Genomic DNA, 72,089 nt, shown 5'->3' with positions numbered 1-72,089 from the left:
TAGTGACTGCATATGCTTGACTAACTTCCTATACTGTGGTCCAAGTGCAATATTATTGTGACTTCCAGGTATTAGCTGGAGATCTCCTGCTATTACAACTGATCTCCAGCCGATAGAGATCAGTTCACCTGGAGAAAATGGCCCCTTTGGCAATTGAACTCTATGACATTGAAGTCCCTCCCCTCCCCAAACCCCACCCTCCTCAGGCTCTGCCTCAAAAACCTCCCAAAAACCTTAGGGGAACACTACAAGATTTATTTGGCATAGCTGCTTTTTTCATCCCTATGGGAGAAAGGAAATAATATGAGAATTTTGAATGCATACAAATTGGCTTTGACTAAACGGGGCTGAGGAAGAACAAAAACGATCGTCCCCCTTGCTACTCTTCTATGAAGATTTGTTGCAGTTCATTGTTGGATACCTGTACCTGTATGGGACTGTTTATACCAAATTCCCTCGCCATTCTTCTGAAGATTACTCATAGTGGAACTTTTGAGACTTGAACCCTTTAGGACTGTTAACATAGGATTGTATACAGATTTGTGTGTTGTATGTCATTCACTGCACTTAATACACCTTGTTTTTGTAAACTTGTGATTGATTGATTGATTGAATATCATCAGCCTTTCCTGTACTTAGTTCCTTACCTGTGGTAGTAGTACAGAGGTGTTTATTTTGGTTGCTTAACCTCCAGGTATTAGCTGGAGATCTCCTGCTATTACAACTGATCTCCAGCCGATAGAGATCAGTTCACCTGGAGAAAATGGCCCCTTTGGCAATTGAACTCTATGACATTGAAGTCCCTCCCCTCCCCAAACCCCACACTCCTCAGGCTCTGCCTCAAAAACCTCCCACCTGTGGTGAAGAGGGACCTGGCAACCCAAGCAGGATCTGAGGCAAGGTACATTACTGCCCCCACCCAAGCATTCTTTGCACATATATGAAGAAAATACATTGGATTGTATCCTACCACTCTTCTCAGCTTCACATAGAGCTAGAGTTGCCAGTTCCAAGTTGGGAAATACCTGGATATCTTGGGTGTGGAGCTTGAGGAGGATGGGGTTTGGGGAGGGGAGGGACTTCAGTGGAGTATAATGTCATAGAATCCACTTCCAAAGCAGCCATTTTCTCCAGGTGAACTGATCTCTGTTGCCTGGAGATCAATTGTAATAGCAGGAGATCTCCAGCCACCACCTGGAGGTTGGCCACCCTACATAGAGCCTTCCTCACTCAATGAGTTTTTCTCAGGACAATGAACCTCTTTATCCAGAGGAAAACTTCTTGGGATGCAGGAAGACTCTGCATTTAGCTGAGTAGTAGGATAGAACTCAAGCCGCTCTGAGCCTGGCTTTGGCGGGGAAGAGCGGGGTAACAAATGGAAATAATAAATAAATAAATAAACTCTTCTTCCTTTTCAGAATTGTGTCCATATTTTCACTACCTTGCCAATTAAAAATGGTTTAATCTCTCCCTGCTTCTCATTTTTTCCATTCTATTTTCTGGTACCCCTTTTTTGTTGAGCAGTATCAGACATAGGGGTATAAACTGTAAAAAGCCCTTGTAAAAAGTTGTAAAGCCATCTTCATGACGTAATTCACTATACTGTGCATTACAGAGAACAAATTACACTTCACAAAATATATTAAATGTAACTAAATTCTTCCACAATATATTTAGTACTGTACACCAAACGGAGCAAACCTTGTATAGGCAGCTGTGACCCTCTGACAACCCAGGCTAATTCTTGGCAGCTTAACTCAGAGCTACTTCCTGGATAGACCGTAAGTCTGCTTTGGCAGGAGCTGCTTGAATCTGTCCACCAGCTGCTGCTTTGGATCTGACGTCTGTTCTCTAAGGCAGCTTACCAAATACTCACAGCACCCCCTGTAACCCAAAAAGCAGGAGCCAAGCAGGGCCAGAAGCCATGTTTCTGAACCACCTCCATGAATTCTCAGACCTTATGCTGTGCGAGATTACTGGAGTGACTCCATGTTTGATATTAAAGCTGGGAAATGAAGACCAAGCCACAGGCAATGAGAGTACTAAAACTCATGAGGAAGTAGCCAGGTTCCTCTGGGGGCCTGGACACTCTCCTGCCAGTGGTTCTGTTCTATGGCCACCTGAGGGATTGTGAAAGTTCAGGCCATAATTGAGGTTTGCAGAACAATAATCCTCCTCCTAGTACCACCCAGGAATTTGCCCTACAATACAGTCTTCTCTGGAGTCTCAATCATGAGTGAAGCCAGAGCTATTAGTGGGCTTGCCAGGTCCCTCTTCACCACTAATGGGAGCTTTTGGGGGTGGAGCCTAAGGAGGGTGGGGTTTGGGGAAGGGAGGGACTTCAATGCCATAGAGTCCAATTGCCAAAGCGGCAATTAGCCATCTAGCTATTAGCCATCTCCTAGCTTTTGTTAAACACTCTTGCCACTCAGGTAATGCAGTCATCAAACCCAGGAGATTCAATCATCCCTCCTTCCCTATTGCTTCACTTGGTATCCACCCTTCCTCTCCTTCTTGATGTCCTTTTTTTTTTTTTTTGCCATTTTCTGCTTTCCCTTAACAAAAGTCAGGATTCCAACCTTCCCACTAACAGAGCAAGAATTCTGCTACTCCTCCAATCAGAGAGCATCCTAAAACTCCCCAGTAATGGACAGAACTCTGGAAACGCAACCCAACAACAGAAAGATTCCAAAAATGCCACCAATACATTTGTCCCCAATAGTAAATGCTGAAGAGAAAACAGCATCGCAGAAAGAGGAAAATGAGGTTCAGTCTCATCCTCAGTAATTGCTCCTCTATCACTGAAATCACTACAGGGAGACCCACCCACCCCCCTCCTTCCACCTATATCCTCCCCTTTCACCGCTTGGGAACTTCTTCAGCTGCATTAAGATCTCTGGACAAGGGTATGAAAATTTCTACTCTGCTTCTTTAAGCCTCTCACTCTCCCTTCTTCCTAAGTCCCATTCCTTCACTGAAGCACTGCTAAGAGAGAACCTGCATCCTTTGCCCTGCTATTCCCCCCACCTCTCTCTCTAGAGATATTGTATTCTCGTATCACCACCAAGGGTTCTAGGGTGGCCAACCTCCAGGTACTAGCTGGCGATCTCCTGCTATTACAACTGATCTCCAGCCGATAGAGATCAGTTCACCTGGAGAAAATGGCCACTTTGGCAACTGGACTCTATGGCATTGAAATCCCTCCCCTCCCTAAACCCTCCCCTCCTCAGGCTCCACCCCCAAAACCTCCCACTGGTAGCAAAGAAGGACCTGGCAACCCTAGCGGGTTCTGACTTTCTGGACCAGCTTGAGGCAAGAACATCTAGCATAACTGGGACAGCTTCCACTAGGAATCATCTGACTTGCTTTTTGTCATTTATTCCCCAAATGCTGGTATGATTTTTGTACGCCGTCTACTTATTTGCATTTCAGCAATTTCCCAAATCTAGTATTTTATATTGTTTTTCCAGTCTACCTGCACTCCCTGTTTTCCATATATTCAATAAAGATTAAAACCTAAGGATTGCCTCCCTCACCGTGTGCCATTTCAAGTCCCTCCCTGAGGTACTGCCCACGTTCATGCTCACTTCAAGCACAGATAAAAGATCTCCGGGCACAGAAATCCATGACTGCATGTATGAACAGAGTTTGCATGTGTATTCTGAGCATTTCTGGTAACTCCCCAGTGGTAGAGAATGTGGTATATTTATTGTAGACATTACAATGGAATGGTTTGCTTCCCCCCCCCCCCCATATTTGTGTTCATTTAATCTAACTGGATGGAGTCCCTGCTTAGTACTGTTCATTGGCTAGATGTATAAACTGCGAGAACTTTCTTGTTCTGAATGCTGGAATAGATGATTTGGTGACTGAGCTGGGGGGGTGGGGGGAAACCCAGCATTGCAGTTTGGCTCATCTCAAGTCCTTCAGCATAACTGATTGCAAGCATAAGGAACAACTTTTGGAAAAGCCTGTCATCACCCTAGGACAGGCGGTGGATATTTGCAGAATGAATGCTTTTACCAGTGCCCAGGCTAGAGCTATGTCTACAGAAGCAACATTGCATGCAGTTCAGCAGAAGTGAAACTACCCCAGCTTCCTGCACAGGGAAGGCAAAATTTCCATCACAATCAACTGCCCCAAACAAGCACGAGCAAGATTTGCAGTAAATGTGTAACTGCATACAACCCCGAGCAATATCAATTTTCCAGCAGTCACTGTATTTGAATCCAGCAGTACCCGCAGTTTTCCATGGGTGTAGGAAGGTCTCCTACTCTATACTGGAAAAATTAAAGGCCACAAGTCAACTATTGGAAGCTTAGGGCACCATCACAGTGGTGACTAAGCCTACTCTGTGCATCAGCAGCCTAATGATCACACAGAAGAAAAACGGATCACTATGAATTGGCCTTGATCCATGTGATCTTAAAGCAGTATACATGCCTAGGTCCCACTTGTTCATAGATGGCCATGTAGTAGAACAACATATGCATGTATTTTACTGCATGTGCACATTGCATATACAGCATTGCATGCAGAGATACTACAACATATGCCCATGATACGTCATATATATATCTATATATCTACATACCACTTTCATCAACCATTCATACAACTACTCATCGTCTCATCCTCCCTTGAGTCTTTTATTAGTAGATGGATTAAATGCCTTAAAATAAGACTATGAACCCGAACACATCCAGTTTATCATCCACTGAAGAATGCAATGCATAAAACTAACTCCAAATATTTCTTCATTGCTTCCAAGGAACACATGAGGCAACCTTATACCAAGTCAGACCATTGGTCTATCCAGGTCAGTATTGTTTACTCTGACTGGCAGCAGGTAGAGGTTTTCCACATACCTGATCTTTTTAACAGGAGATGCCAGGGACTGAACTTTGGACCCTCCGCATGCAAAACACATGTTCTACAACTGAACCACAGCCTCTTACTCCCCCTTGATACTCAGTTTTGGAGCTGGTTCTTCAACCCACCCATCTGATACATTACATTCTCGTGCAAGAGTTGCCCAGGCACTTGTCCCTGAACGGCCATCCTTAACACATGAGAGTAATGATTCGATTGAAATACCCACATGTTAAACTGGCATTAATTGATATTTGTTTACAATACTTCTTGTGACACTTGCTAACAACCAGCAAGACCTGTGAGGCAAGAGAGTTATTTATTCATTAAGCGATAAGTATGCATCTCAACATCGAACAATTAGGGATCTTACCTTACTCATATAGTTACATTCTGCCTATTAATTATTCAAAGGAGCTAATGTATGCATATTGGTTGTGTTTATGCTTAAAATTCTCCAAAGTGCTAGAGAAGGGCCCTTAAGGTTTATCTCATTAGCTGCTCTGCATCAGCAAGAGACGGTGATTGAATACGGCTTTTACATTATTCAGAGGGTTTTCGTACCCTTCTGTTCTTTTTGAAGGTACTTCATTGGAATGACAAGCGAGGCAAGTATTTCCAAAAGTGAGAGATATTTCAACTACACACCTGAGGGAACTGAGACTGTGTATAGACAATTCTTTCCCATGGAGCAGCAGGAGCTATTTCCACCTTAGCGTGACTGAGGCTTGAGTCCTGAACTGAGAAACACAGGCCTTTTATGCCGAGGCGTTTCCCCGTGGTCTCGCCGACTGCTTCGGGACTTCCTTTTGATTATGCATGCCTTTTCTGCCCCTCAGGGGTCGCCCTGCTCTCCCCATGTGTTTTGTCGGTGTTTTCCAGATGCTGTTTTAGACAGAGTCTGGAAAATGCGGGCAAAATGCACGGGGAGAGTGAGGCGACCTCTGAGGGGCGGAAAAGGCATGCATAATCGAAAGGAAGCCCCAAAGCAGTCGGAGGGGGTGACCGCGGGGAAATGTCCCTGCATGAAAGGCCATATATCGTATTTACACAAAAGGAATCTTTACAAAAGGGGAGGGGTCATCTTCAACTCACATACAAAATTTACTGGTATGTAAAGTGGCCCACAGTTCTGACCCAGATACCCCAGGCTAACCCTATCTTGTCAGCTCTTGGAAGCTAAGCAGGGTCAGCCCTGGTTAGTACTTGGATGGGAGACCACTAAGGAAGTCCAGGGTTGCTATGCAGAGGCAGGCAATGGCAAACCACCTCTGAATGTCTCTTGTCTTTAAAAACCCTATGGTATCACCGTGATTCGGGTATAAAAACAAAAATCCCCCCCTACTGGCAGGCTGTGTTTGGGGTGGGTTGCTACTCCATCAACATGCAGAGAGAACCAAAGATGTGCCTTCCTTTAGTAGGGTCCTGCAGGCTGAAAGAGCTCTTGAGTGTACTTTCCCTCTCCGTGCTTTGTGGGCGAGCCATTCAAAAGCACAGAGGGAGGCCAGCCTCTACGTCAGCTGGTGAGGAGGCTGGAAGCAGCCGGGACGCCTCGGCCGGCCTGCAGAAGGAGAGGCGCTTCCTGGAGTTGGTGGGCAAGAAGGAAGTCAGGACGGAGATGGAGGGAGGGAAGAAAGCTGACCTGAGCTGCCCAAAGCAGAGATGAGGGAAAGGTCTACAGCGGCTAAAGATGGAGAGGGGGAAAGCAAATCGGCTTCACCTCCTACTACCCAGCAACCCCCTGGGGTTGAGCGTCATGCGTGTCAACAGCCCAGCAAGCACTGAGCCCTGCAAAGGCTACCACAGTGACATTTGCATGGTGCCAAGCTGAGGAAACACACAACCAGCTCATTAGCCAGCAGAGGAATTGCAGTGGCTGGAAAGAGCTATTTTTTCTCAAGCTGCACTGTGAGGAGGAAGAGGCAGAGATGGCAGATGGAGCTCAGTGGTGAAGAGGGAGCTGGTAAAGGGGGACACTGCTGGCTGAACTCTTGGGGGGGGGCTTAAATTCCAGATCATCTGCTTTCATGCACTGGCTTCTCTTTTGGGGGGCATCATCTTATGGAGAACCAGCATGGTATAATGGTTAAGAGCGGTGGTTTGGAGCAGTGGACGCTAATCTGGTGAACCAGGTTGGTTTCCCCACTCCTCCACATGAAGTCTGCTGGGTGACCTTGGGCTAGTCACAGCTCTCTTAGAGCTCTCTCAGCCCCACCTACCTCACAGGGTGTCTGTTGTGGGGAGAGAAAGGGAAGGAGATGGTAAGCCGGTTTGAGTCTTCCTTAAGTGGTAGAGAGAGTCGGCAGATAAAAACCAACTCTTCTTTTTCCTCCTCCTCTTCTTCTTCTTCTTCTTCCTCTTCTTCTTCTTATGTTCGAAGTTGTCTCCCTTTCAATTAAATACAGGAAACATAATGAGAAGGAAAAGCCTCACTGGAAGAATGTTTTGCTCTATTACCCTAATTCTTCACTCCAGCCACTTCTTATACTCCCATACAAGCCATGAATTTTACTAGTTCTTTTTGGTCTAATCAGTTTCATCAGTGGGGGTGGTATTAAAACAAGCAAGAGGGGAATCTTTGTGGGGGGTTTTGCCATCAAGTTGCAGCTGACTTATGGCAACCCCATAGGGTTTTCAAGACTAGAGACATTCAGAGGTGGCTTGCCTCTGCATAGCGACCTCAGACTTCCTTGGTGGTCTCTCATCCAGATACTAACCAGGGCCAACCCTGATTAGCTTCTGAGATCTGCCAAGATCGGGCTAGCCTGGGCCATCTATGTCAGGGAGGAGGGGAAATCGCATTCCCTATCAACCTTCACTTCCATTCACCCTAACTATTTCATCTTCGGATCATTCAAGGTGGCTACAGCGACCCACTACATCACCTGAATGCCAGAGTTTTCCCTCCAGTGTTCGCATGTGCACAATGATGTTGCTTAAAGTTTAATGTTTTGGGAGCTTTTACATCACACCCACCATTTCTCTAAAATAATCATATTTTGTCTGCCAATCTGGTGAAGGTTTGTAGATCCTAAAACTGTAGCTGTGTCTGGCTCTGTTATATAGATTCTTTGGACCCACAGGTAAACCAGCCCGTGGCTATTACGTATAAGGTTAATAGTGTTCTTGAATGGCAGGTAATTATGGAGAGCATTTCATGAGCATAAATGCTATCACAACTGCCCACTTAGTTCCCAGCCCCTTGCACCTAGGTTTGCGAAGAGCACAGTGGGACTGGCTGTAGGGTTGCCAACTTCCAGGTACTAGCTGGAGATCTCCCGCTATTACAACTGATCTCCAGCCGATAGAGGTCAGTTCCCCTGGAGAAAATGGCTGCTTTGGCAATTGGACTCTATGGCATTGACGTCCCTCCCCAAACCCTGCCCTCCTCAGGCTCTGCCCACCAGTGGCGAAGAGGGACCTGGAAACCCTAACTGGCTGTGTTTTTAAAACGTTTTCCTTTCAAACCGCCCCCCCTCTCCAGCTTGGGCATTTCTAGCCTTGGCAGAAACCACCACCATCCAAATAATCCCCCCCTCCCCTGTCTCTTGAACACCAAGTATTGGGGTATGTGTGTGAGAGAACAGAGACCTGTGGGCTGTCTCCATCCCTCCACACTCACACAAACCTCTCTTCCTCTGTATCCATCAGAGCTCTCCCTGTTCTGCTCTGAGGCAGCGGGGGAAATTATACCTCCCCAAACGAGCGAGATTCTGTACAATCAGTTTGCCTTCAAAGATCGTGAACAACATTAACTTTTAATAATGGCAGAGAAACCCAGAAAGCACGTTGTCATTGGGAACAATCAGAAGAAAGACTAATTAGGCAGAATCGAGAAAGGAAATATGAAAAGGTACCTTGCTAGCTAATCCTGTACATTACAACAAAGTCTTGACATTTCTGTCGTAGGAACAGGTTCAGGATGGAGCAGCCTGGCACAGTCTGGCTGGGCTTGCCTTAAATATCAGCATCTTGACACAGAATTCCAAGCCAGGTTGACAGTTACATAGATTATCCTGCAGTCTGGGGAGTTTCCTCCCCGCCCAATCAGAATTTGAGGTGCAGGCTTAAAGTTTTCCTTCCAAGCCTCCTTTACCAATCACTTCAACAGTTTGGATAAGGAGGTTAAAGTGCCAAGCAGGAAAATAAAGACTGACCATACACAATGCATAGTTAAATTTTGGAATTCCCTGCCCCAGGATGTGGTGATGGCTGCCAACTTGGAAGGTTTTAAGAGGGGAGTGGACATGTTCGTGGAGGAGAGGGCTATCCACGGCTACTAGTTTTATGTGGTATTATCTGCAATGTTAAAGCTTTTTCTTCAAGCTGGAAAGCTATTCTGTTTGCATAACTGTGTTGAATGAGCATGGCAATATAATCTGTTTGGTCTTATTTTTATTCTTTTTTTCTCTTATTTGTAATGCTGAAACTCTTTCCCCTCTTTTTTCCTTTGTATTCCCTTTCATATGGAATTTTTTTTTAAAAAGGAATACTAGTCATGATGCATATCTATCCTCTCTAGTATCAGAGGAGCATGCCGAATATATTAGGTGCTATGGAACACAGGCAGGAAATGCTGCTGCCATTGTCTTCTTTGTGGGCTTCCTAGAGGCAACTGGTTGGCCACTGTGTGAACAGACTGCTGGACTTGATGGGCCTTGGTCTGATCCAGCATGGCTTTTCTTATGTTCTTATGACCCATCTTGTCTGTGCTGACAGCTTGACTAAATGTTGGGATGAATCCAGGACTCTATTCCCTTTGGTTAGCTCATAGATCACCATATATCTGTCTTTTCCTCTTCCTGGGGATGCAGCATTGAGACTTTTATTGCCCATCTCACATATGAGCCCATTTTATTATCTCAGAACACATGCAATCTACATATATGCTGCAAATAAATAAACAAGCTCAATTTTTCAATGGTTTCACAAGCATTTAGGGCAGTAGACATTTGCCCCAAAATGTATACTGATCTTATGCAGGAACTGCTAGTCATACAGTTTTAGGGTGCAATTTCCAGGGGACAGTCTGGTATACCAAGAAAACCTGTGGAACCACTAGCAGCAGAGAAAACAGTGAGACAGAAAAAGAGAGAAAGAATAAGTGTACCACTGGCAGTGAGAGCTATAGAAAACTGTTGGCATCTCTCTGAAAAATAATCAACTATATATAGCCTGAGGAAACTGGAAAGGCATATGCATATATGATATCAAATAATCTGGTGGAACACATTTCTTTGCATTTTGGATATAGAAGCAGCAAATGCTTTTCTATTATCTCAATTTCCCTTGTCCTATTGGTCTACTAATATTAGTTTTTGAGTAACAAATGCTTCTCTGTAGCTAATTTGCAAACAAAGTGCTCCCTCTGCTGGTCGTTGATAATATTGCACAGCAAACAAAGACTATTTTATAAGCAAACCAGCCACAAAGTGGAGCCATCCAACCAAGAAAAAATTATCGGATCTCTTATTCGTAAACTTTATTAGTCGTTTTATTCAATGTATATTTTTGTAATGGTGCTTAAGTGTAACCAACTTATTATTTGCTGCTTTTGCATCTAAATTACTGATTTATAGTGAAAATAAACCCCATACATACTAGGGGAAAGTCTGGGGAGTTGTTTTATTGTCTAAAGAACACGTTTTCTCTTATTCAGCATTTCAAGTGCATTTTGTTGTCAGATAAGTATGTGATAATGCACCAAATGGTGCGCTTAGTCTAATGATTAATCCAGACCTGCTCCTTGGTTACAACCCTACAGACAGTTGCATTAGGCATGCCAATCGCCATGTGGTGGCTGGAGATCTCCCTCTATTACAACTGAATTCCAGGTGATAGAAATCAGTTCCCCTGGAGAAAATGGCTGCTTTGGCAATTAGATTCCATGGCACTGAAGTCCCTCCCCTCTCCAAACCATGCCCTCCTCAGGCTCCACCCCCAAAATCTCCAGGTATTTTTCCAACCCGGAGTTGGCAGTCCTAAGTTGCATACAATTAAGCTACCTTGATGCCAACAGAATTTACACACAAGTAACTGAGCACAAGTTGACTCAGCTTTCCATCCTTCCAAGGTGGGTAAAATGAGTACCCAGCTTGGTGGGGATAAAGGGAAGACGACTGGGGAAGGCACTGGCAAACCACCCCGTAAACAAAGTCTGCCTAGTAAACATCGGGATGTGACGTCACCCCATGGGTCAGGAATGATTCGATGCTTGCACAGGGGACCTTTATCTTTACATTTAACTAAGCACAGGATTTCAGGCCAGGGGAACCAAACCAGTGAAATCTAAATATTTGATTGGGCTATAAATCTTGAGCTTTGCCAACATGATTCCTATTTCCTGACAACGAATAGTTTGTAGTACTTCGTGCATTAAAGTAACAAAAGCATAACAACATTGGTATATCAGTAAGCAGCGGCTGTCTTGATGTGTTTACATATTTGCCCAATAGCTGCTTGGGCATTTCCAAAACCATAGCACTAGCACTAACAAACCCTTGCTAATCCCATGGCTTTAGATTTAGTTGAGAATGTACAATATTATTATTCTTTGCCATCTCATTATGGAGAGCTGCACTAAAATCTCCTTAAAGAATAAGCAGCAAGCTGTATCCTTCAGTGTACCTCTGAATTAGCAAACGGCGGTGCCTGTTCCCCACTACATGGCAGGCCTCCCCGGAGAATAACTGGGAGATGTGGGGGGGGGGGGGACCAGCCTGATAGCCATCAGACAATTACAGAGATCAAACTTCTTTTCCACTTAAAACAGTTAATAATTAGCTCCCTTCTAAGCCATTCAATGCCTCCCCTCCCCAAGGGAATGAAAAAAAGCACAGGCACCAGATAGGTTATTTGTAAAAATCAAAGCAATGGTCTCGATTTAGGGACTGTTTAATGTCAACCTGTCATTGGCTTGGCTGAACAAGCATTACCAAACGTCACACTGTACCTGTCACTCATCAGCACGAGAGCCTGTCATGTGAGCACTTTGCCGGCCTTTGTTTGCAGTCGCCAAGTTTCGGCTCTTTATCTGAACTTTGCTTGAAGCGGTGAAGCGGTAGAACAAAGGAAATCATGTGCTCCATGCATGACGTTGGTCCCCAACCCTTCTTATTCCTGGACCCCCTGAAGAAACACATGACACACAAGCAAGGGTTTGACAAGGCTGCTGCAGCAGAGCCCAAGAAGATTCTTAGCACATTACAGCATGCCTCTTTCAGGCTGTTGGGACAGGCTGTCACAAATTTGTTAGGATGTAGCTGCCTGCCCAGTGTGTCCCAAATTCAGTGACTGGCATTATGATGCCCCTTGACCCATCACTGTGCCCTAGTGGAACTACCTGCCCCAGGATGTGGTGATGGCTGCCAACTTGGAAGGCTTTAAGAGGGGAGTGGACATATTCATGAAGGATAGGGCTATCCATGGCTACTAGTAAAAATTAGTCATGATTAGGGTTGCCAACCTCCAGGTACTAGCTGGAAATCTCCTGCTATTACAGCTGATTTCCAGCCAATAGAGATCAGTTCAGCTGGAGAAAATGGCCGCTTTGGCAATTGGATTCTATGGCATTGAAGTCCTTCCCCTCCCCAAACCCCACCCTCTTCCAGCTCCACTCCAAAAATCTCCCGCCGGTGGCAAAGAGAGACCTGGCAACCCTAGTCATGACGCATAGCTATTATCTCCAGGATCAGAGGAGCATGCCTATTATATTAGGTGCTGTGGAACACAGGCAGGATGGTGCTGCTGCAGTCGTCTTGTTTGTGGGTTTCCTAGAGGCACCTGGTTGGCCACTGTGTGAATAGCCTGCTGGACTTGATGGGCCTTGGTCTGAGCCAGCAGGGATTTTCTTATGTTCTTATGAAACATGGGACTGGGAATGCACTACAGTATATTAGCAGCAGCCATGTTCAGTATACTTTCAGTCCTCAAGGATATGTGGCAGCCCACCTTGTGCTGTGTCAGCAGCCCTCTGGAGTCCCTGGTTTGTTTCTTTTTTTAACAATATATGCCTTAAGGCAGTCCCTTTAGCCTGATTTGGTGTTCCAGTCAGCTTCACCCCAGCTCTGAGCTCTGCCAGCTATAAGTTGTGATGGTCCTGGCAAAGCACATTCCATGGTGAGGCAGCATGGAAATTTTCTAAATAAATAAACAAACATTTCCTGATGCTTAATCTTGCTTCCCTTACATATACTATAGACCCAAGTAGATGGCAATTCAGAGAGAGCTTAAAAGCCCTCTGCTCCTGGCCAAAGCATCTCATTGAGAGGTAAAATGCTCCCACTAGGGTTGCCAGGTCCCTCTTCACCACCGGTGGGAGGTTTTGGGGGCGGAGCCTGAGGAGGGCAGGGTGTGGGAAGGGACTTCAATGCCATAGAGTCCAATTTCCAGAGCCTGAGGAGGGTGGGGTGTGGGAAGGGACTTCAATGCCATAGAGTCCTATTTCCAGAGCAGCCATTTTCTCCAGGTGAACTGATCTCTATCGGCTGGAGATCAGTTGTAATACCAGGAGATCTCCAGCTAGTAGCTGGAGGTTGGCAACCCTAGCTCCCACTGAGCTCCAAAATAACCCAGTTTGTGCCTGGAAGGATGGATGTGACAGGCCTTTTCTTGGCATCAAGGGGATCCACAGATCCCTTCAGGGGCTGGTCAGCCTTCTGCCCGCCACATGGGTCCCTAGGTTGAGCCCAGCAAGTAAGGAAGGAGGACTGGAGTTCTCCCAGGTGCTAAATGTCCTCAGACATCATACCCCTGGAACAAACACCAGATGCCCAACTGGGCATGGTCATTACTGCGTGCCCTTCCCAAACATCAATGCAAAGCTCCGCCCCTTGGTTTAGGGAAGAGAGGGCAATTCCAAGGGTTTCAGAGTGTCCACTTAGCCTGACTAAAATCCTGTAGGGTGAATGCAGAGAATGATTTCTCCAAGATGACCGAGTGAGCATCATAGCCAAACGGGGATTTGAACCTCAACTTCCCATTTTCAAGTCCAGCTTTCTAGCCGCCACACGGTGCTGACTGTAACACACCTTTCTCACCCCTCTGCTGAGTTGCTGCAGCAGTTACCACACAGCATGGATTGGAAATACTGCCCTTTCCGAGGCTACAGTGTCCAAGGCAGGGTGGTCCCATTCTGTAGTTTGCAGAGTTTACTACTGCCCCCCCCCCGACATTTATTGAATGTTTCCCATTGGAATGGAATGGGAACACATGAGTTCAAAGTGAAAGGAACTAGCAAGATTGTAGTCACCTTCCCTATACAGTCCATCAATATTTTCTGAAGAAGAAACTGCAACAGGTGGATACCGAAGCCCTGTAAAAAGAAGAGAAACAGATGGACTTGGCAATATATATTTATTTTCAGCAATAGACTACGGACTCTTGGGGAGGGGCTGTGGCTCAGTGACAAAGTATCTGCTTGGCATGCAGAAGGTCCCAGGTTCAATCTTCGGCATCTCTAGTCAAAGGGGCTGGGCAAGTAGGTGATGTGAAAGACCTCTGCCTGAGGCCCTGGAGAGCCGCTGCCAGTCTGAGTAGACAATACTGACTTTGATGGACCGAGGGTCTGGTTCAGTAGAAGGCAGCTTCATGTGTGTTCATGTGTACATAAGGGGTTACCCGACAATTGAAGTCAGATAAAGGATTTTGCCAACCTTAGTGATTTAGTGATTTGTTTAGCCTGGAATTGTTCAATATTGGTTTATGGGTATGTTTGATTCTTGAATGTAAATACAAGTTTTGGCATTGATGTATGTAATAGCCTGAATTGCTGTTTATTTCTGTACATCCACATGGCACAGCAGTTCTTCCCCTTTCTTTAGGAATTGTATGTTTTGGAAGGTCAACCAAATGGATTTCTGACCCTTTTCAAGCGCTGCCTGAAGATACGCCTTTAAGATTTTCTCTCTTATGGGTTTAACGTTAAGCCAGGAGCATGGGACAAGGCTCCAATCTACAAAGGTTAATGAGGCAAGAACTCAACTAGAGGAAATCAGAACTCAACAATAATTGAGAGAACAATGAGAAGGAAAACAACCGGTACCCCAGGAGGTTAGTCCTATCTTGATTCAGATCTTTTCTAGACATACAGCCAAACGAAGTGATAAGAGGTAGCTGCGGAGCATGGAGGTGGTGGGATAGGCTCTATTATTTCAGACTATGGGTGAGAGTTTACATTTTTAAAATATTCATTATCCATAAGTCGACACCCTCCTCCATAGAGAAGCATTATAAAGTTTACAATGATTCTTTATGAAGGAGGGGGCAACCCCTTTGGGCCCCCATAAAATTGGACCCCTGACCCAATCTTCACCAAACATTGGGGTCCATGCAAGGAGAGTCTCTTGAAACTACCCTGAAAATTTGGGAATTCTACCTCCAAAAATGCCCCCACAAGAGCTTCGAAAAAAATCCCCATATACTAAAATGGGCCCAATTTTTTTTTTCCGGCAAACCTAGAAATAAATCCAAATACCCCTTTACCGGTATGGGTATTCAGCTTATTTCGGGTTTACTGAAAAAAGCCGGGCCCAATAAACCCAAGCCCAAAATTTTCTGATTTTTTTCTTTGCACAACCCTACTCCTGATTCCATTTGCTGCAGCATCTTTTCCCACCTCCCTTCTGCTTTTATTGTTTTCCTTTTCAGCGTGAAAGTTTTCACATCAAAGGTGCTTCAACATATTCCATCTCCCACCTTCCATAGTCTTGTTTAGCCCCACTTTGTTCTATCACTCATTCCCCTGCCCCGCAAATTATATATATATATATATATATATATATATATATATATATATATATATATATATATATATATATATATATATTTCTAGTGGCAGATAGTCTTTGGTTCTTGTAGGTTATCCGGGCTGTGTAACCGTGGTCTTGGAATTTTCTTTCCTGACGTTTCGCACACTGACAGTGTCCTTCAGTGTTACTCCTCTGAAGATGCCTGCCACAGCTGCTGGCGAAACGTCAGGAAAGAAAATTCCAAGACCACGGTCATACAGCCCGGATAACCTACAAGAACCAATGAACTCTGACCGTGAAAGCCTTCGACAATATGCAGATAGTCTTGTTTCCCACCAGGGGGCATAGTATGCCTATCTGGACTGACCTTCTGAATCGCAGTTCATGAAACTTTGACAAATTTAGTGAGATGGAAGAGAATGAACCAGTGATTCATGAACCTTTAAGCCATGTTTCACTTACTTCTAAGAAAAGAATAAAAATTATCCTTATAACTAACTGCCAATTTAAAGCATTCTCTTTTCTTTGTTTGTATGTCATTTAATTTTAGGAAAAATAAATAAAAACAGGAAGTCTAAGGTGTATGTAAATCAAACTTGGTATTTGCATGCACAGTTGTTGACCTTTCCCTGCCTCGTCCTTGCATTTCCCTTTCTAGCTCCTCTCTTCTCTTTTTCCTTTCTCCCTGTGTGCCGTGCTAACATTTATGTTCGATACAGAACACTTTTGGAAACTACATTGGCGTTAAGTAGGAGAAGGCACATCATGGTGCATAGCAAGTTTATGTGCCATTCTTTGTATTAAACACTGGGAGAGCAGACTGTGCTTGAACCATGGGAAAATAGAAATGGGAATTCAGGAGAGTTTAGGGCTTACCTGAAGAGCATTTCAAAGAATTTTCAATGTCCTTACAACATGAAGATAGATCCCAATGGATAGCCATGATAGTCTGTCACTAGCAGTAGAAAAGAGCAAGAGTCCAATAGCACCTTAAAGACTAACAAAATTTCTGGCAGGGTATGAGCTTTCGTGAGCCACAGTTCACTTCTTCAGAAAGCTTCAAAAAGCTCATACCCTGCCAGAAAATTTGTTAGTCTTTAAGGTGCTACTGGACTCTTGCTCTTTTTTACTTACAATATGAGGGATTGTTAGGCAGGAAGTCTGCTGGTTAAGCACATTCAAGCTGCTTTAAATTTGCAGTGCAGATATGACTTTGGAAGGTGAGGTGGCAATCTTCTATTTGTTTTTCACCTGCTTTTTTGGGCAAAGCCAGTCTACAAAGCAGCCTTTAATGAAAACTATATCAGATTTGAAATATGTAACAAAACACTAATCATAAATAAAATAAAAACCAACCACAAAAGACTAAGCAGCAAAACCCGGAACAAAATAGCAAGCAAGTAACAATAAACTGTATTTCAGCATTTAAGATAAACTTTCTAAAAATAATTGCCTCTACCTTCTTCTGGAAATGCTATTCATCTCTTCCAAGCCCTGATGGGTTCCTAGCTAGAGCCATTTCTTGACACTTAAGACCCACTAAGACAAATCAGAGGGTTCTAGGCTATTGTACTTTGGTCACATGATGAGAAGACAAGAGTCACTGGAAAAGACAATCATGCTAGGAAAAGTTGAAGGCAGCAGGAAAAGGGGAAGACCCAACAAGAGATGGATTGACTCTATAAAGGAAGCCACAGCCTTCAGTCTACAAGAACTGAGCAAGGCTGTTAACAGTAGGACGTTTTGGAGGACATTGATTCATAGGGTCGCCATAAGTCGGAAGCGACTCGATGGCACTTAACACACACACACACACACACACACACACAAGGAAATAGCAATCAATCCTTTATTGGCATAAAAAGGCACACTATAAAAGGATATGAAAAAAATGGAAATATTAAAAGGTGCCCTTTAAAAAATAGTTAGTAAACAGTTACATTGAATAACATTGTTTGTTGATAATACCATCTAATTAACTGTTTGGTGGGCTTTTCAAACAAACTTTAAAAACTGTGCCACCGTCTCCAATATTTGAGGCGAACAGTTATTCAACAAATAGGCAACATTAAAAGAATCTGGGACATTCTGTCTATCAATCAACGGGGTGCTTAATAGTTCATTGCAAGATTCTGTATAGAAACTACAATCAAATAAGACAATAGCAACTGTTTCAATACAATTGTTGTCACAGGGGCAAAGCCTGGCAGACAGAGGGATTTTACAAGGAAATCGCTACACTCATTATGATTCCTTCGTTAGGCAAATAGCCCAGAATGGCATAAGCACGAATGATTGGGTGTGCTGGATTAAAGTGAACACCTTGGGGGCGCAGGGTCTCTTTCCCAGGCCCTGAGGTAGGGGCTTCCTTGCAGACATGGCTCTTTTGTCTGTACTTTGCTCTCCTTGCCTACAAGACAAATGGTACAGAAATGTCTTCTGTGCCCTCTCATCTAAAGGAAACTAAACCAAGTAGTGCTGCCCTTGAATTGCTGACCATTTAGGGAAGTGCAGAACAGCTTTAACCATGAAATAAATCCCATTGAATTTAGGCAGAACATATTTTGGCTCTTACCCAGCAATTTTCGTCTTTCCCAACCACCACCACCCCGCCTGGAATATATATCCTCGGTGGTGGTAACTGAGAGGTGGGAGAGAGAAGCAGCTGGGGAAAGGGAAAACATAGCAGGAAGTGTTGAGCTTCTCTTTCCAATTGCCATTAGGTTCTCAATTCCAGGTCTGACATAGTTGCAACCTCAATGGGATCATATGCCTCATTCTAGTATTAGCCTCAGGAGATGTTTAGTACAAGGGGGCACCCCTGGTTTACTGGGAGGAAATCCCAAAAGTTTTTTTTTTTTTTTTAAGAGTTGGAAGGGGTGAAGATGTGCCTGCACAAGTGGACATTTATAAAAAAGCTGAAGAAAATGGGGGCAGCTGAACTGGGGGAAAATGAAAATCTGGAGGCAGTGAAAGGGGAAGTAGAAGGTGGTGACAAGAAGAGAATGTAGTAGGAGGGTGGGGAAGAGATTGTGATTGCAACAGGAAGGTGGGGGAGGCAGAGACTGTGGTGATGGGACAGTTGGGGGGTTAGCAAGAGGAAGTGGGAGGCACTGGGGCAGTGGGATTTCCCCTCTCCCATGAGTCATCGCAGGTACCTTCTTGTCTGAGCATATTATCCATCTTGAAAATATTAGAATCAGAGTAGACACCTCCACAGTGCTTTGACTTCAGCCTTGTTCACACTCACTCCCATCATTAATACATTATTGATAAAGGAGGGGGATTAATATTCAGGGAATCGATGGATGTTATGAATACTTAGGACCAGATAAGACATTAATGGATTAAACACATTACAAATGCTAAAATTTCCATCTTCCACTGGTTAAATCAGCCAAAATAAAAATCCACCACTTCTGAACACTCCTGACTTGGCACCATGTCTGTTTTGCTTACAATTAGTGGATCTTCTATTTAAAACATGAAGCCTTAGTGACCGCAGAGAAATACCATCCTCCCAAGAGGTCACATCAATAGTACAATAATTGGGACTGCACTCTAGGTACAGAAGCCTGGCTGCAAGTTCGTAGCCACCAAAGAAGAAAATTGTGGAGAAGTCATCAATCCCCAAGTGCTTCAATGCTCAGAGATGCAAATAGCTCAGGCTAGAGTGAGACAAAACATTTTATCATCTAACAACTCGGCTAGATAGTCCCACTAAAAGGACAGAGACTAGGAAAGCTTTCATTTCATGTTTCTTCATTTTGGGTCAGAAAGATTAGAATTGACCCCGTAGGGGGAAAAGACTCCCAAGGGAAGACTATAAATCCTCTGGGCAGGAGGGAATTCTCTTACATTGTGGCTCAGGTCATGGAGGACTAGGTTTTACAATGGGACGCTTGACCATGAGTCAAGGAACAATGGGGGAAAGTCCCAAACTGAGAACTAGAACTAGATTAGAGAGTCTACTGAATTACAACTAAGAATGAAGCTCAAGACTATGCATTCTCCAGGACTTAATAAAGATCTGGGATTCCAGTCTCATTACCAATGCTGATTTCTCCACGCCTACTACCCCTCTGCATATCCCATCTAATCCAATCACGCCTGATAATGTCATTTACTTGCTTTTTACATTTATATGGCCATTGTGTGTCTAATTCACTTGTCTCTACTTAAGGATGGAATCACATTCTAGCTGTAGGGTAAGACAGAGTTAGGGTTTAGAGAACTGCCTGTTTACAGATTCTTGCTCAAACTCATGCTTGAACAGAACACATGTATTTTTAAATTATTTTTTCAGTTTGAATGCTCTGTGATCTTGCCATGTCTAATTCAGTCCCTTTCCAAAGAGAAGCAAATGAAAGGGGAAGCGGTTAAGCGCGCCATACCCAAAGCACAGAAGTGTGATAGACCATCCTTACATTAGCTAATATGAGCAAAGTGGCAACTAGGTGCAGCCTTTAAACAGCAACATAGTAAAGAGTGCTAAAAGTACAAATCCTTTTAAGCAGGAGATATTCTTCCAGATTTGTTGGTGGCAGTGGTTACTACCCAGAGAGAAGTTGGTGCACACAGGAGCAAGGAAACGTGGTGCCTCGCCAGGTAGAGAACCAGGAGGGCAACATGACTTCTCCAGGTTCCCAAACAGTAACGAGGCTTGCGAGACCATTTTCTCACAGGGACAACTTTCAATGAACTAGAAATGGAGGCTTGTTTCAAGAATTCTTTTAATGCAATATTACTGATAGCTGCTAAAACTGCCTTAGCTCATTGTTAGAAATGAGCTTCAACACCAATTATGAAATGGTTAACTATGAAAACAGCTCAAATGGAAAAATTAACGGAGTTAGAAGTGTTCTTGGATTGTTTTTCTATTTTGGAAATTGTTTATTGACCACTGGAATCAGGAGACTGAATCACTCTGAATGTTTTAGAAAATAATAGAAACAAGGTCCAATTTGTAATCAAAAACATGATGGACAACTGATCCAGTCCTAGAAACACTGCCTTTGATTTGTAATTATTGTTTTACAATATTGATACCACATAGAAATTACTGCGTTGGACCCTACAATCTATCTGTTCATGTGGGCAGATCTTCTGTCATCCCCAATCTTCTGCGGTCAGGACTTTGGTAAATAAAAGTACCTTAGAACAATGGCCTGCAGGAAGGCGGGTAAAAATCAGGTGGTATTTCTTACCACTCTCTTGTGCAAGTCAGTGAAAGCTAATGAATCTAACACACTGCCTTTGTTTTCAGAAGTTATGTTATACTCTTCAGTCAGGTTATATGGCTGTATGTGGCTCAAAAGGAAATGCACCACTGTGTCCCTGTATTACTAGAGGGCAACTGACTCTGGAAAGCAGCCAAACTGCAAAGTACCCATGATTAGATTTATTTTAAGAAACACAGAACATTTTCCGTACAGCCAGCAATAAACATTGTAAGTAGGAGATGACTTATGCCCCAGATACTAAGTGTATTTACTTTGAAGCAAGTCCCATCAGTGGGAACGGAACTACAATTCAAAGCCCCACTCGTGTAGGAGGCAACCCATTCTTTGAGGCCCATGCCAAATGTTTCCCTCTACCAAAAGAGAACAGGGATCTCCTGTCCAGCAACACTCCATGACTATAGTTGTCATCCCAAAGACAAATGCTGCATGTTTCAAACTGGAGGATGAGAACAGAAATGAATGCAAGTCTCAAGCTGCCTGAAGGTGTAGGGAACCATCCATTCAACTGTGCTTGGAAAAGCCACTTCTCAACTGCAACATCCAGAGACAGAAAGACACGTTGCTCAATTAAGAAAGCCTTCTCGACCACATCAAAATGGCTATGTAATCAACACCGCTGTACTGGACATAAAGTTTATTCTCCTCACTACAGCTATCGGTAAATTTACATTCCATGAATCCACTGTTTATTCATATGGCCAAAGAAGTCAAGTGACACTGGGCTTTGCCAAAACAAAAATGTCAGAAGGTCACAAATGCTTAAAGAATAGGTTTATTAACAATATTTTCACAAACAAACATTCTAAAGAAAATTTCAGAAATCTCTAAACTTAAAATTTGATCTCATTGGCAAAATATCCCTGAAAAGAAAAAAAGCAAATGGAGGAAGGGGAAGTGGGAAAGAGAAGGCAAAATGTTTTATAGTCTTACATTTTTGGAACTGCTTTCCTGATGTTTTGGTTTTAGTATTCCTTAGTGCTTATGACAGACACCCATTCCTCCTGCCCTCTGTACAGTTGGGGGGGGGGACTGACAACAACTGATTTTTTTTCCTTTTGTATGTAGAACAGCAATAGGACTTTCCCCCAAGCACCTTCTTGCACGCTCTGTACCTGATAGGTAGCCATAAATAATCACCTTAAAATTATGCAAACTGAGCCAAATTGTTCTGGAATACTAGACAAATGGAAAACCTTCTTTTCTCCAAAATGAAGTACACCATGCAGTACAAGAATTGTTAGCATGCATTTTGGTGGCTATTTTTGTACTTCAGGGTATGCGGCTTCACCTATTAAAAAGGGATTTCCTTTTGGACTCCGATTAAAATGTACTCAAACTATTTTATAACATTAATATTTATTGCTTTATATGAATACTGTATCGAAAGCCCCAAGCATTCAGTTTACACACAAATTATACAATTATATACCGTTTCCACAATGGCAGTGAGCACTCTTTACAATCTACAAAAAAAAATCTACTTTACAGAAAAATTTAAAAATTCTAAATATCAAAAGGTACAGTTGAAGAAACAGGTATAAATTTTGGCAGCCAGGTAAACGCAACGGAGAGGTTGCATCTTGGATGTCTTTTTTTTTTTTTTTTTTTTTTACATGTGGATGTCTGAAAAAATATAATGTGAAGAGTTTAAAGCAGTAGTTGTGCTTTGAGCTGGTTTCGGGGGGAAAAGAATTAACACTGGCTGTCAAAGGAGCATGTTCAAAAAATATTTAGTTGACTCCCAAAAAATCATGGACAAATTAACGGTGTTGTCTAGGCACCCTTACAATTGCTAGTCAGTCATTCCGCTCATATTCATAACTATGATAATCGTCTTGCAGAGCAGAGGCGTTCATTGCCATTGTACTCTGCCTACTTCAAAATAATCTGAGAAACGCTATGAACTGTCCCAGTTCATCAGAGGGAGTGTCTTGTCAAGTTTCCAAACATTCCCCTACGAAGAGCTGACAATATTGTTTGGAAGTCTGCTTTCCACACATTTTCTCGGAAAACAAAATGATAATCGTTCATTCAGGCACCTCAGAAATATACAGAAATGTTTTGCTAGAACAGATCTCTTGGAATGTGTTTAACCTGGTACTTCCAACAGAGATTTGGATCTTCAGGCTATCAGGTGGGCTAAATTTTATTTGGTTTATTCAGAGGCGGAAAAGCTGCGTTGTGAGAAATGAGTTCGGTTGCTTCCACGGGGGGGGGGGGGGACATAAGCATACGTTTTCCTTAGATTAGCACGTTTTCAAGTATTTTATCATGTGTAGCTTTTAAAAGCACACAACACAGTAAGATGAAAACCTGGAAACCCTTGAGAAACCCTATAATTCACATGTTCATGTTCAAACTGTAACCAAAACATAAAATAACTGCTATAGTGTTCAGGGGAAAAGAAAAAAAAAAAGAAAAAAGTCAAGGACAAAAAAAAAATTCCTTTGTAGGTCGTGTAAGTAGATGTGGTAATTTTCAAAAAGTTGTCAAAATTATAATCACCTTCCAGTTTAAAAACTTTTATCCTAAATAAAAAAACTATACACAGACCACTGATTTGACCATATCGAAATTTCAGTGGCAAGCAGGACCCGAAGGAGCTGGTATTTCACAGTTCTTAACAAGTCAACTCCTTCAGGATTTATCTCGTGGAGAAGTTCAATTTACAGCCTGCTTCTCTTGTAAAACTAAAGGTCCACTTTTATTACATAAAATTATTTATACAGTGTAAAACCAGAGCCTTATGGAAAATACTGCCTCTAAGTGTATTTAAATTATTAGTCTTGTTCCATAGGTTCTTCTGCAGCTTCTGTGGCTTCGTCGCTATTTTCCATTGGGGTCTCTGAGGCGGTTTCAGGAGTTTCACTGGCGTACGGTCCCAAATCTTCCGTTTCACTGCAGTCAGCTCTGCTACTGACAGATCCACTGTTTTCCCTGTCTTCAGAAGGCAAATCCTTCTCCGCTCGAGTCTGTTCAGATTGCTCCATTTGGTTATTCTCCTCAGAAATATCTTCTTTCACAGTTAAGGAGGCATTGTCTTTATCTTTTCTTTCTGGAACAATTTCCCCTGGTGTCATGAGAGATTCTGAAATCAAAATTTCACATCAGTATCAGATTCTTAAAAAACCAAGATGAACACTAAAGCTCAAAGCACTTAACACAATACAGTCAACAAAATATTTATTTTCATTTAAGTTATTTACGTCATTTATAGTCTGCATTTCTCACTGGGATTCAAGGCAGACTACACACAGTAAGTCAATACAAACAACAGGATGGGACATCCAATAAAACAACGCAATAGGATTTGGATTGTAAAAATCTGGAACCATCCAGCAATCTGAAAATAGAACTGGTGAGTCATTATTAAAAATGACGTGCTCAACGATACAGAAATTACACAGCAGGATCCTACTTACTGCAACAGGCAACATGAGCTAAATATAGCAATACACACCACAGTCCCTGAGGAAAGCCAGGAGAGTGGCAGGGCCACAACAGAGAACCAGGTGAGATTCCCCGTTCCTCCTCATGAAGCCTGCTGGGTGACCCTGGGCCAGCCACAGTTCCCTCAGAACTCTCTCAGCCCATGCAGAGGCAGGCAATGGCAAACCATCTCCAAAAGTCTCCTGCCTTGAAAATCCTACGGGGTGGCCATAGGTCAGCTGTGACTTGATGGTGCCCACACAATGAACAAAGCTGTCGTGTCAGAGCATAAGGGGAGAGGTAATCCCACAGATATGAAAGACCAAGGCCACGAAGAGCCTTGTATTTGATAGCAAATACTTTGGCAATTGATGCACAGCCAATGGAATGACTGCAGAATGAGTTTAATATGCATGCTCTGTTTAGCTCCCTATAATAGCAGACTTGTGGCACTTTGCTCTAACTGCAGTCTTCATGTTGACTTTACCAAGGTAAAGTGCATTATAGTAGTCCAGCCATGATGTTACCAAGGCATGCCTCCAGATGGCCACAGCAGCTGTATCAAGGTAAGGGGCCATTTTATGGGTTAGGTTGAGTTGGAAGAATGCACTTTTCGTAACTTTGTTAACCTGCTTCTCCAGCAGTAATGCTGGATCCAGTATACCCCAAGGCTCTTCACTAAGTCAGCAAGGGTTGGCTGAACTCCCATCAAAGCAGGGAGCTTAATGTCCTTCCAGATCTCTGCCTTCCCGGCCAGCATTCATTCCAATTTGTTATACTGAGTCCTCTGGCAAATCAACTCATTAATACAGTTGGAGAGGCGCCACAGAGTTTCGCACTGTTTGAGCAATATGCGCACGGAAGGTAGAAATCCCCTCTCAAATGCATGCACATCCCTTGCCATTCCCTGTACTTCAAATGAACCATTTAGTAACACAACCAAATCTCCCACAGATGGCCCAACATATTTTATGGCCCAGGGAAGAAAATCCAAATGGAAGCTTCCCCCCACCATCCTGGTACAAAACTGTAATATGAGTAATAACTAAAAATGTACTGCCCTTTAATAGCACCCAAAAATATGCCACCTGAGGTGGATTCACCTCTGCCTGCTCTGTTCCAACTTAGAGAAAAAGAGGTAAAGTAGGAAAGAGTTAATTCATCAAGTGTTAAGTCCTGACTAAGAATCAGCCTACATACTTGCGGGCCTGAAGGCTGCACGGAGAAGCAGAAATAATGGATAAGCCTCGCCCAACTTAACTCCCTTCATGTCTGCAAAATCTCTCCTTCACAAAACTTGTTTACATGGTCAGTGGCATACAAACAGCCCTTCAAATATGTGCGTGCACACAAGAATTTGCGATACTTGTAATTTCAAGCATGATACCGATAGTATCAAGTTGTGTGATTCAAAATGCAGCATGAATAGGATGCTGGCCACCCACTGCTGCTGTTGCATGAAATCTGTGTTTGGATCGCGATTAACACAGACTTCCCATTCCTCTAATTCCTTCAACTTCTTTCCTGTATTAAATTTGGTACAATTCAAATGCTGCCAGGTGCAATTTCACTGACATGGGGAATTTTTAAAAAGTTGAAGCCAACCACGTGGTGAGCACATATTCAATAATTCAATGGTCTGCTACACCAACAGTGATATTAAAACATCATACCTTCCTCTTCCTCCTCCTGTTCTTTAGAATGCTGCCTCTCGCCCATGGTTTCTTTTTCTTTATCCTGAAGCGGAGAGGTTGTTGTCTCAGTCTCTTCTACCATCGCTGAACTTGCTTCACTAGAACCACTCTGAGTAGAGGTCTCTTCTGATTCTGCCTCCTTGTCAAATTTAAGTCTTTTTACTTCACGTCCTTCAACATCCACTGGATCTTCTTCAGGATGTTTGTTTTTTACAGAGCTGCTTTGGACACTTTCAGTCTCAGAGGCTGGTGATTCACTGGAAAAACAAAATTTGCGTAGTCCGTGTCAGCTGATAAGACAAAAGTACTGTATTTTGCAAGGTTCTTCCTTGATTAGGCACGTGTTTGCACTATACCAAACATGTGTCCATTAAATCTTTTGATCACTGATCAAGAAACTGTGTTTGTCATACCCTGTGGAGAATAAGGTCTCACAGTTTGAATTATGGGTCTATTTTCAACAGTGAATTTAACTTTATCAGCAACTAATCAAGATGCAGCTTTGAAATATGGTCCCTCGCTATAAACAGGTTGGACTCAATTAACCATGCATGGAAGGAGATCACAGAACAGATTCCTGTTTCTGGCTGGGTCCCACTCTGTTCCCAAGGGTCCCTTCTCCCTGGAGTTTCCCGCACCTCCTGAAAAGCTACTTCTAAGGATTGAGGGCCCATGGGAATGAAGTGAGATACAGCAAACAGAATCAGCAAAAATGCCTTTCTCATCTTGTTTAATGTCTCGTACCATTCACAGAAGAGCTCAGGCAAGAGAGTGATTTCTGCTGATTTCTCCAAGGCACTGCAGGGAGGAAGAAGGCCAGAAATCTATTTCATGAATTAATTACATTGTATCCAACCAAATGTTTTCATTCTTCAGGTTAACACTGTGATGTCATGCATGTAAAATCTGTAAATAATGCCATAAAATGTGAACTGTGTACACAGTTCTTGACGGGTGGTTTAACGGACAGAAAGGTTGGCTGGGAAAGAGAGAATGGGTGTATGAGAAGTAGAGGCAGTTTGAGTGACAGATGGAGAAAAGAGAGTTGGGAGTGTTCTGACTGGACAAGAAGATGTGACTGAGAGGGGGTATATTGGAGAAGCCAAAGAGAGAACAGGCATTGGGTTTTGGAAAAGAAGATTATCACAGGAAGGGCTCAGCTAGATAGGTAGGAAACTGCAAAGTGAGGTAGTTAGAAAAGGATGATACTATCGGTAAGATGAGATTAAGAAGGGTTAGGGTTACTGTTGTTTCTTACCTTACATTTGGATTTATCACTTGCCTCCATCACTGACTTGTCTGTCTATTCTGCAAAAAGGCTCACCGCCACCCAGCATTATTAGAGGCAAAGACTGCTTCGTGAACTAGCTTCTGCCTATAGATTTAGCCCAATCACTCGTCTGGTTACAACCATGGTGGCTGTGGTCCTGCCCACATAGTACAGGGTAACTAAGGGCACTGGCCATACAGAGTATCACACATGAAGCACCGGTGAAGAATCAATGCTTGCTCCGACAACTGTCCCTACAGTCATTTTAGCCAGACTAAGTCTATCCTGAGAACACAAGCAGCAGCGATGAACCTTCCTTGGTCACCGCCGTGCTGGACTCATGCGACACTATGCAAGGCAAGATTGATTTTCTGTCTGACCCCAAGAAAAGACAGTGCCATCAGGTAGCAGATAACAGTCTCTAATGAAAAAGCAACCGCCTCATCATTGTAGGCAGCACAAAGTCATTATAGTCTATAGCAAAGTGGTAGGTCTTGTTGAGAACTGTATTTGGACAGGGAAATCCTATCTGTTCTGGCCCGAGTCGATCTCATAATCTTGGTGAAACCTGCATTAATTGGTATGGAAAAGTGACTCATCCAAAAATTAAGTGGTGGGGCGTGAAGAGAAAAAGGATTAGGGCTCAAAACTTGGGGCAAGGAGGGTGTCTTTGAGTCTCAACCTGAGATACACATAATCTGTAGCATCTTTTTTCTCCTGATTCTGTGCAGGTGGAAGGGAGAAACCGTCAAATTGGCACTAGCGCTCCTGGGCACCCTGGCAAGAGGGCACCCTAATACTAGCGGCTCCTGGGCACCCTGGCAAGATAGGCAGGAGAGGGGCTGGCTCTGGAGAAGAAGTGGGAAGTGTTCTCCAATCAAAGTGTTTTCTAACCCATCCTCAAAGAATGTGCCTCCTAGTGAAGATGGCACACAGCTTTTGGGCTGGGGGCAAGAAACAAACGGGGACAATGGAATGCACAAAAGTCAATCCAATTTCCTGGTATGCATACCCACCCCCTTACTAACCTGTTAACTTTTTCTTCTGCCTGTGGAAGGCCTGCCTCCTTGTTTTCTGGGCTGTCAGGCAAGCCATTTGTCGTCATAGGAGCTGACAAAGAAACTTTTGGTCGATTTACAGGTCGGGGAGTTCCAGGACCATTTATGTTGGACCTGCAAAGGAAAGAAAACGTTTGACTTCTTTCAATGTAAAAGGGTTTAGATAGTCTTATCTTAGATAGGCCTGAGAAATCACTAATGCTAGAAAGCAGTACATTTCACAGGGAAGCTAAATATCCTTACAATGAACACATACAAACTGACACAGAGATTCTGAAGAAGATAAAAAAGACATTATTTCGAAGATTTTGGACTATGCTGAAACACCCTAGAGCAAAAAAGGTAATGGGTACAAAAATTCCAAACACAGCACATATTCCAAGGTGGTCTTTTTTTTCCATTTAGCAATATCTCTTACCTTTCAGAATATCCTGGTGAGTTTCCAGGGAACATTACTCCATTCATCCTGCTTAAACTATTGGAATTGTTTTTCCTACAAGAAATTCAAGTGGTGTAAGATTTCTGTGGTGACCGATTCATTTTTTCTAAAATACCTTGGCTAAAACAAATATGTACTTAAGTATATTTCACTACTAAAATTAACACACTTGGCAACCCCATCAGCTTAACCTCGTCCCTCCGAACCTTTTCCATCACAGAAACGTTAAAACTAGAAACGAAACGTGCAGTACCATCATTTTGCCATTTACAACTTGGCTCCTTTACATACATCCCACAATATTCCTACGCTTTACATACAATCAAATGTAGCCTCAATCCTGCCAACAATTCATCACTCCCAAAAGGAAAAGGTTTGATGCTCACAAACATGCAGTGACATGGTGCCTGACTTAGAGGGCCACAGACCACATGGTAAGCTATACACATGCAGCCATGGACCATGTTAGCTGGGTAATTTTGTTTGAGGCACTGCAGACCTTATAACCCTGAACCAAGTACAGTTTTAAGTAGCCTCACAGTTGCTTCTTGTTCATGTACACAGGGCTTTATTCAGGAACAGACACAAGCAGAATTAAAAGTAAAAAGGTTGGTTGGGAATTTTGCCTCCAGTACAGTGTAAACCTTGCAATGGACGACTCTCCCCCAGTTCTGTACTACAACACATCCACCCTCAGACTAATTTATTGCCTCAATCCTCTGAGTACCGTTCCTCACAAGTTAAGAGTTATGCTTGTAAATTAACATGTGTTATCAGTCCACAGCCACTGAGTCACTGTGAACAGAAGGCACTTCTGCTTGCACGAGAAGGGTTTATGATTGATTTCCATAGATGCTCGGGCTGCAGCTGGCAGGGCTATAGAAGGGCTTAGCCAACATACAGGTCAGGATCATTTAATTTGGATGAGAGGGGAAGAAGAAATAAGTCTGTGGGGGGGGGGGGGTCCATGTACAGTTGCCCAGCAGCCTATTGTAAGTCTACTATTTCCTTTTCCTCCTCTACTTAACATTAACTCTTTTCTGGCAGCAAGTTCAACTGAAAAGTTCTGATGTCTGCACCCTTTACTGCTGCCACATCATTCAAGGGGCCCAGGAGCTAGCTGCTGACTGTCTTGTCGATTACCAGTTGCTGATTTCTGGTTCTTGAATATACGAACGATTCATTATATCTTGGTTGTATGTGACCTGAATCTGCCCATCTGACCACTCTCCCATTGATCTTATGCAGCATCCTGTCATAAAATACTATTCGTAAAAATGCAGAGAAATCAGAGTCACTAATACATGCCTCACAAAATAATCGCAGTGTATTAACCTATCATGTACCCATGTAATATATGGCCAAGCTAGCAACAAATAAGAATAAATCAGGATAAAACTACTGCTCAAGTAGAATCAGCAGTACATTAGCTCAAGAGCTAGAAGCCTCAATGAAAATGTAAGGGCTGTTTCAGCAGCAGAAACACCATCAATAAAAATGTACTATATACATCACTATTGAGAATGCAATACTTTTTTAAAAAAAGATAAGAGATCCACTCATTATGAAGGAAACTTATGAAGGTAGTCATACTTACTCTGAAGTTGGATACACACAGCTGACAACCATGACATTCTGCAAGGCAAAGGAGACATGTCAGTTTGAAAAGGGAGGGGACACATCTACTTTGTACCCTTGCTATGGAGCAACTAATCATTGTGCCTTCTACAAAATACACTAAAACAAAAAAAATATGGACATCTGAGCACTGTGAGGTCAAAGCAATACATTTTTCTAAAATACTAACAAAACCCTTGAGTACATAACGACAAGCCAAACTGCAGTAATTATTTACATACCAAACAGACCCTTGGCTGTGGTTGTGCTCAGACACTGGAGCACTCTCAGATTTACTGAACAGGCCCCTAACTTCTCCAATTTTTCAAAACCAGCTGTAGATATTTTTGGCCCGCAGGTTTTGGTACACCTTCTGTGTATGACTGAGGGCTTTTTTATTATGATGTTAATCATGCTTTATTACTGCTACTCTAATTGGTTTTGGTGAACTGCCTGAGGAAAGGCAGGATAGAATTTAAGACTGACATGGGATGTTTCAGATTAGAAGTATGCAGCTGAAGACTGGGTAAATTAAGTTCTAATCAGTAGGTGAAAATCATCTTCAGCTCCTTCCTGATGCTCATTAGCACAAAGTCCTCCAATCTCGGAGGCTCCCTTGCCTAGGCATCCTCCAATCAACTTGCTAGGTCCATACTTTGTGCACAATTTTCCTTTGGCACCTGCTATCTTCAACGCTCTGCCAGCCACTGTGCTCTGTTACCCAGGTCTGCATCATCTTCTACTCTGTTTCAGGATCCACCCTTCCAATATCCTGTCTACCCTGACCAACCTCTGGCCAACCCCTGGCCACTCTAGAGCCTCTCTCTTTTCTCACTTCACTTCCCACTACTTGGTGTCGTGACCACCCATCTAGTACACATGCTTCTTCCCCTCTCCACTTCCTGCCAACAGAATATGGCTTCCTCTTCCCCTAGCTTCCCAGATCTATCATCTCTGCCCTTTCCCAATCCCTAGGCCTTTGCTTATTGTAGGTTTCCAGTTGCTGGTTCTTGGCTCTTGAATGTTATTGTTTCTCAGCTCAATGACTATAGTTCTCAAGTGAGCAGTGAATACTTGTGAACCATTTGGTGACTTACAGAAGCTCAATTAACAGGCATGTGGGGGGGGGGGAGACAAGGGTTATTCACCAGCTAATTAATCTACTAAATAAAATCCACATCACCCTTAAATTAGTGTGAGAAAAGTCATATATTGCTCCCATACACAGGATTACACTTAATATTTTTGTGCAGTCCCACAAACAGGAATACACACACACACTGTTCAGAAATTATCTTTCTCCAAACAGTTCTCCAGAGTCACCATTAATGCAACAGTAAGGAGGCAACAGTTAGCATGGTAAAATGACATCGACAGCAATCACTAACAGCAATCACTTCTCACAGGTGATTCACTGGAGGGCCCTTTTTTTCTAAGTAGTCACTGAAACAAACTTCTGCTAAAAACCTACAGATGCCAAAACAGTCACGCTAGGTCAGATACTACTTCAATCCATGCCACCACATACACAAGGATACTCAGCACAGAAGAAACTGCAACATCTTACTGTACCAGGTGCCATAAGGCAAATAATTGTCAACAATAAGAACTCAGTCACCATGGAAACCATATTATCAGCTTTAAGAACATTTTTTAAATGATAGCTAAACTTGAGTAACAGGTCAGATGCAAGGCAGACATACCTTTTCTACTCCTCTGAGAAATTTGTCTGTTCCTGTGTAATTCCTCCTTGGATCTGTTAGCAGTTCACAGAGTCGCTGAATAGTAAAAGGGATACTGCAAAGACATGCAAAACTAGTTAAAATTGTGTTTTGAATGAATGACAAAACAGAAGGAATAACCCAGACATATTTTGTACACTGACCAGTACTAGATCTCCATAGCTATTATAATTGCATATGAGTAGCTCTCCATTTAGAACCTCTTTAAAAAAAACTATATATGAGGCATTATGGACAGTAGGTGGCACTGGAGCATCACAGAAACATTTGCTTTGCCATGAATTCAGTCCTGCACCAGGCAGGAATTCTCAAGGCAATCTAAAAAAGTTCACATCATTTGGTAAGCTTTAGTTTGGTCACAGCAGGTACATCATAAGCACACATGTTCCTCATCAGCTTCTGTGAATGGCTATTCCTTTCCAAATTGTTCACCTCTGTTCAAAATCTTAATGCACTGGGGTAGGAAAATTACGCAGTCTGAAAATTTTCAGCATTCTTAAAAATACCACTTCATAAGTAGCATAATTTAAAATGAAATTAAATAACTGAACTGAATAAACGAACTGAATCATCAAATAAATGAACTGAATTACAACTTCTGATAGGGAGCTGAAGCACAAGCTGGGTGTCCCCTCCACACACACAACCCCAATATATTTGAAAAATTGGACAGAAAGTTAATCCTTGTTGAATCCAGTCTGCAAATAATGATATAACAATAGTGCAGGGTGGCTAGCTTATTTGGAAGGAAGGACCACAATTTTAAAATTTAGCGCTGCAAATTGACGCTTCCCTCACCCTTCTAGACAATCTCATCTCTTGACTTCTCATGCTGTCCCTTTTCATTCTCTTCAGGCACATCTGTTATCAATCCCCTTTGCTACTTTTCCTAGATCCTAGGCCCATGAACTCTGCTGCTCATCTCCCTATAGGTGGAGCATCCTTCCATAATGTTAACTTAGAATCACTGAATGATAGAGTTGGTAGAGGGCCATTCAGCCCATCTAGTCCAACCCCCTGCTCAATGCTGGACCAGCTCAGAGCATCCCTGACAAGTGTTCATCCAGCCGCTCCGCTGCTTGAAGACTGCCAGAGAGGGGGAGTTCACCACCTCCCTAGGCAGCCAATTCCACTGCTGAATTACTCTTACTGTAAAAATAACTATATATCTAATAGCCAGATGTGGGTTCATCTCCAGAGTGAGCCCACATGGAGAGAACATTTTTCTCCCCAAGTTTGGGATTCCCCAAGTTTGCAGAAAAATCTGAAAATTGTAAAAATTTTGGGTTGAGCTGCAGAGGCCCCAGCAACAGCTACAGTCATGGAGGGGAGAACAAAAGAAACTGCAGTGGGGTCAGCAAAGTTGGTGTTAGATGGGGAGTTGCTGGGAGCAGCAGCAGGCCCAGCAGCATAAGCATTACTGGGGTGCGGTGGTCGGGAGCTGTGGAGAGCACAGCAGCATCAGCATTAGTGGGGGGAGGGTCGGGAGCCGCAGCGTGCCCGGCAGTGTTAGTGGGGGGTGTTGCCAGGGGAGCAGCCAGCAAAGCCTCCAAGACAGCAACGCTGCCTGGGGGGGGGGGCGACGACAAGCTGTCACCATGGCAGCAGAGAGGCTAAGGGGTGAGCAAGCCACTGCTGCTAATGTATGTAGCAAGGGAGAGTGGGGAAGGTAGAGAAAGAGTTATGGGGTGGGAGGCAGAAGGAGAGAGCAAGAGAGTGATGGGTGGTGGGTCAGAAAGAGAGGAGGAGAGTAATAGGGTAGGGGGCAGAAAGAGGAGTGACAGATATGGGGGAGAGAATCACAGTGAGAGAGGGGTGGAGGAGAGAAAGAGAGACTGAGAGAAGTGGGGGGAAGGGAGGAATCAAAGGGATGCCCACTCCCGCAAACTTTGTGCGGGCCCCCACTTGTTTTTCCTAATGTCCAGTCTGTACCTTTCTGCCTGTAATTTATATCCGTTATTGTGAGTCCTATCCTCTGCTGCCAACAGGAAAAGCTCCCTGCCCTCCTCTAAGTGAAAACCTTTCAAATACTTAAAGAGTGCTGTCATGTCTCCCGTCAACCTCCTATTTTCCAGACTAAACATTCCCAAATCCCTCAGTCTTTCCTCTTAGGGACTGGTCTCCAGACCCATTATCATCTTCGTCGCTCTCCTGTGCACCTGCTCCAACTTGTCTCATCACCTTTTTCTGAACTGCCTTTGTTTCACCTTACTTGCATTTGTGCTGTTACTTCACTAATCACCCACAGTTACCCTACTACTCATTAATCTCTAACATGCAGCTTGGTCCATCTTTTTAGTCATAGATCATAAACCCTCTGGATGGGGCACTCTTATTTTCTGTCCAGCTCTGGCATATACATGACACTGACAGCGCATTCCTGAGCCTCGAGGGCAAAAGCCCTTAGGAGGGCAGGAAGGCGCTGCGCCGGGGTTCAGGCCACCTGCGCCGGTGCCCGGGCTACTTACGCCGGTGGGAGTAGTCCCAGCGCTGGCATGGAGGCCTGGACGCCAGTTGCTGGGCTGCACCACCCTGGAACGCTGGCGGGGTCTTCCGCCAGCAACCCACTGGCGTAATGGCCCATGCTGGCATTCCAGGAGGCATCCTGGGAGGCATTCCCAGGGCATTCCGAGGGGAGAAGCTGCCGTTAGGTAGCCTCCTGTCCCTGTTCGCCCTGGGTACGATGGCGGCGAGAAGAGCGAGGCTAAAAAGCAGGCGCAGTCTCACTTTTCTCTATGAGATGAAAAACGCCTGGGTTTAATCCAAAAAAGGATGATCCTAAATAAAACAGCATCTCTTTAAGACAAACACAGAAATCTTTGCAATTTAGTAAAAATTGGAAGGGACATCAATTTTTTAAAGAGTTATTTGGAAGCACAACTAACCAAAACATACAACTCCCAAGACAGGACAAGGTTTCCAAAATGAGGCACTGGGCCAACAGGAATGATGAATGAATGGGTATGCGTTAAAACTACTAATTTTATAAATTACGTTGCTTCAAGTGAGGATGCAATAAGTACTCAACAATTGGCCAAGTCCAACCTGAATAAAGTAGGAGAAAATTTCAAATGAATTTCAGTCAGTTGAAGCATACTTGTCTTAAATGAGAGATGTTTACATTCAGAAACACAGTGTACAAGAACAATTCACAACCCTATAACCAATTACTAGGTTATATAGCACAGTATTGCCCCTTTTCTTATAGTAACCAATTAGATTTTAATTTTATGAAGTTAGATGTTTAGCAACATTGCAGTTTCTTTTTCTGACACTGCTATAATAACTTGGAGTCGTCACAGTAATGAAAACATAATTTAACTAAAATGTATGATTTTGACATCTGTGAAAGATTGCTAAGTCCTATTTAAACAGGCTTCAACAGCCACAACCATCCCACTGCCTAAGGAAGCTAGCTAATATGGATCAAGGAGCATCCAATGTGTTGCTGCAAAGTAACAACACTGGGCCATAACTCTGGCTCCTGCCAACTGTAGTTCACAAGTCAGAACCCTGCCAATGGCAAACTCCCTTCTTCTCCTTAACCACTGGTCATGGAAATCACTGCAGTAATGCTAATCAGGATTTTTATCTAACCAGAATCTCAAACCATGATTTGGAGGTGGTTTCAGAAAGCAGGTTTAAGGAAGCTCCCCTCTGGGAAGGGGCTGTGGCTCAATGGTAGAGCATCTGCTTGGCATGCAGAAGTTCCCAGGTTTCCATCCCCAGCATCTCCAGTTAAAGGGACTAGACAGGTAGGTGATATGAAAGACCCCTGCCTGAGACCCTGGACAGCCGCTACTGGTCTGAGTAGACAATACTGACCATGATGGACCAAGGGTCTGATTCAGTATAAGGCAGCTTCATGCTTACCTTCAGCTATGGTTAATGTTGGCTCTGATGAACTAGGGTTAACGGAAACTGACCACAGAGAGGGACACCATGCAAGACTGACTCCTGCTGCAGTTAACACAGAGCCAACATAGAGCCAGCACTTGCTTTACACTATTCCACTCTGTCTGTGTAAATATTAAATTTGTGCTGAAGTTGCATTTCAGAAGCACCCACTTTAAGAAAAAAGGTAAAAGAAACCCTTTCATATTTTTAACTGCAGCTGAAGAAAAAAATGAGAAAGCAGTAAATATAGCTATTTTCTATCCTACAGTACTGTATCTGGTAGAATTATTAGCTTAAATACAATGTCCTCACTGCATGGTCATTAGGAACTTCTAGCACACTAATTAGGTAGAGCAGCCTTTGAAGAGCATCAGCCCCTCTCATCAGACCTGAAAAATGTTAAACGAATGATTTTTGTATAAAGGAACATTCAGAAGCTCACCATGATACTTTGTACTGTGCCAAGTATATTTGTAAGAATTATTCATTTTGCTAAGCATATGGCAGGAAATTACTACAATATGAAGGTCAAAAACAGAATGCCTGAACTTGATAATAAATCATGTGGTCCAAACAATAAATGAGGTTTGATCTTAGATTGCATACCCATTAAACCCAGTGACTATTTTCAGAATGCGTTCTTTCATCTCCTCAAAGGGAATATACTCCACGTTGGGGTTAGGAGGGCCTCTTGGCTCCGGAGCAGAAGTTCTGAAGTCATCCATCACTTTCTCCAATTTGAAAATAAAATAGCCTTTGAACTGCGACCACTGAATCCTAAAAAAAGAAACACACAGCTTGCTTAACAGCATACCAAAAAACCCATATGCTAACCATATTTATATTAAAGCAATAAAGCATGTGCAGCAGCGTTAGTTATAAAACTACCTGCTGGCATGCAAAATCTTACAGTGATCAAAGGCGAGACTTTTTAAAAAAAAGTTTAAATACAAAATTAAAAAGATTAACAAAATAGGACTGGATCTGCCGTGCCCCCCGCACGCCCTTTCTAGATAAAAATGCAAGTTTAACAATAACATTCAGTACATTTTAACAAGAGAAATAAATGGGTCAACAGCAGAAGAACATTTGGATTAAATACTACTACTAAGAATAGACGCCTCAGACATCCAAAGTAAGAGAGAATACAGTTTCCAAAATCTTAGTTTTCTAGCATTTCAGTTGTTATTTTTTCCACAGTTTGTTTCACAAATCGGTCGGTGACAAGTAGGGGGCCCACAATTTTCCCCTCCCCCACTATTTCCTCTTCCCCCACTGAAAGCCCCATAACCCTCTCCCTTGCTCCTGTTTCTCTCCTTCCCACCAACCACCCAACCTACCTTTATCTGCTCCCTTGTTCATCTTTCCTTCCTTCCCTCCTCCAGCCTCTACCCAGTGAACCCATGGCCCAGTTGTGTGGTGTCAGCTGCTGGGCCTGGCCCAGCTGTACAGTGGGGAACGCAAAAGGACTTGAGGGGCATCACAGTTCCCCCTGTAACCTCTTCACCACACAATTTCCTCTTTCCCTCTTCCTGGTAACCTCCGTATCTTCACCTTTCCCTGCTTCCTTCTTTCCTTGCAACCCAGCAACTATCTTCCTTTCATCTGCCCCCCCCCATCTTCAGCTATATTTATTTACTTCATTTATACACCACCTTTCTCCACAACAAGGAACCCAAGCAGCTTACATCATTCTCCTCACCTCCATTTTATCCTCACAAGAACCTTGTGAGATAAGTTAGACTGAGAATGTGTGACTGGCCCAAGGTCACCCAGTGAGCTTTAACGGCAGAGCAGTAATTCAAACCTGGGTCTCCCACACCCTAGTCTGAAACACCAATAAGTACACACTAGAATTCATGGGGTGGCTGCTATTAAACAGCAGGAAGAAGCAGGGCCTGGTGGAACTCTCTGTCGAATGAGACCTGAGCCTTGCGGAACCTCCTGGCTCAATTCCAAAGGGCCTGTAAGACAGAGATGCTTTGCTAGGCCTATAGTTGAGGGCAGCAATGGTTTTACAGCAGCTGGCCTCCCTTTCCTTCTAGTTCCCCATCTGGCATAATAAGGGAATAATTGTTGGGGTGCCAATTTAGTTTAATTAATTTGAATTTAAAGGTTTTTATACTATTGTGTGTGTGTGTGTGTGTATTATATATATATATATATATATATATATATATATATGAGTGGTTAATTAATACATTAAAACAATGTATTATGGTGATAGATAGATAGATAGATAGATAGATAGATAGATAGATAGATAGATAGATAGATAGGAATGATTAATCAATACATTAAAACAATGTATTATGGTTGTTGTTAGCCGCCTTGATCCTGACTTGCGCCGGGAAAAGGCAGGAAAGAAACCTAATAAAAAATTTAAAAGGAGTCACGCAAGTCACGTGATAGCAAGTTGCCTGGTGGTTGTGGCTGGGCCTGGCCTTGATGAGTACTCTCTCAAAAGCCGAAAAAAGCACTGCAAAGTACCCTCCCCCACCCAGGTCTTTTACTGACAGAACCCAAATCTTGAAGCTGGTAATACTCCTGTGGTTGCCTAGTAATGACCGATGAAGGCATTAGTTTCTTAAAGATACAGGTGCTACTTCTATTAATGGGGAGGGGGTTAAGCCCCCCCCCTTTGGATTTCAGAATTTTCTGCAAACCTTCGGCATTTTTCAGGTTTGTAGAAATGCCTGTCTCCAGATTTAAGCATGCACAGATTTTTGCCATGTTGAGAACTGGATATATCATGTTAATTAATAAATGCCAGTTTCCGACATTTTTAAAGGGGGGGGAGTTATTAGTCACTTTATACCCTTCAGTATATTTATTCCATGGCAACACAGCAGATATCATAAAGTACGGCAGATTGGAAAAGTTGATAAGAAGCTGCCTAGAGGGTTACTGACCCTGGACGTGGTTCTGAGCAGGACTCAAGATGCATGATGTAAATGTTGCTGCACTGGTTGGAACAGTGACCACAATGCATTCATGTCAATGAAAAGCTTCCAAAAAATTCCAACACAATCAACATTTGATTTCAAAAGAGGACGCTTTACAAAAACGAGAGGACTACTCAGAAAGAAGTTAAAAGGGAAAATCAAGATTAAATAGTCCAATTGCTTCTGGGTGCTAGGAAGCTACTTTAAACCACATTAACTGGCGACAAGGTTGAATGTATAGCTCAGGTTAAGAAAGGTACGTATAAAGGATAATGTGTGATTAATGACCCAAGTCAAGAAAATCATAAACGGCAAGAAGTCTTCATTTAAATGTTAGCCAGAATGAAGTGGATAGAAAGGAGCACAGGTTCTGAAACAACAAATAGGTTGCCAATATGGCAAGCAAGCCAAACGAATGTGATCAGCAGCTTGCTAAAAGCCTTAACACAAACAAAAAGCAAATATATCGGGAACTGAGAGGCGGTTGGGCCATTAAACTACAGAGAAGTGGAAGGAAGATGGTGAGAGGACAACTGAACGGAACGAATTTTTATCTGTTTTCACCATGGTGATTGTACCAACACCAGAATCACTGTTTTCAGGGAGGGTGTCTCAAGAATGGAGGCAAATTAAAGTAATGAAACATGAAATTCTAGAACTACTAGGCAAATTAACAGCCAAAGCCTCTAGGTCTACCTGGGTATACACCTAGAGGGTTTGAGGGGTTTAAATGTGAAATCATTTTCTAACAAGTATGTGTAACTTGCTACTACAATCAGCTGCTTTACCAGAGGAATGGAAAGTAGCTATTCCTATACAGATTTTTAAAATGGGCTGCAGAGGAGATCCAGGAAATTACAGGTCAGTTAACCTAATATCTGTTCCAGGTAAATTAGTAAAAACTGGTATTAGATACAAAATTATTAAGCACATACAGGAACAAAGCTTGCAAAGATAACATGAGCATGGCAACTGTAAAAGGAAGTCCTGCCTTACCAAGCTTTTGGAATTCTTTGAGAAGTTTAAAAAAAAAAAAACAGAAACAGTAAAAGCTGTATTTTATCTGGCACTTTGTTACACGGACAAATCTGTTAACCGGCATCCGTCATGGACAGCAATACAAACCCGCCTTCAGTTAGCCAGAAAAAAAATTCAATAGCTATTTCCGGAGGCTGCTAAGTCAAGTTTCTAAACTTGCAGTTAGCAATATGTACAGGGAGGAAAGGCCTCTCCCTGCATTTACTAGTCATGGGGAGGTGGGGGGGAAGGGAGAGAATAAGGCCCCTAACAGCTGGCCAGCTCACAGTCACCAATCTACTCCCTCACATGGCACCAAAGCTGCCTCCAAAAGCAAGCGACGTGCCAGGCCCCTTGCCCGCGCAGTGGCTTGTGGCAAAGGTGGCTGCAAGCCCACTGCTCTTCAGGATGGCGAGGAGTGCAGTTAACATCGGGTGAGAAGCAGCCAGCCCAGCCCAAGACAAGCTGACAGTGCAGCTTGCTGGGGCAAGACAGCCCCACTCTTGGCTACTTTCCTTGCACGGAGTCAGGGAATAAAATAACAGAAAACTAGTATGACAGTGCCTTATGTACGTTTAATAAATGATAGATACACTGTTTGAATAATCTTTTAATTATATACTTAATTTTTGCATACAGAGAAAAATTCAGCCGTCACTGGGGGAAAAAACTATTAATCAGCAACTGGAATTCCCCATGGGTGTCGGGTAATATAGTAAAAATTTACATAAGGATTATCTGGTAGACATTCTTTACTTGGACTTACACAAGGCTTTTGGCAAGGTCTCTTGCCAAAGACCACTAATAAACTTAGTAGTTATAGGATAACAGAACAGGTTTTCTTGTGAATTAAAAACGGGTTCAAGACAGAAAGGAAAGAGTAGGAATCAATGGACAGGTCTCACAATGGAAGCAAGCAATGGGGTCCCACCAGAATCAATTTTATTTAATTTGTTCATAAAAGATCTGGAATTGGGGTGGGGTGGGGTTTGAACAGTGTACTGGCTAAATTTGCAGGTGATATTGAGGATGGTAAAAACCAAAGCAGGTTTTGAACAGTGTTAGGATGATCTCTCCAAATTGTGTGAGTGGGTGACAACATGGCAGATAGGTTCAATGTACACATGAAGCTACCTTATACTGAATCAGACCCTTGGTCCATCAAAGTCAGTATTGTCTACTCAGACCAGCAGCGGCTCTCCAGGGTCTCAGGCAGAGGTCTTCCACATCACCTACCTGCCTAGTCCCTTTAACTGGAGATGCCAGGGATTGAATCTGGGACCTTCTGCATGCCAAGCAGATGCTCTACCACAGAGCCACGGCCGCTCCCCGTAAGTAAGTGCAAGATCATCGACACTGGAGCAAAACCCCTAACTTTACATACATGCTGATAGGGTCTAAATTGGCAGTGACTGGGAGGGGAAACATGAAAGAACTTTTAAAAAAATGATGCATGGGGTGGAGAAGTGGATGAAGAATTTTTTCTCCCTCTTCCATAATGATAGACCTTAGGGTGACCTAAATGATTTTGGTCACATTATGACAAGACTAAAGTCACATTCTGGATGGACAAAAGGAATTACTTCTTCACTCTAAGTAATTAAAATTAATTTCTCTAAGTAATTAAAATGTGGAATTCACTGCCAGTGGACACTTTAATGATCATTAGCATGGACAGCCCCTTTAAATGGGGATTCATGGAGGACAGGTCTATAACTGCCTAACAGCCATGACTACCAGGATCCTCCACAAGCAGTAAAGCTCAGAATACCAGTGCCAGGAAACAATGCTGGGGAAGGACTTGGAGCCTACATCTTGTTTATTGGCCCATCAGATCAACAGGCTGGCCTCTGTCTGAAACTAGATGTTGAGTAGATGGACCACTACTGATCTAGCAGAGCACTTCTTATGTGCTTATGGGCTCATCTGAAGATCATTGGCCGCATAAATAGAAGTCATTCACTCCACACAAAAAGTATATAGTCCTCAAAACAAGCAATATAAAATACTAAAAGGTACGCAGTTTTGCAAATATTCTGCTTTTAGACCCATATTTGGCCACTAGGCAGCTTGCTGCCAACAATAATAAAACACAATATTCAACATTAAAATCTCAAAAATGAACACATCATAAAATACAGTAAACAGGACCAAGTGTCAATGAGATTAACGGCCTTCACAACAGGCCTATAACAAAAGCTTCACATCCAGAAGGGGCACAGCCAAAAAAGCCTCCCAATGAGTCCCAACCAAACTCACCTCAGACAACATAGGAAGCCTCCAACAATTAATATGAGGGCCTATGAAGGTTAATAGAGCTAGTTCCTTCTGTCATCTGCCTCTCACACAACAGTGATCCTTCAGCAAATACCCTCAAACTACTTGCCTGCTTCTTTATGAACAGTGAAAGGCTAAGTAGCAAGCCAACAACAGCAGATAGTTGTGGTATGCTTAAGTCCCTTTACAATCACCAAGGCTAGAAATCTTCTCATTCAAAAAAATAAAAGCTGGGTCAAAGCAGTCTTCAGTTCTGTTTTTGCTGTATTATTGGCAAAAAGTGCCTCCATTTATATTTCCTCCCAACTGCCCCCCTTGAAACTGTCTGTCTTTTAGTCAAATTCCAGATGCTATAAACCGTGAACAAAAGCCCTCCAAAACAGGCTGTAAGGAACCGTGCAGACTCTGAGCTAACCACACATAGGGCACAGCTCAGGGGAGCTCCTGACTCTCGGAAACAATGGAGCTACATAACTGCTGAACACCTGACCAAGCTCATGAAGCTCTCCAACCCAAGTGAGCTAAATGTCTGGGCACAGTCCCTTTATGTACTCTGTGCTGTTTTGCCCCACCCTATGGAACTGTGGGCACACTAGAATGGGGCTGTTCATATGGGGGAGGAAGGCTGACAAAGAAAATGTATAAAGGTCTCCTGCTTACCGTATATACTTGGGTATAAGCCGACCCGAGTATAAGCCGACCCCCCAAATTTGAGGCCAGAAAAGGGAATTTCTTATTTACCCGCATAAAAGCCGAGGGTCTATAAGAAATTCCCTTTACCCGTAATGCTGCGCTCTAAACTGGCGGCCGCCATTTTAGAGCGCAGGGATGGTCTCGCCCCTGCCCCAGGTTGCCCTCCTGCCGGCCTCCCGGGCCCTCCCAACCCACCCGACCCCAGTGCCATCCAAGGGGGGGAGGGGGAAGAGCCCCTGAACCCCCTACTCACCGGGAGAGGCGGCGAATCGGCACTCTAAAATGGCAGCCGCCATTTTAGAGCGGGAGGAAGAGGCCCAGAGAAGGCCCGCGGATCAGCTGTAGACCGGGAGGACCAGCCCTGGTGAGGTGGGCGAGGTGGGGGGGGGAGAAACTGCCGCTGCCGCCACACAGCAAAAGGCGCCCTGCGGTGGGGGTGGGGAATCAGCTGGAGCGCGCTGGAGCGTGCTGGGGGGGGTGGGGGAGAATCAGCTGTCGGGGGGAGCGTGCTGGGGGGGTGGGGTGGGGAATCAGCTGGAGCGCACTGGGGGGGTGGGGAGCGCGCTGGGGGGGTGGGGGGAGCGCGCTGTCGGCTGGAGCGCGCTGGGGGGGGAATCAGCTGGAGCGCGCTGGAACGCTGGGGGGGTGGGGGGGGAATCAGCTGGCCGGCGGGAGCACAATTCAGGCAGCTCGGAAGGAGAAACCACCCAATTGCCGCATTGACCCGTGTATAAGCCGAGTTGGGATTTTTCAGCCTTTTTGGGGGGCTGAAAAACTCGGCTTATACACGAGTATATACGGTATGCTCAGATCTTCCCTCGACCTTCCTTGTTGTGCTTTGCACTCTGTTGTTCCAGTTTGGTCCTGCTCTATACCTTAGGGCCGTGTTGGCGAACCTATGGCATGCGTGCCGCAGCCAGCACACCGAGCCCTCTCTGTGGGCACGCACAGACCCGTTGTGTCTGCCTAGGGCTGTGCCGTGTTGCCGTGTTGCGGGCGCTGAGGGCGGTGCTCCTTCTCCCCAAACCCATGCTCCCCAAGCCTGCGCTGGCACCCTCCCTCTCCTTGCACCGGGGCAAGCCCCTCCCTCTCTCTCAGCTCAGCTGCGGCTGCAGCTCAGCTGTCTGTCGGGGCGCCCCGCCCGTCTTCAGTTTGGACCTGGAGGCTGTGGCCAAGCACCTTGCCACACACCCCTCAGCGCTGAGCTGCAGGGCAGCTCAGCTGTTTGTCGGGGGCCCCACCCATCTTCAGTTTGTCTGGGGCCCCGCCCGTCTAAAAAAGCACTTAGAAAATTCTACAACATTTGCAGACAATCCTACAAGCCATCAGGAAATCTACAAGGAATTTTCTAGCATTGTAGCAGCTGCAAAGGTGAATTTTAGTAACAGATTTTTACAGTTCCGTAAGATGGAGACAACCCTGTGTTTTCTTACTTCTCCAGATAAAGCCAGATTCGAAGAACTTGATCTTTCCTGCCTACACTGGTTAGATTTAGAAAATCTGGAAATGGAGCTAATAGAATTTCAAGAAACCTCTATCTGGAAAAATAAATTCTATGACCTGCGTGAAACACTTGAGAAGATAGAAGGGATGCCAAAGGACAGCACAGTTAGTTCTGAAAATGAAATCCTTAAAGTGTGGAATTCTCTGCCAAATAATTTTAAGTCAATGAAAGCACTTGGGATTGCCTTCCTTACTTTGTTTGGATCATCTTGTGAGCAGCTGTTTTCAGCTTTGAATTATATCAGATCTGACACTAGAAACAGGCTAACAGATGACCTGAGTGCTGCAGTGCCGCAGCCCTGGCTCTCCTTCTTTTGGCAGCCACAAGGGAAGGGGGGGAGAAAGTTGAGCTCCCGGGTCCTCTCGTCGTCGCCGGGGCACCTGCAAGCTTCCCTCTCTCCCCCCCTCGGCTGTGCGCCAGGACCGGCTGGGATGGCTGGCAGCGGGTCTCGGCTCTCGAGCAGGAGCCGCCGCGCCACTCCTGCTTTGCGCCGCCAGCGTCTGTCCCGCACGGTGCAAGCAGCGGCAAGACTGGAGCTGGCTCCAGCTGCCTGCATCGCCCCCGGTCCTGCCCTTGGAGGAGGAGTCCCGCCGGGGCAACCTTCGCCCTCGATTCTCACCCAGAATTGCTGCTGCTTGCGCGGCCTGGCCAACTTCCCTGAGGCTGCAGTAAGTGGGCAATCCTGAGGTAACATGGCGACGTCGCCTTACTTTCCCGCAGTCGCAGTGATTCCTCCCCTGGTACGATTGCCAAAGGTAGGACTTTTTGGAGGACTTTGATTCATAGGCACTTCACACACACACACACACACAGATTGCCAACCTCCAGTTGGGGCCTGGGAATCTCCTGGGATTACAACCGACCGCTGCTCTACACAGATCAGTTCCCCTGGAGAAAATGGCAGCTTTGGCGGGTGGACTCTATGGCATTATACGCCCTGAAATCCCTCCCCAAACTCCGCTGACCCCAGATCTCCAGGAATTTCCCGGCCTGGAGTTAGTAACTGTATTCAGGTTAAATTGCCGTGTTGGCACTTTGCAATAAATAAGTGGGTTTTGGGTTGCAGTTTGGGCACTCTGTCTCTAAAAGGTTCACCATCACTGCTTTAGGGCCCTATTTTATGTTGTCAGTCCAACTGAAAAACCAGACAGGAAGTTAAGCTTCAGAACATATGTAAACTGATACTCAGGCTGGAGTTTCCTGGGTTTCATCAGACAAAATTAGGGATCACACAGTACCTTTACTCCCATGACTGGGAGCTCCCTTGAGCTGTGTTTGGAGCAATGGTGATAGTTTGGCCTGAGCCCCTTAAAAATCAGCCTTTGGTGATTTTGCATATCTCTGCCTGAGCTTAGATTAGCGCCCAGAACTCACCTTTACATTTAAGAAAAAAATTCAAGTTTGATGTGCTTTGCTTAGGTTTTTGGTGAAAGTTTTTCCCCTTGACCATGCACATGTCAACATAAAAATGAAGATCAGGCTCAACTCTCATTCTCAGTACTCCAAGTCCAAGGAGAAATTTTAAACGCAGAATCATTTTTCCACCTCCACATTTTAAAATCTTTTAAAATGTTATGTATTAATTAAACTAGTTTTAAAGAAGAGCTAACACAACAGGCAAATAACATGTAATGCCAGGTACTGGAGATACAAACTTTATAGAAGACACAGGCAAAATCAATTGATATTGTTTTTTAACTTAAAACACAAGCAAGTTTACAACAATAAAATTCTTACAGCATTTTCTTTTATTTAAGTCTTATTGTTATTGTTTTAAGAATGTTTGTATTTTAAGTAAAAAATTAAGTAAAAAATAATATAATTAATTGGCTTTGCCTGTGTCCTCCATAAAGTTAATATTTCTAGTCCCTCGCATTCATTTAAAAACTGCAGTGGGGTGGGGGCGGCTGCCTTGGCTGGCGAGCTCGCAGCGGACTCGCCAACCCAGATCTGGACGAGGTCCAGAAAGGCAGGGAGAAAGAGAGCAAGAGAAAAAGAGAGAGAGAGAAAGAGCAAAACAGATAAGAGAGAAAGGGAGAGGGAAAGAGAGAATGGGTAGACCTGGCCTCCGGACGGACTGTTCCCCCCCCCCACACACACACACACACAGAGGCCAGGTCTATCCATTGGTTTCTATGGGCCTCCAGGGGCCCCCTGTGGGGGCCTGGCTGCACCCAGCAAAGGACGGGGGTGGCAGGGAGGGTGCGCCTGGCCCGGCAATGGATGGGGGCAGTGGGGAGGGCGGCTGGGGGGCACACCTGGCCCCTGTGGGGGCCTGGCTGCGCCCGGCAGGGGGTAAGGGCATGGGCCTTGGCTCGCGGGCTGGAGAACAGCCCTCTGGGGGCTGGATCCAGCCCATGGGCCGCCTGTTTGACACCCCTGGTCTATAGTCGTTTTCCTGCTTAGGGCATCCGTTGTGGTGATGTTCTGTCCTGCAATATGAATGGTCTGAAGGGAGACGTTTCTCTGAATGACTCACTGCCAAATGTTTGTCATCAGTAGTACCCACTTGCTGAGAAAGACAGCTGCAAAAGACATGAGAGCATACCCGATTGTTCTGATCTTTAGAAGATTTATATGTACTGTAGACTCCTCCTCTGACCATTGGCCCATAACGTGAAGAGAACCACAATGTGCCCCCCCAACCCTGTAGCGAGGCATCCACAAATACCTCCACATCATGTGGGTGTGTGCCAAATTCACAATCTTTTAAAAGGTTAGAGTCTTGGCCACACCAACTGAGACCTCAGGATAGATCTAGGGACTGGCAATCTGAGCCTCTGAAGGCCAGAATTAATTATGGATTTCCAAATAAACTAATTCTGCAACGGCCTCATTATGTGTGAGAAACCACTGCTGTGGTAGAGGCCATTAATCCTCATAGCTTCTAGATGTTGATAGCCGTTTAAGGACAGAAATAGAATAGGTGTTTGAGGAATATTCCTTCTACTGAAAGTTCCTTTCAGAGGAAAACGAAGGAATCAAACAAAAGAATAAGCATTACAGCACTGGAGAAGTATTTCACAAGAAAAAACAAGAAATGTTTGAAAGTATTAGAGCCCTCCCTTTCACTTAGCTGTTTAGCTGGTCATCTCACAGCAATTTTAATTTGACAAAACTGAATAGGGAGACACGCATACACCTGAGGGGTACATGTAAATGTGAATGAAGCATCTGTATCCCACACCTTAAACGTTGTGGACAGTTCAGCTGTTCCATATGGAGCTCTCCCTCCTCATGTTGCTATCAGTCTCTTCTGCAGACAAACAAGGCAGGAAGGGCAAACACAGGCATTGGGGCTTGAACATGTGTTTAAAAAAGGAAAACAGATGAAATTGGCTTTGAAACACTAATGTGTTCTTTACCGTAGCAGCATGATTTCCAGAAGACCCTAAAATAACTAATTATTGGAACTTTACAAGCTTTTAAGCCATTGTTATCTGCAAAAGTTCAAAACTGAGTTAAGCACTTTCATCAATTTGAGGGACTGTTTTACTCGCTGGCCGGTTTCACCCATAACTTGATTCTGCCTACTGACGTTTTCATTCTTCTTGTTACCATGGCTTCATCACAACAATGCTTTAACAAGCCTCTCAGAGGAATGTACGGAAAACAGTACAGTAGCTTATTCAGCAACTAAGGGCTATACTTTAATGTGAGAACAATTAGCACAAATTCTTGACGTCTCACATTTGCTTTTCAGAGTTATCCCCAAGTTTGGCCAGATCATGCATAATGCAATCTATGCAGTGATTTAAAACACACAATGAACCAAGTTATCTTGCTATTCTGCTATTAATTTAGACAACTGTGAGCAGGAGGCGACAGCACGATAGGAAGTGGGCATATCCTCTGCTTCCAAGCTGCTTGGAGGCCTCTCATCACCCTAAGCCAGGGGTCGGCAAACTCATTAGTCAAAAGAGCCAAATATCAACAGTACAACGATTGAGATTTCTTTTGAGAGCCAAATTTCTTAAACTTAAACCATATAGGTAGGTACACTGTTTATTAACTTAATAAACTTTAATTAAAGTTTTAAGTCTTAATTAAACTATAGGTACACTGAATAAAACTTGATATCATACTTAATAGTGATCTTATTTATTGATAAAAATTAAATTCTAAGTCCCTGCCATTTCTCCCTCCCAGTCCGGAGTCCTCGTCTGGAGGCCTGGTCTACCGCCATAAAAGCCTATTGGTAGACCTGGCCTCCGGCTGAGTCCCATCGGGAGGCCAGGTCTACCCATTGGCTTTCTTGGCAGTAGACCTGGCCTCCGGAGGCCCATAGAAGCCAATTGGTAGACCTGGCCTCTGAAGGAGGACTTTTACCCCTCCTCGGAGTCCAGGTCTACTGCCAAGAAAGCCAGTGGGTAGACATGGCCTCCCAATGGGACTCAGCCGGAGGCCAAGTCTACCAAAGGAAGCCCTCCCTGCCCAACAGCTGATAGGCGGGCGGGGGGGCAGGAACCGCCAAGCCGCCTGCCCAGCAATCGTGCGGCTAGAGGGGAGGCTTTAGCCTCCCAACCATTGAAGGCAAGGGAAAGGGGGACCTGGCCATTCTCCACGGCGGGGGGGGGGGAGACAGCACCCCCGCTCGCCTGCTCTCTCGAGCTCTCTCTCTCTCTCTCTCAGGCACGCCAGCTCCGCAGCCCGGCTGCTGGCGCAAGAGCAGGGGCTCCAAACCAAGTTTGGAGAGCAGCACTCAATGGGCCAAAGAGCCGCATGCAGCTCGGGAGCCGCAGTTTGCAGACCCCTGCCCTAAGCTAATGTTACACCTAGAAATCAAGGTGGATAAAAATCAATTTAAAAAAATAGTAACTAAAGCAGGGGTGGGGAACCTTTTTTCCACCAAGGGCCATTTGGATATTTATAACATCATTCGCGGGCCATACAAAATTATCAACTTAAAAATTAGCTGACCAAGGCCAAGCAGGCAGCTGCCCCAGATGACACCCCCCCCACAGGCAAGCAGGCAGGCATCCAACCAGTGGCGCACTCGCCAACCTTCTGCCCCCAGCCCTCTTGTAGTACAGAGGGAATACTTTTCTCCACGTCCCGGGTGGGAAAGGGTTAACACAGTTTCTTGGGCGGCCCTAGCAGCTCCATAGCTAATGACTCTCCTGCAAGGGGGAAAAGGGTTCCTTTTCTCCGCAAAACTAACTCACATCCGCCTTGAATAGAGGCTATCCCTGTCCCCGGGAGGGGGCAAATCGCTTAGATCCTTCTGAGCTAGAGATCTGCCAGGACCCACGAAGGGCCAGACCAAACGATTTCACGGACCTTAAATGGCCCCCTGGCCTGACGTTCCCCACCCCTAAACTAAAGCATCAGATGTTTAAAATTGAAATCAGATTGTTTTACATCGTATTTTTAAAAAATAATATGGTTTTTGAGGGAAAGGCTATCTAAAGATACTTATCTATTTAACACGTATTATAGTCCAAAGGTTATTCATCATGAAATAAGGATTAGTTTTTAATTATGTAGCATGAGGCTGTATATTGATACGATGTTTACATTTTTTTGGTAAATGAATTCCATTAATCCATTCACAATGTCATGCTCTTCCAGAGGTTTCTGTAAGATTATTTTTCTATCCAGAAGATATTATCACAGATGCTTGGTTTTGTAGTTCTCAAAACTTTGAATGTGTGTCTGCAGAGATAACATGCCTCTTCTTCACAGCAAAAATGTTATAAAATAAACATACAGAGTTGAGAAAAAGATCTTAATCCCATTGCTCCTTTGCAAATCTATGTACACAGAATCAACCTCTTACCTCTTAAGTGCTAAGCTTCAAGTTCAATGAATAGAAGATTGATTCTGCACAGGGAGCTGGGTGTGAGGAGGGAAGGGCAAGCAGTAAAAATAACAGTGAACCCTTTTGAGCAGAATTCTCCACAAGTCTTGGGATTTGTGCGCGTGTGTGCGTGTGTAAAGTGCCGTCAAGTTGCAGCCAACTATGGCGACCCCTTTTGGGTGTATAGCCTGAGGTTTATCATATTATTCTCTCCCTGGAGGAGAAAACCTATAATGGCAGCAGGCTGTAAGAGAGACCCAGTTTAGGAATATTTTAATGAAGTTCCTCTACCTATGGGTAAATGCAAACACTGAAGCAAAGAAATGCAAGGCCTGGTGGCCCGAATGAGACAACATCATGAGAAGTGCTGTTTATGTAGAAAACCATGATTTAAATCTAGTCTTACTGACTAGTGCTTTAAATCATGATTTAAATCAAATCCCCCCCGCTAGAAATGCATGCCTTTTGCATTTTCTTGCACTGGGGAACCCCTTTCCTTGTGAGTGACAGACAAAAAAAAAAAAATCATGCACTTGGCCATGTTCTCTCCTCTATCCAGATTATGTCCTTGCACTTTAGAAGTGTTACCAAGCAGGCAGGATTTTTCAGCCTTACTATGAAATACTTTATAATCCTGGGGAAAACCAAGTAGCCCTGAAGGACTGGTACAATATAATGGCTAAGACAAGAACACTATGTCCAGAAATCCCTGATTCAAATCCAGCCTTTGCCTTAACACTCTCCCTCAAACTTCCAATATTGGGAAAATAATCTTGATTTACCTTGCAGGGGGACTGCAAGAACTATAAAGGTAATCTGAGTAAGGAACCTTGGAACACTAAAAACACTAAATAAATGCTAACCAGTATTACCGTACTTGTTTATGGCATTAATTTGTTCTAGTATTACAAATATTTCCTAACAAGGAATATTGCAAGGGGGAGTCACCCCCTTCAAGCTTGGAGTCCAGGGAGAGGACAGAAGTGGTGGCCACCAAACCTGAATTATATGGCTGCTACTGATCACCATTTTTGTGGATTCTTGTTTTCAACCTGTTACCACCTGTGTAAAATTTGGGTATTACAGCAGTAAAACCAGAAAAATATACAGTGAAATTAAAATACATCAGAAACAAAAATATCTTGGTAATTCTACATTACATTCCTTCTGGAGAAGTACTGGGCCTATAAAAAAGTAAAGGTCCCCTGTGCAAGCACCGGGTCATTCCTGACCCATGGGGTGACGTCACATCCCAACATTTCCTCGGCAGACTTTGTTTACAGGGTGGTTTGCCATGCCTTCCCCAGTCATCTTCCCTTTACCCCCAGCAAGCTGGGTCCTCATTTTGCCGACCTCAGAAGGATGAAAGGCTGAGTCAACCTTGAGCCGGCTACCTGAAACCAACTTCCATCAGGATCGAACCCAGGTCGTGAGCAGAGCTTTTGACTGCAGTACTGCAGCTTACCACTCTGCGCCACGGGGCTCCAATTGGACCTATACCAATAGTATAAAGTGAAGTTAAAAGTGCTCCTTGCATTTCAGTAAGGACCAGTCCTTTCGTAAACAAGAGGTTAACAAGTTTCCCACTTATAAGGATAAAATCAGGATGCCATCGTATATGTTAAATGGATCACTCCAGAAACAAAGCAACAGAAACTAGTTTGCCATCAAGAAATTCTTTATATTTCTATTCATTATGAAGATTAGCTTTATAACAAAGCTGAAGTCACAGCCTGGTCTTTAAAGTCCCTGGTGAAGCTTATGACGTCAGTGTGCAAGAAGGGCTTCCAGTTCACTTCAGTGCTACAGAGAGCTGTGTGCATCAACAAAAGAGATGCAATCACACAGCAAAAAAATTTGTATGTGAGAAGAAGTCTGTGAAAGGCAGAACAAAGAGGCGGATTGAGGACCATAGCAAAAGGCTCCATTAACTACTCTTGAAACTGCCATTGTATCTCAGTAAGAAAATATTTCATTTAAGTCCCAATACTCTGCAAGTCTAGCCTTTCTAGTCAGACTAAATTCTCAATTACCCTTTTTTCAGTTTCTTGATTAACCCCAATCGCCTTTGAAACACAAAAGGAAAAAGGCAATCTTTCAGCACTTCCATACTTTGCCTTCATTGCAGCTTGCAGGAGGCATGATTTATCCCTAAACTGAGGGAACATAAGTGATACGTTTAAGATTTCTACATTATATTATTAAAAGATGTTGTATCTCTGTTTAGCAGACTTACAACCTATTTAACACTGGCATTTGAAAGTAAACACCCACTTTTAAAATTGTACTACTCTTTTGTTCCTGTAAGTAAGATGGCTTCCACCAGACAACATTTGAGTTTGGTTGTCACTCTGAATTAAAAATGAAGCTCCTGGATCAGCTGGGGTTGTTAAGGCATTATCTTACTTGAGCCATCTTCTTTAAACTAATCTTTCACATTATTCCTTATTTCTATTGTAATCTCTTCTATGTTGACACGGTCAAATACTTTGCAAAGGTAGAGTCTCCAAGATTACAAAGTTGATTAAGTATCTCCTTCAATCGTTCTCTCTGGTGCCACAAAATGGTCACTTTGACAATCAGTTATGCCTAAAGTGTAACTAGTGAATATGGTAAGCTGCTCTTTGCTCTAACAATGCTGCATTGTTTCATCTGTGATTTAATCCCACAGTTCTTTGCTTCCAAGCCACCTCTGAAGTGTCGAGGGGGGGGGGGAGAGAGAGAGAATACTGACAGGAGAGGCCACTGTGTTGCTGAATAGTATCTTAATTAGCTTGCAAAGGAGCCGATAACAAGGGAAATTTGATTAATGAAGTTGCTATGAGTTTGTCAGCTTAAAGGGATATTCGATTCAAAGTGAAAATTTGTCTAAAACTGGCCACTAAAAGTTCAAGGCAGACACATGGAAAAGAATTAAATATAAGAACCAACGTTCCAAATACACCATTCATGCTTTCATGTGTTCCATCACTGCAGCATATAGGCATAGTCCCTCATACACTAGATAGAGCAGAACAAAGCAGCAGAGCTATTTTGAATTTTTGTTTGCCAGGGGGCTTTAAGATATGTTTTATGCATTTTGATAGACAAATAGGCACCGTTCTTCAGTCCCACAAGGCATGACACTATTTTGTCTGAGACTACCACAACCTATGCTGTTACAGGAATTTTAATACTTAAAAAAAAGCTATTTCAAAGTGTGTTGAAAATAAATAAGCACCGCTGCTTTTTCTGGGCACAAATTCTGGACTAATGTGGTAAAGGTTGGTACACAGATATACAGGTGCTGGAACAAATGCCAACAAACCTCTGCAAAGACAGACGGATGGACTAGAAAGTGGTGTTATTCCATACTATTACCAGTAAGTTGTGGATACTATCCTTATGACTAAATTAATATTTTATGACCATTTTCTCATGATTATAGCTTCTCTCTGATCAGGGACCCTGAACCACTTCAATGGATGAAAGCCACCTCTAAATGGGAGTGCATAAACTCACCCAAATCAAACTCAAAAAGTATTGTAAAATAGTGACAGAATACTTTAGCCCCCTTACGAAGTAACACGATACTGAGTATCATGACTCATATCAGAAAGACCCACACACACACACACTGGACCTGTTTCAGTTTAGGGACTGGGAGATTTGTGCATGCCTCCCTTATTTCCACAATCCCCCAAAATTCATGCAACTTGACTGTGAAGAAAGAAGGGGATGGGTAGGCACGGATATGCCTACCCAGGGATATGGAAGGCACGGGCAGGCACTGCATTTCCATCCACTGTGCTTCATGCATGTGCTGAGAAACTAAGGAATGACAGCAGACAAACAGGTCTCTACAGAGCTCTCTGGGGATCTCTCTGTATGCAGACCCCTTTTCCAAGCAATCAATCACACCTAAGCTTTAGAAACACCGTATTTTTAAAAGGCAAACCTACAAAAGCAGAAGATTTATCACCAATTACATTTTAGAGACTGACATGGAAAGAAATTCACCAGGTATCCTAAAGAAAGGCACACAGGGCGACAAGGGCATTCTAAGTAAACCAAGGAGTGAGAGTTAAAGTCTCACTGCTATGACTCATCCAGAGATGCAAATGTTGATAACTCTGTTACATGGTTCCAAGATCTAATCACAAGAAGTTAAAGCATAAGACCAAAAATGACCGAATGTTGGAGAAGGAGAAAAAGGAACACTAATGAGGATAGCTTGGACCCACGGAAAAGACCCTTGAGCACCATGGGAGGGGTGAGCTTTGCCACATTCTCCCTCAGCCAGGGCTGTCCTCCAACTCCCTCATATGCCTCAGGTTTTTCCATTTCCCTAGAGAAGAATTTCAGGGGGTATTTCAGGCTAAAGCAGGAGGGGGTAGGTAGGAGAGTCAGGCTTCCATGCACAGAATTTAGATGGGATCCAGACCAATGAGCAAAGTTCATGCACAAATTCAACAAACACAAAAGAATAAAAGCACAAGTCAGCACGAATGAAGAATAAAATTACTCCGAATGCTAACGTTCACACTACAGGCAAGATACACATTTATAAGAGAAACATAACTGGAGAAGAACTTCACTCACATTCATGTCCAGGCATGCAACTCTTTGTAGTTCAGTAAGAACTAGGACTTGATTCAAACTTTGTGGAAATTTCTCAAAAAGGAAGACGTGTCAAAGAGAAGTTTTTGTTTAACACTAGTATTCCACTAAACAAGTTACATAGCTAGAAGCACCAAACACAAAAATATATGAAAAGATTTACACTGTTATCATTCAGAGGGCTTTAACATTTATATTCTTTGACCCCCAGCAATTGTCCTGTGCAGTAAGTATTGTCATTTAGAGTATCTCTAAAATTACAGGAAGTTTGAGCATTGCTTACAAAGCAGAATGGTATCTGAAACTGATTCCTAACATGGTTGGTTACAAGGCACAGACTTCCAAGTTAGATCATTATTTTCTACATGTTAAACAAGCCAGAACCCCAAAACGCTGATAACACAGAACCGCAGCAGCAATCAGAGCATTATTATGGTGTAGTACTTTTTCCACTGCCAAAACAGGCAGTCAGTGTTTAAATCCAATCAACTTTCATCTTGTCTCTTCAGCAGTTTAATTCCATACCAACATTTCTCCCCCTTCTTTCCCAGAAGATGCTTTTAACTACCAGCCTCTTTAACCTTCAAAAGCACCCTGGGAATTTTTCACAACTAATTTATACAAGGGAAATGCCAGTGATACATATGAAACAATCCCCACCCCTCATCCTCTGGGTTTTCCTTTAAAAAAAAAGTATTTCCTATTACTGTGTGCCTGCACTCTCCCAAAGTACACCTCTCTCTCCAAAGTGCACGTGAAATGCTAGGTAAATATAAAATGATAATAAGGTACAGGCATTCAGAAAATACACATTCATATGACTGAGCTGAAGTCCTGTATATTAACTTGTTCATAAAATCTTCAGCTATTTGGAAATATTTAGCAAGACACTTGTCAAAATACTAAGCTTTTATTTATATAGCACCTTCAGTGTTCAAAACACTGTACAGGCACACAAAGGAATTCCTGCAATAGCCCTATATCGGGGTGGGGAACTGACATCAGGCCTGGAGGCCATTTAAGGCCTGTGAAATCATTTGGTCTGGCCCTTCGTGGGTCCTGGCAGATCTCTAGCTCAGAAGGATCTAAGACTGGAGATCCACCCCCTCCCGTGGACAGGAATAGCCTCTATTCAAGGCAGATGTGAGTTTGTTTTGCCCAGAAAAGGAACCTTTTTTCCCTCTTGCAGAAGAGCTGTTAGCTATGGAGCTGCTAGGACCGCCCAAGGAACTGTGTTAACCCTTTCCCACCCGGACCATGGAGAAACGTATTCTCTATTTACTACAAGAGGGTGGAAGTGGCGACAATGGAGGGGTTAAAGGGGACAGGGCCAGAATGCAGGGGGGGGGGTTGTTCTTAGCCAGCGTGTCCTCATTTTACTCCTGCAGGCGGAGGCAACAGGAGCCGGCTGTAGAATCCAGCCCCGACTATGCAGAGCAGGAGCAACTCTGGTGTGTGGGTGGATGGCTATGCCTGGCTGGTGCAACAAACCATCCTGTGCCACCAGTTGGATGCCTGCCTGCCCGAGGATGGTTCATCTGGGGCAGCTGCCTGCTTGGGGCTTGGTCGGATAATTTTTAAGTTGATAATTTTGTATGATGTTATAAATATCCAAATGGCCCTTGGCGGAAAAAAGGTTCCCACCCCTGCCCTATACAGTAGGCTACATTTTATTCCAATATTGCAGTTGGAGGACTGGTCAGAAGAAGAGTAATTTGCCTAAGGTCATGTAGTTTGTGGCTGCAGTGAGATCTGAACAAATGATCTCTTGGAAGGAAGGTCATTCTCTGAGTCACAATAAACACAGGCTTATAAACAGTCACTCACATGGTCACCTATGATGAATGAAAATAATTTCCAGAAGACCAAACAGTGCTGGTTTTAACTGGTCCCCATTCCTTTTGCTGGCCATCAATGTTCTATAAATGACTTCTATAAGTGAACGTACAGGTAGGTGGGCTGCTAGCCTGAATAGAGGGAGCTAACACTTTCTGTGTGTGTGTGTGTGTGTGTGTAAAGTGCCGTCAAGTCGCAGCCGACTTATGGCGACCCCTTTTTGGGGTTTTCATGGCAAGAGACTAACAGAGGTGGTTTGCCAGTTCCTTCCTCTACACAGCAGCCCTGGTATTCCTTGGTGGTCTCCCATCCCAATACTAACCAGGGCTAACCCTGCTTCGCTTCTGAGATCTGACGAGATCAGGCTAGCCTGTTGTTTGGCAGGGGCCGAAGATGACAGATATTGCTACACAATCAGGTCCTAATAATTAGCAATATACAGCACACATAGGTCAACATGAAGATAAGGCAACTGGCACCTTTTTTTATGGAGACTACTCAATCATCTGAGCCTCAACCCTCAGACTAAAACAACTAGACACAGTGACACCACACCAACAAGAATTAGACCATAAAACATCACAGGACCAGTACTGAAGAGTCCCAACTTCAGCATATGCTGAATCCGTTCCCCTTCCAAAGCACAGCTATACCACATCAGATTGCATGCAGGGCCACAGACAACCACATTACATGAGTGCCTATCAGCCAGGGGAACATACTTAATGCTAAACATATCCTTCTTTCTAAAAATAAAGAGACCGTGCATAAGTTTATTCTTCTATGAATCAGAACAGGATGATTCAGCACTGCTTGCCATGCAAAGGATGCAAAGTTATTTATGCTACTAAAGCTAAATGATGTTTACAGAATACAGCACAAACACACACGTAAACTTTTTATTCAACAAAAATTTTATATATTATCCTTTAAGCCATAGGATTCTTAGAGCATACAAATTAAACTTGCACTCCTAAACATACTTCAATTGTACTTCTGGCAACTAAATTTGTTCAGTATTGAGAGGTAAACAGGTTATATCAACATACCGTATATACTCCCGTATAAGCCAAGTTTTTCAGCCCAAAAAAAGGGCTGAAAAAGCCGAACTCGGCTTATACGCGGGTCAATACGGTAGGGGAGGGGGGAACTTACCGCCATCACCGCCGCCATCGCCAGCTCAACTTTCCCCGGCCGGCAGCAGTCTTCCTGGGCCGGCAGGAGGCCCCTGCCGGCCGCGCCGCTGCCGCCCACGCGCACCTTTCCCCGGCCGGCAGCAGTCTTCCTGGGCCGGCAGGAGGCCCCTGCCGGCCGCACCACCGCCGCCCACGCACCCGGGCGCCTTCCTCCGGCCGGCAGCGGCCTGGAGGGGCCTCCTGCCGACCCAGGAAGGCCGCGCCGCCGCCGATTCGCCGTCTCTCCGGGTGAGTAGGGGGTTCAGGGGCTCTTCCCCCTCCCCCCTTTGGATGGCACTGGGGTCGGGGTGGGTCGGGAGGGCCCGGGAGGTCGGCAGGAGGGCGACCTGGGGCAGGGCCCCTGCGCTCTAAAATGGTGGCCGCCATTTTAGAGCGCAGCATTGCCGGTAAAGGGAATTTCTTATTGACCCACGGCTTATACGCGGGTCAATAAGAAATTCCCTTTTCTGGCCTCAAATTTGGGGGGTCGGCTTATACTCGGGCCGGCTTATACCCGAGGATATATGGGTATGTAATTCTCAATGTGGCCCCAATCACGGATACTTAAATCTGTAGATTGGGGCCATGGACACACAAATGAGGGTTTTCTAGAAAGCTGAGAGAAGTCCCAGGTTTGCAGAGATAAACACATTGGGGGTTAAAAACACCTATAGGTTTACGAAAGATGGCTTCAAAGGCCATTGCTAGGCAACCACAACAGTCTTTCTGACTTTATATTACTCTTCCTACACACTTGACACTGAGAGACACTGTCCTTCAGTGTTACTCCTCTGAAGATGCCTGCCACAGCTGCTGGCGAAACGTCAGGAAAGAAAATACCAAGACCACAGTTACACAGCCCGGATAACCCACAAGAACCAATGAACTCTGACCGTGAAAGCCTTCGACAATATTTTTAACCACAACAGTATTCAAGACTATGTTTCTATTAGTAAAGGCAGGACCCTTTTCAAGCTGTTTTGGGCTTTAAGGGAGGATTCATCAGGGTCAGGGACAGCTGCAACCACCAGGTGACTTGCTGCCACACAAATTGCATGACTTACGCAGGCCTGGATTCTTGCTACTGTTCAACAGGAGCCACCCCATAAAATCCGGTGTGGTGGTTAGTTTCATGGGACTCCCTAAGTCAAACCCTCCATCTGCCTTGGGCCAGTCACACACACAGACTAAATTACCTTACAGGATTGCTGTGAGAATAAAATGGAGGACAGGAGAATGATGTAACCTGCTTTGGATCCCCACTGTGGAGAAAGGTGAGGAATAAATGAAGTAAATATATATAGCTGAAGTTGGGAGGCTGATAAAAGGCTGATTTGTTGGCAGGTGAGAAAGAAGCTGGAAAAGATTGCCAGGAAAGAGGAAATAGTGGTTGGAAGGGGTTAGAGGGGGAAATGTGCCCCCCACAAGTTGTTGTGATTTCACCACTGCACATCTGGCCTCGGTGGCTGGCACCATGCAACTGGGTCATAGTTTTCCCTGGGAGAAGCAGCCAGAGAAGGGGAAGGAGAGAAAGCTAAAGACAGGCGAGCAAATAAAGGGAGGTTGATTAGTTGGTGGGAAGGAGAGAAGGAAGCAGGAAAATGGGAGAGGGTATAGGGGCTTTCAGGGATGGGGAAGAGGAACTAGAAGGCAATAGCAAAATGAGATGCTGCCACACAGCATCTTGAGTCCTTACAGTTCTCCTGCTTTGTATTATCCTATTTATCTACTATAGCTAACAGAATTACCCACCAAGTGAATTCAAATTGTTCCTAGCTTAATATGTGAAAAAGGCTAAACATCAATGTGCACAGAAACCAACAGCTTATCTTTTTGAGGAAATATTAGGAGAAATAAATATGGGGTATACATCTGTCCATTAACCATTCAGTTGAGTATTACACAGCATGGTTATGATCCATTGCTGACCTTGTATTCCAAATGGCTGTACTGCTTACATGGTTCGTTTTGATAGTAAAATAAGGACCAGGCTTTCTCAAAACTGGAATCCCCTATAAAGAAATCCCTACGTTTTTCTTTTAAATAAAGCATTGAAAATCTCATTAGCAGACACCCAACTCAAGTAAAACCCACAAGAATTTTAACAAGTGTTTTTCTATGACAAACCTTTAAATTTACATACTGATATTTATAAAAATACACTTAAAATACCCCTGAAAACATTGCTGCCACACTTACTCAAATAAATAACAGAAGCTTAGGTCCTATACCTTGCTTCTATAGTGCTGTCCTCTATTAAGGAATACATTCGTCCAGCACTAAGCACTTTCTGCTCATGCAAGACCAGTAGAGCAGAAAGCAGCTAGTATCAGAGGAATGTGCTGTGTGTTGGAGTACTGCCTCCATAACAGACAAAGAGCTGTGCAAGTGGATGGAAAGTATAGGATCCCAGCCAATTTACAGTTACCTAAATTATAAACAACAAACCAAATAAAATCTATTTTGCTAGTAAAACAAAGTATGAATGTTCTGTTAACGAAGATTACAATTAAATACTGGAAAATGTTCATCTACGTTTGTTGTAAGGTGTTATATATGTTACTGCCAATGTCAGGTTAAACTGATCTTGTGCCACTTATTTAAAAAACTCTAGTGTGCAAAGATTAAGACTGGTTCAACCAATAAACATATTTTTAAATGCACAAATATAACTTTTTTTTGTTATTTAGCTTTATAATACACTAGAACATACAAGGTTTTGTTCTTGCTGTGCTGAATCATTTGAATCATCCTAAAAAAGCAAAATCACACAATGAACAGGAGTTAACTGTAAACTCTAAACGAACAAAGCACACTGACATTCCTCTTACATGTAAATGCATTACCCCCCATTATAAAGGAAGCCAGAAAATGATTCCTCACTAGTAGTGCAAGCCAGAGACCCTTCCCACTAAATCACGAATCAATAAAGAAAGTCAGAGAACTAGAAATTCAAACAAAGAAGTAAAGACCAATACAACACTTTACAAATCAACACAGCTAACTGTTATTTCATGCGGAGACACAAGTAACCGAAGTGCCAAGCAGCAGGGATGGCACAACAGGAGAGAAGAAGAAATACCTGTGAGTTTGGTCAGGCTCCTGTTTACTTCTCCTCTTGCACACTTTATTACTAAATGCATTCTGCAGTGCTCCACCATTGCCCAAGAAGCAACAGACCAAAGCCATGCCCACCATTTCTTTATACTGACATGGCAAATATGCATTGGAAAATGGGAGAGTGTAAACAAACAAGTCTCACTGTCATATGCAAGGACTCGTCAGATCAGAAGACCAGAACAGTCTAGTGATGTGGGAGAGTGTTAGATGAATATGGAAGGAATGAGGCCTAGCAAAATGTTGAAAGAATAATTTATTTACTTATTTTATTCTACTTCTATCCCGCTCTCCCAGAGCTCCAATAATCACTTAACATTTCAATCCCTCCAATATAAACAATATTTTTCTCAGGTTCAGCTTATGTAATCAGGGACCAACAGTATAGAAATCCCTAAAAGAAAAATAACTTTCTGACTTTAGTATGAGCTAGTCAGCAACCCTAGAAAGCATTATGATCACCCTCAAAATCTATTTATAAAGCAGGTATAAGTGCACCAGCTTTAAATCGGAAAAGGAATGATTAGAACAGAAAAGCTTGAGAAACACTGGCAAAAACAGTACTTAATAAAACACAATAAAAACTTTTCACTGTCAGTTAAAAACCACTCACATTGTTTCTCCAGTCTTGGCAACATGACAAAGAAACTGATCCAGTACTGGACACACTTCCTTCTTCCCCCTCTTTTCAAAATCTGCAAAGAAAGAATAAAATTATTGAAAGCACTCACTCTACATTAAAACCCTGCCTTTTCACACCTCCCCACTTCCCCACATTCTACAAACGAAGGACCACACATGCACCCGTAACCCAGACCAGGCCTCTACAGGCCACCAAATAAGAGGGAATCGATGGGAAGTTTACTTCCAAAGTCTTCTTCAAAACTGGTTTCTACCATGACACCACCCGCCTCAGGCTGGACAGCCAGTAAAGCTGCAGCCCATGGCTCCAGGTGGGGAACCAGTGTTATGTGGGAGGAAAGAGTAACAGGAAATAGACAAGAGAATGGGGATTAAAAGGGAACACAGAGCCTGGGAAAATGCAGGCAATGTTGACGAATGAGAAGGAGCTCCTGAGGGAAGGTGGGAGATAGATGGTATGGAAGGCAGGTTAAAAAAAAAAACCCGGGGGAGGGGCCAGTACTAGGGTGCTCTGCCCCCTAACCACCACAGGCACTCCGGGGCACAAAGTACAGGGCCTCAAATTGCTCAGGCTCTGTCGGGGTTGGGGGGTGGGGGAGGAGGAAGAGGAACGGTCTCCATCGACCCTCGGCCCCAAGCTTTTTTACACCCGCGCAAATAAACGTGTCCCCTTCCCCTTCCCGCCCCCACCTCAGTCTCTTCCCCTCACAGAAGGGACCCCTAGACCCTCATAGGGGGCTTCCACAGACCAAGGAGGCCGGGCCCCTTTCTTCCTCATCATCCCCCCCACACACACACACACCCAAGGCCGGCGGCCTCCCCCCCCCCCTGACCTCGGAGTAACCCCCCACCCACCCCGCCACAGAGCCTCCACCTTTCAGCGCCTCCTGCAGCCTCTCGACATCCATGGTCCGCCGCTACCCCCGCTGCTGCCGCCTCCCCCCACCTCCTCCTCCTCCTCCTCCCGCCTGCCGCCCGGGCCCTCACAGGAAACAGGCAGCCGAGGGAGCGAGGACACAGAGAGACGGAGAGTCCCCCGGCGGCCGGGCTCAGCAACCTCCCAACATGGCGCCGGAGCCGTCGCCGTGCGCGCTCCCGGGGGCACGCTCGCAAGCGCGACGCGTCCGTGCTCTTCCCGCCGCGGCGGGGGCGCGCTCCGCGAGGGGGGGGAGAGCGGAGGGGCGTGGCCATCGTCGCTGACGTCAAAGGAAGGCTGAGGAGGCGAGGGCGGGAGGAGCGGGCGGAGCGTGGAAGCCCGGCTGGGAGGAGGTCCTGGGGCGGGCCCCGCCCACGCCCCGCCCACGCCCCGCCCACTCCTGATTGGGTCACGCGCCGGCTGAGGCGCCGCCGGTCTCCTCTCAGTTGCAGTCTGTGCATCAGATGCAGGCGGGGGGGGGGAGGAGGCGGAGTGACGACGCTACTATGTTGACTGCGTGACGCACGCGCGCACGCCCATTGGGCGCTGCTTCCATTCATGTCAGCGGCGGTGCTTTCTTCGGTCGTCGCCTTCCCTGGCCGTCCCTCGGTCGACTGGAGCAGCGCGACCCCTGTGCTGCCTCGCGCATGGAGGAAAGAGCAAGAGTCCAGTCCTGCCTTAAAGGCCCGCACAATTTCTGGCAGGGTGTTTGAGCTTTCGTGAGCCACAGCTCTCTTGTTCAGAGACGGGAAGAGATTATCAGTGGAAACGAGCCAGGCCGTTTATGTAGGGTCAATTGTGAAGCTCGCTCAAAGCTCTGTTTGTTTGTTTTTTTAATGCGACCTTTACAATGTAAAAGGAGAAATTCCACCCCCTCCACTCACCCGTTTGCGTGGCCGTTAGCAAGCGCCGTTTGTGTAGCTCACAACGGCTGTGATTTTACATGCTTCCTTGAGGGGATTCTTCCGAGCGGGGGCAGAGCAAACGCAAATGGTCGCGTTAAAGGGGCTCTTAAGAAATGCGAAGCAGGTATGGGCCGGCTTCGCAGTCACTTCCTGAACGACCGAAAAGCGTGAAAAACTCACAAGAGTCCAAGAGCACCTTTAAGACTTAACAAAATTTCTGGCAGGGTGTATGAGCTTTCGTGAGCCGCAGCTCACTTCTTCAGAGACATGAAGAAATTATCAGTAGAAAAGAGCAAGAGTCCAGGAGCACCTTATAGACTAATAACATTTCTGGTAGGGTATGAGCTGTGGCTCACAAAAGCTCATACCCGGCCAGAAATTTTGATAGTCTTTAAGGTGCTACTTTATAGATTCTGTGGACTGCCAAAAAAACAAATCAGTGGGTTATAGATCAAATCAAGCCTGAACTGACCCTAGAAGCTAAAATGACTAAACTGAGGCTGTCGTATTTTGGTCATGTCATGAGACGACAAGAGTCACTGGAAAAGACAGTCATGCTAGGAAAAGTGGAGGGCAGCAGGAAAAGAGGAAGACCCAACAAGAGATGGATGGACTCAATAAAGGAAGCCACAGCCTTCAGTTTGCAAGATCTGAACAAGGCTGTCAAAGATAGGATATTTTGGAGGACTTTCATTCATAGGGTCGCCATGAGTCGGAAGCTACTTGACGGCACTTAACACACACACACACAAGGTGCTACTGGAATCTTGCTTTTTTCTCCTGCTAGTGACAGACTAACATGGCTACCCATCGTGATGAAGAAAGTATAACTTCCGAGGGAGGCTCATCTTGTGGCCCCTCGACGAATGCCCCACACTGGTGGCAACAAAAATAAACTCGAGTCTTGTAGCAACCTGAAGATCAACGAAATTATATTGCAGTATACGTTTTTGGGAGGTGTTCAGTATGCTGATAATGTAGCTGGCCCAGTCACAGGGCCATGAAACGAAGGAAGTACGGGGTGAAATATAATTATGATAAATTCAGATTGATCAAGGCAAACACAGATCATTGTGTAGCTATGCTAAGCTAGTTAGCATCTATAATAGGTGGGGAGTCCCAGGATGGGCATATTGAGCCATAATCCACCAGATGAGGGAACTGAACATCGTTTTTCATCCAAACCAAATACTTTAATCTCAGAACAACAATAGCATAATGCCAACCACCCCTAATAGATTATTTTCATATTCAGAATGGATCTGTGTAAAATAGCTTACTATTTTCACATTGTTTCTTTCAATAAATCCTTACCGGTATGAAAAGTTATGTATTTAAGCTGGAGGGACACATATGATAGTGATAGACAAGGGGTAGTTGAACACCTGCCAAACATTCAAAGAAGTAATGTAAAGGTAGATTCTCTATATGGCATTATCTGCTGTGTTCTAATGGACTAGACCAGGACTCCCCAACCTTGTTGAGCCCATGGGCACTTAGGAATTCTGATACAGGGTGGTGGGTGCAACAAAAAAATGGCTGCCACAGGAGCTGCTGCCAACCACAAAAAATTCTTCAATAGTTCTAGAATGTCCTTAGAATAAGAGACACTTGCTTATGTTTTGCCCTCCTTTGCACATCATTATGCCCTCCTTTGCACATCATTGGATTATGTTTCTGCTCTAATACCACATTATGATAATATGTATTGTTTGCTGTCCTCCATGGCTGTTTGCATGTCAGAGATAACAAAGCTTGCAGCAACTCTTGAATTACAAAGGAACAATCTGTCCCATAATGCTTTCCTCCCTACTGACATGGCTGCATGCAAAAGCCTAGCAATTATTGACATTTCTGGAACCAGGGGGATTTTCTTCATCCTGCAGCTTTGGGGGATGGCGTTTAGGGTACTGATGTCTGTTAGCTGGTTGTCTCCAACGGAGACTGTCATGGTTGCTTGTCAGAGTTTTCAATGGCTGTGCAGTCAGTGCAGAGGATTAATGCCTGATGACTGGTGAGAATTAGGTTTATAACATTTACAGATGATAAAGGGTTGGAAAGGGATGGGTAGATCTTCCGTTTCAACGTATTTTCTGATCTGATAACATCTTCACCACAGCAAAACATGTGCTGTGGGACTTTGGGACTTTCTGATGTTACTATTTTGCTACATGTCTCCCCATGACAAAAAAGTGAATCAGACTAAATGCCTTGGTCACCATGACTGAAGAATAAATATAAACTCCCATGCACCAGCTACATTCACCAAATAGCCCTTTTCTTACCTTGTAAATTTACCATGCTTATAATTTCATGCAATCCTTAATCTGTAATTTGTGCATTCTAAAATGGTGTGTTTGGGCATTTAACATTGTTGATTGGACTGTTACTTTTTGGATTCTTGCATCCTTCCACACTTCATCTGCAGCAGTACAGGACTAATCTAGTTCTCTTCACTACTTAGCTAAGAACATAAGAAAGGCCGTGCTGGATCAGACCAAGGTCCATCAAGTCCACCAGTCTGTTCACACAATGACCAACCAGGTGCCTCTAGGAAGCCCACAAACAAGGTGACTGCAGCATTGTCCTGCTTGTATTCCACAGCACCCAATAATAGGCAAGCTCCTCTGATCGTGGAGAGACCAGGTATACATCATGACTAGTAGCCATTTTTAGTAATAGCCATGAATAGCCCTCTCCTTCATGAACTTGTCCACTCCCCTCTTGACAACACAGATGGGTAGCTTACAACTACCTTGTTAAGTGATCACATACACAGTGATAAAGGATACCAGCTGGGAAATGGTTGCTTGTATTTACCCACTGACACAAAGCATTTATCAGGATAAGTCTGGATTTAATGTACTTTAGTCTGAAGCACTTTTTTATTCAGTTTTTTAAATTCTGGGTATAGAAGAGCCTTTCAAGGCTCATAAGCAAGCATTCTCTTTGAGTAAGAAAGGTTACTTCAATAAAACCTTAGATCTTACCAACTATGTGTTTTTCATTATCTATTACCAACATAGCTGCACATTTATTCTATACTTTTCCTTTCAATAATGCCATTTTTTTTTTGCAAGTCCAGCTGTGTTACTGTGAATTTTTCTCCTTCTCCTTCTGTGCAGGTTACATGCTGCTGACCTGCTGAAAGCTCAAATAAATCAAGCATTCTGATCTATATTCATAGGGCATTTGAACATTTAGCCACCGGAATGATGGACTGAATATTTAAAGCATCAAATCTTCAACCAAACCACTTTACTTTTTGTTCAGCCTTTGGATATTGTTTGCATTGAACCATTTCATTGGGGAGAATATGAATGTAAGAAATAATCCTTTCATTTTAAAGGATACAATTAGGGAATACAGGCTTTGATCATTGATATAGAAAGGATAAGTGTTACACACCGCCTCTGTTCTTGGTTGCCATTTGAATGACCCCATGTGTGGGACACAATCATAATGCATAATGTTCTCCCCCAAATCAGTATGGCGCCTTGTCCTATTTCTGTGCCTTCAGTTGGAAAACAGAAATGGTGCTGCAGGTCTGTGACCACTCGGCTTTTATAAGAAAATTAATCAGCTGAATGCTGGCATAGTGCCTTAGAGCATACACTGTACTGTCCCCAAATTCAAAGAGATCACAGGACCTCAGCTGTCACCATTTGACTAGTTCCAACTACTGAAAAATATAAATTTGATTTAAAAGAGACAAGGGTGGCGCTGGTCTGTCAGTGACAAAATCATATGCATGTTTTAAATTAATATCTAGAACTAAATTGGATTTGGTCGTAGTGTTATCGTAACCACTCAAGTAGAATATGAGGAACCGGCACCATAGTGCTGATCACTCTTGATATATCAATTTGAATTGGGGGTTTGGCTTAAAGCATTGGTCTGGATCCAGCCAGTTTTCCCATTCAATCTTGTCCAATTGAGAGCCAGTGTGGTGTAGTAGTTAAGAGCGGTGGACTGTAATCTGGAGAACCGGGTTTGATACCCCACTCTTCCACATGAAGCCTGCTGGGTCACCTTGGGCCAGTCACAGTTCTCTCAGAACTCTCTCTGTCCCACCTACCTCACAAGGTGTCTGTTGCAGAAAGGGGGAGGGAAGGCGATGGTAAGCCACTTTGAGACTCCTTAAAAAGGTAGAGAAAAGTGGGGTATAAAAACCAACTCTTCTTCACCTTGCTACAGCCCCAGCACAAATTATTTTTGTCCATGCAGGTTCTTTAACACCCAGCCCAATCCTTTGCACTGGTCAAAGGGGATCCTTTTTCATTAACAGAAAAACTGGTCGGATACAAGCCATGGCACGCTTTTAAGATTTAAAAAAAAAATCTGTATAAATCTAAACTGAGATGTATATAGCAGTTCTTTGCATGCTACTGTCATTAAAATCTCTATTTGTTCAGCAAGAGTTGAAAAAGTTGAAAACTTGCCTAAGAAAGAAAAAGAACGATGCAGGTTTCCTTGAATCAGACCTGGTCCCAGTGGTACTTTTCCACAGTCTGCTAGCCTAATACAAACCCTATTTTTCAGGCTGTATCTGGATTAATCCCACCTCTTAAGTGCATGTCTGTATAATAATGCTCAATTAGGGGCACACTTCAGTTAATTTCCATAGAATTATATAGTGTTAGCGCAGGCTGACCGCCATTGGCTGAGCTCTGATTAACATGTAAGGCATAGCCTCTTAGTAATGAAGTTTCCATTAGGTATTTAGCAATCTTTGACCTACACTGTCCATGGGCAATTTTGTTCCAATAGCTGCATGAGCTTTCAGCATGTGCAAAGACTGTATTCGTGTACCTTCAGATGCACTGTAGCCTTACCGAATTATATTTTTTGGACCATACGTGCAGTGTCAGGCTATCACATGTATCAGTACATAACTAGGACAAGGTTTTCCAACCTCCAGGTAGTAGCTGGAGATCTGCCGCTATTACAGCTGGTCACCAGCCGATAGAGATCAGTTCACCTGAAGAAAATGGCCTCTTTGGCAATTGGACTATATGGCATTGAAGACCCCCCCTCCCCAAACCCTGACCTCCTCAAAAATCTCCAGGTGTTTCCCATCCCAGAGCTGACAACCCTACTAGGGACCTTCCCATTTTCTTTCCCAGCCCATGCCACTTAAAAGGTAAAGATCCCCTGTGCAAGCACCGGGTCATTCCTGACCCATGGGGTGACGTCACATCCCGACGTTTCCAAGGCAGACTTTGTTTGCCGTGTGGTTTGCCAGTGCCTTCCCCAAGCCACTTACATGTACTTTGTTCCCCACAGTATATCTCACCACCAAGTGCCAAGCCAGGAGTTACATCCCATCTGGCCGGGGGAAGAATCTCCCTTAAATAGGAGTCAGAACTGGTGCTGCTTGGAAGCTCACTTCCTGGAGCAGTTATTTTTTTAGGGCTCACTGTGGCCCCATGATGACAGGCACAATGGTGCTGACTTGCCAACATGCCTGGAGAAACATCTCTCCCTTTAACAGAGACTTAATGTGTGCAAATGGGCAGCCGACCTCACCTGACAAATACATTAAGCATCCATTAAAGGCACAGGACATATTTTCCCCAGGCAGTTAGCAATTCTAACTGGAACACAAGAGACTTGTGGAAAGGTGTTAACATGGGCTGTGGCTCAATGGAAAAACACATATGGCATGCAAAAGACCTCAGGATCGAATACTGCATCTCCAGCTTTGTTTTGTTTTTATACAAAGACTCAAAATATTGGGAAATACTTCTTTTATCTTTATTTTATTTTATCTTTTATTTTATTGTTGGTATAGGGGTACAATTCTAGCTTTAGGTGAACCGGTCCTAGGTTCAATTCCTAAACAAGCCCATGTTGGAGAGAAAGGAGAGGCTGCAACTTTAGAAATTATGGGATGGGACTATGGCATAATGGTAGAACATCTGCTTCACATGCCGAAGGTCCAAGGTTCAATCCTTAGCATCTCTATCCTGTTAAAAGGGTCTATCCTGTCAAAAAAAAAAAAGCACTGCCAGTCAGAGAAAGCAATAGTGATTTTGCTATACCAATGGTTTGGTATAAGGTACCTTTATTTTGTCGAAGGCTTTATTTATTATTTATTTATTATTAACTTTATTAGTAACTTTATTTATTATTTAATTCATTTATACCCCACCTCTCTCCCCCCCCCCAAAAAAAATGTGTGAAGCTCTGCACTAAAGTTTGTGTGGGGTGATCCTTTGCTTTAATACAAAATTGCGAACAGTCAGGATTGGAATATTGTCGAAGGCTTTCACGGTCAGAGTTCATTGGTTCTTGTAGGTTATCCGGGCTGTGTAACCGTGGTCTTGGAATTTTCTTTCCTGACGTTTCGCCAGCAGCTGTGGCAGGCATCTTCAGAGGAGTAACACTGAAGGACAGTGTCTCTCAGTGTCAAGTGTGTAGGAAGAATCAGAGAGGGGTTGGGTTTGAGCTGAGTACTGTCCTGCAGAAGTAATTTGCTAATCATTGTCCTGTAAGTATCAAGATAATGTACTAATGAGGGTGTGGTATGTTAATATGGAACCATTGTATCCTGAAGTGATCTGTTAATGTGTGAAATCCAAAGCTAATCTGCATGGCTATTGTTGACTGCAGCCTTTGTTAGTCTGGAGGTTTTTCAGGGCAGGATTGGACTTCATTTTCAATGTGGGCAAATCAGTACAAAGGAACTAGTCACTGGTGTCTTGCACTAATGCAGTACCATTGAAATCCATGACAAACTTTTCTGAATCAGCATCGAAGATTAGGATACCACAGAATATAGATGAATACCATTATAGATAAACACCTGGAAAAGATAGCTTTTTTCTGTTGAACCATGCTAAAGGTTATTATTGTACGATTCAAGCGGCACTAGCTTCACAGAAGTCCTTCAGGTTGATAGGGGAAAGCATTTATTTTTTCTTTTCCGTTTACAGAATGGTACAGCCAATTTGTCATTCCATGCAATAAGTGACACGGTTCATCCATCTTGAACATTTCCCCCAGTGGCTGTGCATATTAGATCTCAGCGTAGTCCAATAAGGAGAGGAAACCATTGTTGTCTAGAGTACAAAAACGTATCATAGAGCATTAATGAATTGGGCCAGGCTTTGTCATTGTGATTTTGGTGAGACGGTTGTTTCGCCAGCTCAGTCCATACAAAATCAGTTGTATATATTTAACCATTTGTAAAATGGTTAATCCTACATGGTTAAAAAATATATATATCCGGTTTTGCATTTATAATTTTAACCAGGACCATCTACAGGGCCGGATTTAGGTTTGATGAGGCCCTAAGCTATTGAAGGTAATGGGGCCCTTTATATGTCCAGCTGTCCTTCGTCAACAACAAATTGTCGCTGTTTTTTGTGTTGAATATATGCTATATGGTAATTTATGGACCTAATAGGTATCTAAAGCCATTTGCACGTAACAAAATATGTATTTTATCAAAGTAATTGTTGATTTTGGAAATGTACATCCAGGTTTTTTTTTCCTTTAAATTTTTTGGGGGGCCCCAAGAGAGTGGGGCCCTAAGCTAAAGCTTGTTTAGCTTATACATAAATCCGGCACTGACATCTGTACCTTTCAGTTTGAGCCCAATAAGATATTAGTGACATAACACTGGGTGGGATCAAAATAACTCTAATCTTCCCTTGCCCTTTTCTGTATTGCAATTTCTACACAGCATAGAACTGGGTCTTTGGAACCATGATTGTATTCTGAACTCTCACCAGGAATTATAACTTGCTGGTGTTACAATTCCTACCCAGCGGAGGTTACTTCCATGGATCCTATGTCATGAACACACTGAGAGCCAGTGTGGTGTAGTGGTTAAGATTGGCAGATTCAAATCTGGAGAACGGGGTTTGATTCCCCACTCCTCCACATCCAGCCTGCTGGGTGACCTTGGGCTAGTCACAGTTTGCTCTGAACTCTTGCAGCTTCACCTACCTCACAAGGTGTCTGTTTTGGGGAGAAGGGAAGGTGATTGTAAACCACTTTAAGACTCCTTAAGGTAGAGAAAAGCAGGGTATAAAAACCAACTCTTCTTCTTCTGAGAAGGCCCTGCTGGTTTTGATCTGAGATTGTGGCTGAAAAGAGGAAAAAGCAGAGGGGTGCATTTCCTTTTACTACCTACGGTCTGGTTTGGGCCTGCAGAGGACAGTAATGTCTAATATCTCTTTTTTCCATTATCTAACACAACTGAATGATACATGTTAGACTTTTTCCTAGATGAAGAACTCCTAAACCAGCTTCTTTGTTAAAACCTAACCTATGCCAAATAAATAAATAATTCAGAAAGAAAACTGATTTTACAGGTCTCTTTTTTAAAATCTTGTAATGGTTAAAATAAAAAATGGGATGTGTTAAGATTTAATTATTTTGTTAATGTCTTCAATGATATTTCAGATTTTGGTGAAATTATACTATTTTTATTCTTAGGTATACTAGTTTATTTTATCTAGTTTGCTCTTGTAATCCCTTGTAAATTATTTGTATAACATTTCTAAATTCCTTTTCGTAAACCACATGGAATAGCACTTCAGGAGGGAAATGTCTTTGCCTGCACCAGCTAGAAGAGTTAACTCTTCTTTGCTTATCGAGTGTGGTGTAGTGGTTAAGAGCAGTGGTTTGGGGTGGTGGACTCT

The 72,089-nt window shown here is 43.8% G+C and overlaps 1 protein-coding gene across 1 annotated transcript; it reads right to left on the bottom strand.

The window, feature by feature from the left end:
* Positions 1-23,501: 23,501 nt before the first annotated feature.
* Positions 23,502-62,562, bottom strand: PPP4R2 (protein phosphatase 4 regulatory subunit 2). The gene is made up of 9 exons (XM_056855705.1): positions 62,489-62,562; positions 61,586-61,667; positions 36,616-36,786; positions 32,074-32,167; positions 30,351-30,388; positions 28,733-28,807; positions 28,285-28,428; positions 25,966-26,243; positions 23,502-23,951 (listed from the first exon to the last, which is right to left on the bottom strand). Exons 1-9 carry the CDS (start codon positions 62,520-62,522, stop codon positions 23,644-23,646), a joined length of 1,224 nt encoding a protein of 407 aa, XP_056711683.1. The 5' UTR covers positions 62,523-62,562; the 3' UTR covers positions 23,502-23,643.
* Between the last annotated feature and the right edge of the window lie 9,527 nt (positions 62,563-72,089).

This window comes from Euleptes europaea, chromosome 1, assembly GCF_029931775.1.
Source record: "Euleptes europaea isolate rEulEur1 chromosome 1, rEulEur1.hap1, whole genome shotgun sequence".
NCBI classification, from domain to species: domain Eukaryota; kingdom Metazoa; phylum Chordata; class Lepidosauria; order Squamata; family Sphaerodactylidae; genus Euleptes; species Euleptes europaea.
The sequence above is the reverse complement of the archived record's forward strand: the minus strand, read 5'-3'. Positions and strand labels throughout refer to the sequence as shown.

Bases quoted from the DNA above. Each gene is read 5' to 3' on its own strand.
- PPP4R2 (XM_056855705.1), bottom strand. From the start codon at position 62,522: ATGGATGTCGAGAGGCTGCAGGAGGCGCTGAAAG. The intron at 30,389-32,073 runs GTATGTCTGCCT...TTTGCCTTGCAG, and splicing joins TTCTCAGAGGAGTAGAAAAG to AATGTCATGGTTGTCAGCTG. The intron at 26,244-28,284 runs GTTAGTAAGGGG...TTGTTTTTCCAG, and splicing joins GCAGAAGAAAAAGTTAACAG to TGAATCACCAGCCTCTGAGA.